Raw genomic sequence first — 72,089 nt, forward strand, 5'->3', positions numbered from 1 at the left:
GGAGGGCATCATGAGGCTTGTCCAACCCCCTCTTCCCATCATGGTCTGAACAAGTCTTGAAGGTTAAATTTAAAGTGCCCTGGCCAAGGAGGAGGTCCATTCAAATGGTCACAGGGAGCCTTCGAATTTTATTTTTGGTTTACACGTCATTCAAACTTCTCAGAGGATTTACAAGAGATTTCCAACACAAGTCAGCTTCTTTTTGCTTTGAATTCATCATCTGCGCTATGCATATTAAATTTCATAATTTTAAATTGTAACATAATACACTCAAAAGTATGCATTAAAACATTGCATTATAGTGGCAAAATCATGGACAGTAGAATCAGATCATCTGGGTTTAAATTCTAGCTCTGTCTCTTACTATCGCTATAACATGTGTTTCAGTTTTCTTTTTGTTACTGGTAGAAGAGATCCAAGTTACTGGTGGCAAATCCATACAAGTTTGCAGCAATCCCAATTCTCACCTCCTCAGAAGAAAGAATTCGACTGAGGGGCATAAGGCAGAAAAAGAGACTGAGGCAAGTTTCAGAGCAGGAGTGGAAGTTTATTAAAAAGCTTTAGAGCAGGAAATAATGGAAAGTGCACTTGGAAGAGATCCAAGTGGGTGATTTGAAGAACAAGTACAGTGTTTATCCTTGATCCTGGGACTATATAGGCTGGCCCACCTCTGGTGTCTTGTGCCCCTTATCCCATGACTCTTCCTTTAGGGTGGGCTGCCCACATGCACTGTGCCCTCCTTACCCTTGGGAAGTGAGCATGCCCAGTGTGTTTAGGAGGTTGTACGCATGCCCATCTGAAGCTTTCTTCCCTTTTCTGGTGGTGTGCCCCTGGAAGGTCATACTCCACCATTTTGTGTCTTAATGCGTACACCCAGGATCACTCGCCCAATACCTGAGATTTTATTGGAAACCCTTTTTGCTTCTTCCTAGTGCCTGCATCCAATTAACACTTCAATGCAACAGGTGTGGACCCTCAGGAAATGGCCTCTCCCTGGCACTGGCTGCCAAATTATCATTTTTAGAGGGGCAATGTGATTATTGTCAAACCATCACCTAACATTCCTATTGGGTGGGGGAGAGCCCTCTCCTGCCCTGCTCATGCCTAACTACCTGTAACATTTCCTGTAAAATAAGGATTTTAATAATAAATATTAAATGCAATGACTGTCTGTACTTATACTATTAGAATAGTTCCTAGCATGTGGCAATTATATAATTACTAATAATTTACAAATGTACAATGTTTACGGGGTGCCACACACTGATTTGTGTTACTAACTAGAGAGGACAATTTCTAAAGCAAATAAAAATCTGACATTCTAATAGGGAGACACATCCACCCCTAAATAGCTGTTTCACAAAACATAAACAATATAGCAGGCGAACATGTTCATATGTGGCAGAAGTCAGAGAAAGAAGCAAAATTTAAGCTGAGATCCAAAATACAATTCCTATTTCTATAAGCAAAGAGGAAGGAAGTTTGTTGTAAGCCCAAGAAACATGTTCTAATTCGAAGAGGAATCCAAATACATGACAGAACTGTGTGTTTTACAGAAAATTAAAACACATTTATAATGTTATAATGTATGTTTTGTGTGTAGGTGGTATCTTTATATTTAGAGATGATTGCTTCGGTGATAGAATAAAATATTTTGTAGTGCTGTAGAAAAAACACTGGCTTGAGGATGTAAAGCCTAGATTTTCTTTGCATCAGCTAACTGTGAGACTTGGAAAAATTTCCCAAAGGGCTAAATGCCCTCTAATGTCCTTTTACCTCCCCAGTTCTGCTTTCTCTTTTTAAACACTTTTTGAGTTAAGTTTGCAGTTCAGTGCAAACACTTGACAACTTCTATGCAAAATGAGTTTTCAGATCTGTAAATACAATCTAGTGTGGATGCCAGGGAGAAAGAAAAAATGGATTTTGATGCTTGCTTTGTTAATTCACTAGGGTTTTTATATGACAGGCAATGATGAAGAAAACCACTGTTTAGTTTGAGTATTTATTGATAAATTGATAACAATAACATATATCAATTTTAATAATTGGTTAATGGCTAGTTTTTTCCCCCCAGACTATAGTCTTATTTTAATTCTCATGGTTACTGAATTGGTTCACTAAATTAATAAGATATTTCTTCTACTGTGACCAAGATTTCTCTTATTAGAATCACACCAGGGAGGAAAATGTATGGACCATAAACTCCTCGAGGCCATGCATTGCAGAAGCTTCAGACTCACATTCCTGTGAAGTGGCATTGTTGTCTGGGATAAATACCCAAGGGTCATTGTCTCACGGCCATGGAAAACTAGGACATGGACACGCAAAGAGTGAATTTCAGAGCAGAAGTTTAATAGGTGAAAGAAAGAGAAGAGCTCTCTCTGCCGCACAGAAAGGGGTCCTGGAGAAATGGGTTGCTGCTTCTGTGGTGAAATGCAGAAGGTTTTATAGATGAGCTTGAGGAGTCAGTGTCTGATTTACATAGGGTATGAAAGATTGGTTGGACCCGGTGATCTATTTGCATAAGGTGTGAAAAACTGGTTAGGACTAGGTATGCCATTTTCATGGCAAGAAAAAAAAAAAAAGGCCACCGCACCCTAATCTTTTATTATGCAAATTATTCTCTACCTGTCCCACTGCCATGTTACCTGGTTCAATACTGTACACGTGGTGACAAAGAAAAGGGAAGACGGAGCCTTCATGTTGAACATAACTGGTTTCCAGGTAGCCATTTTCTATTGGCACAGCTGCCGGCATTCACCCGTGCAAGCTTCCAGCTTGCTTTTCTATGTCTGCAGCTCGATTTTTCAGGCTCCTCTTTGTTAGAAAAGAAATGATTTGGGGGCTGCTTTTTGTTAAAAGGGAAATTCTGCCGAGGACTCTTTTACTCTATATGCCTAAATAATTTCCTGTATCACCTATAAACTTAGCAAGCTCTGAGGAGGAATATTCTCTTTCCTAAATGTTCTAGCAAAAGTCCCAGAATTGAATCTTCTTGGCTCTCAGTGGCCTTCCATGTGTCAAGTGTCTATCCTGAATTATCTATGGCAAGAAGACATAAGGCTCTGATTATGTTGGCTTTTTATCATAAGACTGCCCCTGGGGCTGGCAATGAGTCAGTATCCATGAACCATGTGCGCTAAGATCAAGGAAGGGTGGTTCCCAAATCAAATCTGGGTAGAGTGACCCAAGGCAGTGAAAGAAGATGCTGGTTGGCAAAAAGCAACAAACAGCCCTGCAGACAAGGTCGAGCTAGACACCTGGCTCCACGAAGGAACCACCTTCCATCTATGAGTCATAAAATCATGATGGAAGCCATCAATAACTTGACGTTTTCTTTTCACTCAGTTGTCTCATTTTAGAGCTCTCTTTCATGAGGAAGTTGAAGAATTATTATGCCCATTAGTATCTGAAATGATGTAATGGCACTCTATCTGTCAAATTGCTTAAAATTATTTGTATTAAGGGCACAGAATGTGTCCCTAGCCTTTGCTCAAATAACATTTGCCTTCTTATTTAAAGATAATATATCTTCTAAACAGAGGATAAAAGGAGAGTAAAACAAAATCTAGAGGCATATTCTAGGCAGGCCAGAGAAATTAGACACTGTAAAAGTTAGGTTTAGAAATTAATCATTATTGATAGCTCTTTTAGATTAATTCAGCTAAAATGTTTAATATTAGGTTATATCGCTTTTAGTTATTTTTCTTCCTCAAATACTATGTTTAACAAAAAAAGAATTATATCCAGGTCCCAAACACATTCTACTAAAATATAGGCAGAGTCTGAGCTACAACAGGTACTACTCTTATTGAAAAGGATGAAAAAATTCAGTTTACTACATAGTCATATTTTAATTTTTTAAAGTTTTACAGAGCAGATAAATTTTGTCTCTGGAATATATAAGACCTTGATATGTATCCTCTTTCTGCAAATTATGAGCTGTGTGACTTTGGGCAATTCACTTTAATCTCTTTAAGCCTCTGTTTTCTAATGAATAAAATGAGGAAGGAATATAGTGCCTCCCTAAAGGAGTTATTGTAAGGATTAAATGGCATAGGCTATTTAAGGCACGGAGTATGCTATCTTGCTCAATTACCATTATTTTTATTTTTGTGGTAGCTATTATACAGGCATACTATTGTTTATGCAATCATTCTGTTATGGCTAAAAATTTGATTTGTCTTAAAGATTTCTGAATAACCCTGAAATGTGCATTTTTGTATATAAAGTATTCTTGGTAATTTGGCATATTTCTTTAGAATAAAATCCTCAATAGGTGCTCCCAGGTCAAGCACTTGTAGAGTTACAACAATATTCTGAAATTCCATTCTGGTGCTCCTGACCAAGAGTGACTGGGTTTACTTGTGGACTGGAGCTTCTTATTGCATTGCAAATAGCCACAGGAACGTGGCTTGTTTTCTGTGGAGTGACCCACACTCAGTGGTCTATTTTCCTGGTTGCTGGCCTTTAAAAAGGCGAACTAACAAGCTGTTAGATTGCTGCCCTTTGAAAGGGCAAATCCCAGACTGCATTCCCAGACCAGAATTGCTTATTTGTTCTAGCCTGACATTTTTGTTCTGCACATGCTAGAAGGTCTTCAGGTTGGTCCTGGTGTTTGTCCCTGAAAGCTGTAAGGTTTATGGGTAACAGGGAACAAATAAAAACGCGGCATAAAAGCACCTATCTGATAATGTTGCTTTCCCCCCAATTAACTCATTGGTTGTGTCTCTGGATTTGTGGCCATGTTTGTTGTCCTTAAGGAAATAATCTTAAAGAGAGGAAGAGAGAAACATCTCTCTGTTTCTCTCTCTACCTACCTATATATTTATCAATCATCATCATCTATGTAGCTATGATAGATAGAAGGACTTAAAGTAATTTTATAAAGAAACAGAATTTAAAAGAATTAAGAGAGAGATTTTCCATGCACTGAATCGGAATAAGGCAGTATACAAGCTGACCTAGGGTGATCAACTATACCAGTTTACCCAGGACTGGGGGATTTTCTGGGTTAGGACTTTCAGTGCTAAAACTGGGAGAATCTCAGGGAAACTGGTGTGGTTGGTGAACTTAGGGGAGATTTTAAGCCAGAATAAAACCATCTTACTGGTCAATACTCTTAATAAAAGCCCCCTTTGCATAGTGTGTTTTAGACTAAATTTCTGCCCCTTGGTGTGAGAAGAATTATAATTAACACACCTTGCTCCCCCTCTTCAATGCCTGAGACAACCCTGCTTGCATCAGGTTGTGGTAGGGACTGAAACATCTCTGTAAAACACATCTTCCTAAAATTGCTTCAGTCCAGTTTAGTTGGTCTCATGGGTTTTTTTTTCCTTCTTTCTTTTTTTTTTGATGGAGTCTTGCTCTGTCACCCAGGCTGGAGTGCAGTGGCACGGTCTCGGCTCACTACAAGCTCCGCCTCCCGGGTTCATGCCATTCTCCTGCCTTAGCCTCCAGAGTAGCTGGGACTACAGGCGCCCACCACCACGCCCAGCTCATTTTTTGTATTTTTAGTAGAGACGGGGTTTCACTCTGTTAGTCAGGATGGTCTCAATCTCCTGACCTTGTGGTCCGCTCGCCTCAGCCTCCCAAAGTGCTGGGATTACAGGCATTAGCCACCGAGCCTGGCCAGTCACAGCTTGTTTTACTTCCTGTCTTCTGTGGAGTCAGGAAAACTTGACTGGCTAAGATTGTTTAGAGCTTTCCTTCTAAGTCACTCAAGAGGAGGAACAGGATATTTTGCAGGAAACGTCTCATTAAAATGATAGTGGTAGGGACATGGGCATGTGGTCCTTTCATTTTTTATTCTTCTTGTGCTTTACCTTTAACATCAACATTTGTCCCAGATTCACTTCCTGTGATAGCTGTTGTCTTCCAATTACCTGTGAAGAATATAAGCATTTTACTACTTGTGATGGTTAATACTGAGTGTCAACTTGATTGGATTGAAGGATGTGAAGCATTGTTCCTGGGTGTGTCTGTGAGGGTGCTGCCAAAGGAGATTAACATTTGAGTCAGTAGACTGGGAGAGGCAGGCCCACCCTCAGTGTGGGTGGCACCATCTAATCAACTGCCAGTACAGCTAGAATAAAGCAGACAGAAGAAGGTGGGAGAAGCCAACTTGCTGAGTCTTCTAGCCTTCATCTTCCTCCCTTGTTGGATGCTTTCTGCCCTTGAACATCAGAGTCCAAGTTCTTCAGCTTTGGGGGTCTTGGACCTACACCAGTGGTTTGCCAGGGGCTCTCACACCTTTGGCCACAGACTGAAGGCTGCACTGTCAGCTTCCCTACTTTTGAGGTTTTGGGACCCTGACTGACTTCCTTGCTCTTCAGCTTTTGCAGACGACCTATTATGGGACTTCTCCTTGTGATCATGTGTGTCAATACTCTTTAATAAACTCCCCTTCACATATACATCTATCCTATTAGTTCTGTCCCTTTAGAGAACCCTGACTAATACACTCCTCCTCCTCCTCCTAATTATTACTAACATAATTATTATCACTTGTTATCATTATAATCTTTCTTTTCATCATTATAAAGAGCCAACATTTACCAAGCAAATACTGGTGTAGCGACTTTATATATTTCACCAAGAATTTCACCATGAATTCTATGAATTAGGCAAGATTATCCTTGTTTCACACATGGAAAAGCAAAAGCTCAAGAGTTTAGGTGACAATATTTTAGAATGAGGAACATGGAGGTTTGGTACGTTGGGTGAACTCAGGTCCAAATCCTGGCCATTTTCCCTTGGCAAAGATCTTGCAGTCGTGAAGGATGCAATAGTCCTCTGTAAGGAAGATTCCACTCAATGCTCCTGGAAGTGGCACATGAAGCTGTGCTTCTCAAGCTTCTACATACATTAAAATTGCATGGGGACCTTGGGAAAAGGCAGATTCTGATTTAGTAGGTTTGGTGGCAGGCCTGAAATTCCTCATTTCTAACCAGCTCCCAGGTGATGCAGATACTGTGGTTCTGCAGATGACCAGCAAAGGTGGGGGTATGAACGCCTAAAGCCACATTGCCCATGAATTAGTACTGGAGGTGGTCAGACAGATTAGATGGTCCTCTTTGTACATAGATTCTATACATTTCTATTGACCAATGGCAATGTTGCTATATCTAATCAAACTCTTTGAAAACTGCAGCTAGTAAAACCAAAAGCTCCTCTCTTCAGCCAACTGCCAATCTTTGCATCACAATGCAGGGGGCCTTTGCTTGCCTCACAAATTGGATTTCCCTTCAGTGACACTTTCTTGTGAAAAGAAAAAAAAATCTCCTTATAGACAGGCAAAAAGCAAAGACAACAGCAGTTGGCATCCTCCTGAATGCCAGTACTTGGGGTAGAAGAATTCAGCGCTAGCCCAGGGGATGCCAAAGAGTGTTACTGAGCTTTCTCTGTTTCAACCCTTCTCCTAATTGATTAGTCTAATAATTGATTAACCAGTCCTCTGTCACACTGCACATTGCCTAGGACATCATGAGCATTCAATAACTGAAAGCTTGTTGAATTCATTGTATTCACATACCCCTGAATGGTCTATAGAACTTCCCACTTTTTAAGATGCGTCATAAAACAAAAGCAGTCTTTTTCCAATAAGTTTTGGAAACTGCATAGCATATCCCATTCCTGGAGGTTCACAGTACGCTAGGTGTAAAATTCTCTGGGAAACTCTGTAGTAATAACTCTATTGCACAGATTGCTTTCTTCAACGATCTGGCCAAGATTTAGGGGGCTTGGAGTTTGGATTATATGGAGGAAGTGCGTTGCAGACTCATGAGCCTAGAGTTTGGATTATATGGAGGAAGTGTGTTGCAGTCGATATTCTCTGAATGAATCCCATGAAATTCCTTCAATAGAAGTCAAGAAAGCTCGTATTGAAGAGATCATATTGCAAAATAAGACTTTTATAAGTAATGATCTTTTCATTTAGTGGAAAGAAGACTGCACTGGGAATAAGAGAAGTTGGGTTCTAACTCTAGTTCTGCTCCTTTAAACATGTATGCCTTTGGGTTCTAACTCTAGTTCTGCTCCTTTAAACATGTATGCCTTTGGACAAGCTCCTGTACCTCTCTGAGTTTCCCCACTTTGTCTATAAAAGGAAGGGGCACTGAGAGCTTCCTTTGAGAAGTGGCAGGGATAACACTGGAGTGCCAACACCTTGATTCAATGATTATCATGTTGCTGTGCACATTAAATTAGAGTGTTTCTGTTTTCTGAATCTCAGTTTTGCTTTTTGTCAATAGATTGCATTGAAATTGACTAGATGATTTTGTTGCCTTTCCAGGTATGTTAAACCCAGAATCCTCAGCCTTTGTATCATACAACCTTAGAACTTAGTCCCTATATTAGTCAGAGTTCTCTAGAAAGACAGAGCCAATAGGAGATCACACACACAGACACACACACACACACACCGGGAGAGAGAGAGAGAGGAGAGGAGCTTTATTAATGGAATTGGCTCACATGATTATGAAGGCTGAGAAGTCCTATGAAAGGCTATCTGAAGGTGTGAGAACCTGGGAAGCAGCTGGTACAAGTCTTGGAGTCCAAAGGCCAGAGAACCTGGAGTTCTGATGTTGAAGGGCTGGAGAAGAAGAGTGTCTCTGCTCCAGGAGAAAGCAAGCATGCATTCACCTTTCCTCTGCCTTTTTGTTCTATCTTGGCCCCCTCGCCCCCAGCCAATTGAATGATGCCCACCTACATTGTAGGCAGATCTTTCCTATGCAGTCCATCAACTCACCTGCCAATTTCCTCAAGAAACATCCTCCTCACAGACGCAGCCAGAAATAATTTTTTACCTTTTGTCTGGGTATACGTTAATCCAATCAAGTTGACACCTAAGATGAACCATCACAGTCCCCTTTTTTAGTTTGGAGGCACAGGAGAGATATAATTTCAGCTGAGAGCCCTGACCCTGGAAAATAATGTTGTTTTTGAGAAAAAGGGAAATAAGTGACCAATACTTTTCAGGAGATTGTTATTGAATCTAGCATGTTATATTTATGTGGAGATAGAATTCCTTCCAAACTGTATGTATGCTCCAGGAGGATAGGAGATTTTGTTTTGTTCAGTCTAACATTTCAGCACCTAGAACAGTACCCAAATGCAGTTGTTGAATGAATGAATGAATGAATGAATGAATGAGTGAATGAGTGCTCTTGTAGTGGTTGACTAGTTTCTTTGTGCGTCCTTGACCTTTATATGCTAGCAGTTTGTGGTTATGATAATTTGCAGTGATAAAGACTGCTCAAAGGAGTTAGTGTTAATGTCTGGAGGTGTGACAACAACCAACACCATAGCTTCCCAAAGGGGCTACGATCTGTGTGATGATTCTAAACTGGGGATTGTTTTCCCCTGCTTAACACTGTCAGTGTTGAGAGCATGGTAACTTATGGGGGATGACAATGTCTTTTTCACTTTGGTAGGGGTGGCCAAATCACCATGGCGATTACTAAAATTATGACATGGCCTCATGAGGCATGTGAGCAGAGATTTCAAAATTGTCAGTCATGAGTGTTCCCACACATACAGAGTCCACAGTGAAACCAAGGGGTATTGTAAGTACTATGTCATCTATTAGAGTTACTAGAAAGACTAATGTCAAAAAAAGTAAACCACTAGGTTTAAGTGAACTCTTCTTCCCTTTGCTCAATTCATTGTGTTTCACATCTATACCTCTCAAGGGTGGGTAAAATCTTGTTCATGATTTCCCACTGCTTTAGAATCATATTCAAACTTCTTGGAATTGTATTTGAGCTACTTTCCATGTTCTACATGCTCTATTTATCCAATCTTATGATGCTCTCTCTCTTGCTGTTCTGCTTTAGCCCCATGGCTTTCTGACAATTTCTTAAGCATAGAAAATTCTGCCTAGGAATTTCTCTTGCTAGTCCTCATTTTGGAAGATATTCCATGTGCTGTTTTCCTGCCTGGCTCCTTCTCAATCCTCAGGGCCCCATTCAAATGCCAACTTCCTGAAGAAAGCTTCACCAACCAGCCTATCCAAAGGAGGTCCACCCCCTGCAATCATTCTGAACTGCACCTTCCTTGTTTCCTGTAGATCAAAAATTATCCTGATGTTGTTTGAATTATTTGTTCTCTTGTTACTTGCCTGCCACCTGCCCTCTCTTCCACCACTAAAATGTGACTTCCATGAGGGAAAAAACAAAAAATGCTTATGTACACTTTGTTGTGTTCAGGCTTTATGCTAGAGGGTTATGAATGTAATACTTGTTGAATAAAAATAAACCTAAGTAGACAAAAGGAAACTCCGTCTAGCAAATCTTGATGGCTTCGGGTATAGGAAATGACCACGCAGGATATGGTACATAAAGTTCTAAAAAGCTTTGCTCTGGAGCCCTGGTCCTAGTCTTTCCACATGAAATATTTCCTCAACTCAAATTTTGTAGAACTCCTTAAGGCTTTGGGGCTGTGAAGAGCCACACAAGGCTGAATGACTCCTCCTGAAGGAATCAGCTTATGATCTTTCAGGTATCTAACTATTTGATTAATAATAAATTTATGGTTTTCTCAAAATAAAACTTCTATTGTGAGAGTGAAAGAAACAATAAGGAAAGAAAGTCTATTTTTGTTTTATTTGAACTGGCAGCCCTCAAACTGAATTTTTTTCAAGGCATTAGTGCTGTCTTATTTTCAAGAGTGTTTGTAGGTATGTCTGAAATCAAAATGATGCAAATCATATTTTTTATTAATGTAAAGTGTAGAATTATTTATAGCTAAGATTTGAAACACACACACATAGATGTCTGTGTGATTATGTAGCAGCAGTGTGCCCTCCCTAAGATAAAAAACATAATTCTCTAGCACAGGGTTGGCAGATCACTGTCCATGTGTCAAATCCAGCGCAATACCTGTTTTCATGTGACCCATAAGTTTTGACTAGTGTTTACATTTTTTTTTTTTTGAGACTGAGTTTCACTCTTGTTGCCCAAGCTGGAGTGCAATGGTGTGGTCTCGGTTCACTGCAACCTCCGCCTCCCAGGTTCAAGCAATTCTCCTGCCTCAGCATCCAGAGTAGCTGGGATTACAGGCATGCGTCACCACACCCAGCTAATTTTGTATTTTTAGTAGAGACGGGGTTTCACCAAGTTGGTCAGGCTGTTCTCGAACTCCTGACCTCAGGTGATCCGCCTGCCTCAGCCTCTCAAAGTGCTGGGATTACAGGCATCAGCCACCTCGCCCAGCCATTGTTTACATTTTTAAATGTAAAACATAAACTCTAAAAGATACTGTTGGCGTTTCAGCAATAATAGTTGCTCAAAGAGTTGAGGGCATTGTCCATTGGCCCCCACAATATTTACTCTCTGGCACTTTACAGGACAAGTTTGTCAACTCCTGGTTGAAGACATAAACTTGTAGCACAGTGTGCCTGTTGGAAGTCCTGCTGGAAACCCTGTAATAATAGTCTATTGTTACAAAATATTCTTCACTATATAATTTAGGGAAATAGTATGTATACTATTCTATTGCTAAAGTCTCTAAATTATGCCTTTAATTTTCTGATTGCTAAGTAATAAAAACATCAATGATAACATAACAATAAACACTAATAATAATAAAAATATTTACTGAGTACATACTGTGTTCCAGGCACTATTCAATGAGTTTTTAAAAAATCAGCTGTTTCTTTGACATTTTCTTTACTTACTGTATTAGAAAGTGGATGCCACTATTAAGGCTACTCCAATCATTCTGATCAACTTCTAAGTAAAGTAAGGGCTCTGCCTGACACAAGCATTCCTAATATGCTGAAGGAATGTTACAGATGATGAGACAGCTCCAAAGATCCAGATGCCAGGGGTTAGAGAGCAGCAAGAGAAATATGTGTACTAAGGGACACACCTGTGCCATCTCTCACCATGCTATTATTTAGTTTCTTCATCAAGGTTTCTAAGAATGAGTACTTCAGGAACTTCCTTATGAGAATCCTCTACAAGTATAAGTCACCGTGAACTGTATTTCTGCTTTCAAGAGGAACATGAGGACTTGCATTGCTTTGGCGCCTTCTATATTCCCAGATCATGAACTAAGGATGTTCACTCTATAATCTCATTTACTGTTGAGTGCTGTAACATCTCCTACAATTGGTCCTCTTGGGTCCAAGGATATCTAATTACTAGCTTCTTCATAAAGGTCAACAAACTAATACAAACATTACATGGACTTAGTAGGTCACCCTCAAAGTTCTGAGTAGAACACATAGGAAGTGTTTTGTAAACCCTACAGATGAAATTAGAATAGGCTCCTGTTGATAAATTCAGTAAATCCTCATTCTTTGAGCATTTCCTAATAGCATTTTGAGATTATTTTCCCCATCCTGTGAGTCACCTGTCAAGACAAATAGAAATTCACTGCTTTTTCACAATTGAGGAAAGAGATGATGCATGCTATTTTTTTTATTTATTTTTCTGCCTAAGGAATAATGAATCAAACATTGGGTTAGTAATTGAACTTGAATCTTCTTGACCAGTACTCAATTTTCCTCCATGTCCTGAAAAACCTCACCAAACTGAAACATTTTAATATCAACAATAACCCGTCCTCAAAATTTAAAAGGAGATGTCTTTTTAATGCCTACCATGTCTGATAATGTCTTACTAAAAGCTTTGGAATAATTTTTCTTAATCTATACTTTATTTCACTGTTGATGCACATATGCTGGCGAGTATATAATGTGGAGAAAGGAAAAGCATTTTAGAAGCTCTTGGCAAGCCAGCAGGGAGCATGTGGATGCCCCCTAAATGAATCAGGGGAGTACTTCTGTCATGTACAGCATGAAGGTACAGAAGGACTAGTTAGTATGCTTAACATCACTGGTCTTTTCTACTATTGTTTGGTATTAAGAAATATATTAATATTAGGTAGACTTCATAATTGCATATTCCTGCTCCAATTTTGCCACATTGTATATTCCTGCTCCATTTCATTTATTCTACTTTTACATGTTTCATTTTACTACCTCCAAAAGAGAGTTGGTAATATTTTAGTTTCCAGGAATTCTTTACATTTTAATGTTTGAGGACATGTAGAGGATTCCTAGACTACTCTTCTTCCTCACCTTCCTGGTTCCATTTGACCAGTGAAGCCCAAATCCCCCTTTAAAGCCCAGACAAACATTCCCTTGAAGTGAACCTAACCTGAGATTGGGCTTGTTCTTCTTGTCCTGTCCTTGGCAATTTAGAGCTTTTTTTTCTTTTTTCTTTTTTTTTTGTTGAGTTAGAGTCTCGCTCTATTGCCCAGGCTGGAATGTAGTGGTGTGATCTCTGCTCACTGCAACCTCCGCCTCCGCCTCTCGGGTTCAAGGGATTCTCCAGTCTCAGCCTCCTGAGTAGCTGGGACCACAGGCGCCCGCCACCATGCCTGGCTAATTTTTTGTATTTTTAGTACAGACGGGGTTTCACCGTGTTAGCCAGGATGGTCTTGATCTCCTGACCTCGTGATCCACACGCCTCGGCCTCCCAAGGTCCTGGGATTACAGGCATGAGCCACCGCACCTGGCTGAGCTTTTGTTTTATTTTATTTATTTATTTTTTGAGACTGAGTCTCGCTCTGTCACCCAGGCTGGAGTGCAGTGGCATAATCTTGGCTCATTGCAACCTCCACCTCCTGGGTTCAAGTGATTTTCCTGCCTCAGCCTCCCAAGTAGCTGGGATTACAGGTGCGTGCCAACATACTTGGCTAATTTCTGTATTTTTACTAGAAATGAGGTTTCACCATGTTGGCCAGGCTGGTCTTGAACTCCTGACCTCGAGTGATTCGCCCTCTTCAGCCTCCCAAAGGCATGAGCCACGGTGCCCGGCCCACTTTAGAGCTTTTGATATCTTCCTGTACTGAAAACACAAACACATTGCACAATTGGACAATGGCTATTTATTTGTGCCTCTTGTTCTCCCATCATATTGTGAGTTGAGGCTTCTTCATCATTGTACCTTTAAAGCCAAACTCAATGCCTGGAAGAGAAGGCAACTATATAAATATTTGTTAAATGAATAATGAAAAATGAATAAATGAAAAACGATTTCCTTTTTAGATTTATCTCTGGCTACTATTCTATTTATGCAGTGAACTCTGCTAGCCCCAACTGAATAGACATTTCCCAAGTAGGTCAAGTCCTTTCAAACTTTCTTGGTATTCCTCTACATGACTGAATCTTACAGTCTTGTTTTCCTAGGAACTTTCTATTCCAAGCAACTTGCTTGCACATCATGACCTTTCCTGTGAAGTATGTTCAACATGCAAAGACTGAAATGATAACTCCCTCATGTCCTTCTCTCGCACTTTGTTCCTTTCTCTATCCTAGCAAGAACTCCTTTTAGTGGGAATAGGAGTTGTTAGCTTATTCTGCCTCCTCATGACATGGAAACCCTTTGATGGCAGGAATTATGCTTATTTAAAAAGTGCAGAATTGGTGTTATATAGTAGTCTATTTAATGTGGATTCTAGCAAAACTAACCTTTATTGGAATACCATATGCTGGAATACATCTTATTATTTCAATTTTCATTGATTTCTTTAAGGATTTGGGGAACAAATGGTTACAATGAATAGTAATTTTGCAGAATTCTAAGGATCTCACAAATATATCTTGCCTTTTTTTTTTTTTTTTTTTTTTTTTGTGACAGACTCTCTCTTTGTTGCCCAGGCAGGAGTGTAGTGGCACGATCTCTGCTCATGATCTCTGCTCACTGCAACCTCTGTCTCCAGGGTTCAAGCCATTCTCCTGCCTCAGCCTCCTGAGTAGCTGGGATTATAGGCGTCCAACGCCACACCTGACTAATTTTTGCATTTTTTGTAGAGTCGGAGTTTCACCATGCTGGCCAGGCTGCTCTTGAACTTCTGACCCCAAGTGATCCACTCACCTCAACTTCCCAAAGTGCTGGGATTACAGAGGTGAGCCACCACAGCTGGCCATTTCTTGCTTTATCATCTCCTTTTAAACTAACCCTTTTCCCAGGATACATTTAACCTCCTTTTACAAAATGGTGCAAGCGTTTGGTTCACTTGATCTGCCACTTTCATTTGTCTTTGATCACTTGGATTTCTCATTTTTGACAACTGTTTACAAATTCAAATGATAATATTTTTTGATAAGATGATAATTTACTATAAATGAAACATGGAGTTCAGCTAAAAAAAGTTATTTTCCATCAGGTGCAAACTATTTCAAGGAAGTGAACATTGCAATTCATTCTTAGACATCCAGTCAACTATTATTGTGGATAATTGTGCATAAAATGAGGCATTTTAAAGAAATTTGTTGTAGACACTAATTTTTAAATATTATTTAATCCTGTTCTTCTGTCAACTGACCTTACCTTTGTCTCCATCTATCTGTTTACTATGAGTGATAATGTATTAGTAAGATTTTTATTTACTAGGAATTCATTTTGAAGAAATAATATTACAATATGAAATGTGAACCAGGGGACTTTTTGATATCATTCTGCTAAATAAATTGAGGAGAAAAAATTTCAAGGAATAGTGAGGCCAATGCGGAACAGAGGTAGAAATAACATATAAAGAGACAACTAGTTCCCTCAAAGCTATTGTGGCACATCAAGAAAACCCCTTTTTAGCTCAAGCAATTTAAAGTTTAGTTTCTGTTACTGAAAGTAAGATTTCTAACTTAGAAAAAAATTCAAAGTCACATTCTGATATTTGAAGAAAATGAAGAGTTTGTATGAATATGCAGGGCATAATTTAGCTAGAACATTATCTCTCTTTCTTCTATTCTGCCTCATTTCAGGTGGCTGTGTCAGCTCATTATTTATAGAGTAATAACCTCCTACCAATGAAATACTTCAAGTCACTGACACCCACCTCCAGGGTTGTACCTTGAAATTAATCAATTAATCAATCTATAGAATAAGACATAGCTACAATATGCCCTACACAATGAGGAATGATTTTAGGAAGAAGGGATAGAATGACGTTATCAAAATTTGAATGTTGATACTTCATTGAAGTTACTGATGCTTTTTGTAAGAAAAGTAGCATGATGATGGTGTGTAGGTTGTAAATACCTTGCTTAGTGTATCTCTAAAACTCATGAAGTTTTCTGAAGCTAAGCAGATACATACTCATAGTTTCACATTCTGCAGTCCACTCTCCACTGTCTCTGATACGTATCACCATTTTTACAGGATCAAATATTTTGAGGACACATGTGTACTGTGAAGACAGTTTCATACTTTGTTAAATTCTCCATTGTTTCTCAACTCTTGTTTTTTTTGTATTGTATAATAAGTATTAATAACCTGAAGTAGTAGTTTAATATTAATCTTATTGATATTTATTAATTAACTTAGGGATTAATATTCTTATGTGTTCACTTAGTCACGTGTAATTGCACAGAAGCAATTGCTTACCAATAATATGAAACATTTATTGAAAGATTTTTGTATTTCAGGTAGTCTTGCAAGCACTGCTGGTATATTATTTTATGTAATCCTTACAACTCAGAATGAGGTAGGTACTTCTACTATCATCTTCATTTCACAAATTGGAAAAATAAAGCAAAAAGAGTTAAGCAACTTGTCTGAAGTAACATAGTAAGTGTCAGTCAGGATATAAACTAAGATATTATATCTGTAACCCTATACTCAGCACTTCTTATGTTAAAAAGGCCACTGGATTAGGAGGCCTGAGGTCAAGTCATTACCCAACCATACCATGTCATGGTGACTCTTAGCTTAGTTTCTGATCTGATGTGTTCACTAAGACATACCTTGTTGGGGTGTGGTGGTTAATGGCAGCTTTGCTTTTGCAGTCCACAGGAGTTGATCAATATGTTTTTATTGGATGTAAAATCTACATCAAAGGCTCGCAGCTTGAGGTTGCTGGTAAACTAGATCCAAATGTTTTATATATATATATATATATATAAAAGCATATATATATATATAAAAGCATATATATATATATATATGCTTTTTATGGATGGGTTGCCTGAGTTTGTAAAATATTATCTAAAGAATCCACAATACCAAAAAGATATAGATGAGGTGAATATCTAATTTACCTTCTAAATCAGGAGATCTTTGAGAAAGAAAAGAGGCATTATTAATAATTACATTGAGACAACACGTCCAAACCAGCTCCTTCTGAAAATAATATAAATACACATCTCTGAGTTTTAGTTCACTCTTATATACAAATGAAGAGATAAAGTTAAGTTTTCCCTAGGCATCCTTCCAGTTCTAGGATTATATGACTTTTCTCAGTTAAATTTAAATTCAACCAGCTCAATATGCCAGTCAGATCATTTAAGACTGCCTGTCGTTGTCATCTGTCATTTGAGAAGATAAACCACATTTACTGTTACAGTTAGCTAAGATATGATTATGAAAGCAAATGTGCAATGACAACAAAGAAAAAAATCAAAATGCAAATGCAAATATAAATGGATTTCAAGTTATTTTGTTATGTATCATTCAGGATGCCACATTTATCCACCTGCATAGAGAATTATGGAATGACGCACTGGTTTCTTCAAAGTCCTGAACATCAGCATCTTATATCAGAGTAGAAATGTTTAGATATTAACTAAGGTTTAGATTGGCAAGGCTTTTCATCTAACTCTGAGTGTGATATCATAACTCTACACTTGCTCTAAAGCCTTACAATAGCATCAACACACTTGGTGTGTTGTTTGCTAGCTCCAGTGGTCAACTATCTTTAATGACAAAATGGACCAAGTGTCCCAGCATTTTTGGCGCATTATAAGATGGTATTATTAGCATGTTGGACCACTGGCAAGTTTCTATTACTATCTATCTTGATCCAGGACCCATATCTTCTCTAAGTATACCTTAGGACTCTTTCAGAGCTTTGAGTTTATGATAAGCGTAAACACACAGACCAGTGTCTGGAACCAATAAGCTGTTAAAAAAATATTTGTTGGGTTGAAGGAAGAAAAAATTATAAAATTCCCAAAGAAAAGAAAACATAGAGAAGGAATAGCATTAACTACTCTTTTTGCTTGAGGTCGTATGCTATTTATGTCATTAAATATAATAAAATATTATAAGCTAATGGTTTGATTCAGTACATGTCTCCAGAAAGCCATGCTGCCTTCTTAAATTGTAGTAAGATAAACATAATATTAAATCGATCATTTTAACAATTTTAAAGTATACAATTCAATGGCATTAGGTACATTCACAGTGTTGTGCAACCATCACCACTATTTAGTTCCAGAACTTTTTAATTTCCCCAAATGGAAACCCTGCACCCATTAAGCACTCACTCCATATCTTCTCTTCTTGCTAGCTGCTAGCAGTCACAAATCTGTTTTCCATCTCTATCAATTTTTCTACCCTGGATATTTAGTATAAATGAAATAATATGTGGCCTTTTGTGTATGGCTTTTTTCACTTAGCGTAATGTTTTCAAGGTTCATCCATGTTGTAGCATGTATGAGTATTTTTATGACTAAATAATATTCCATTGTATGGATATACTACACTTGTTTACCTATTTATCATTTTATAGATATTTGGGTTGATTCTACCTTTTTGCTACTGCAAATAGTGTTGCTGTGACTATTTGTGTTTAAGTTTTTGTCTGAAGACTGTGTACTATTCTTTTGGGCATATACCCAGGAGTAGAATTGCTGGGTCATATGGTAATTCTGTATAAATTTTTGAGGAAGGAACTCCCATATGTTGCCTTTTTAACTAATTAAAACATGAACTATCTGACACATGCTGCAACCAACCCATCCATATTCATGCTCTTCCTCTCATAGTGTAGGGCTGCTATTAGGAAGCAGTTGCCCAATCGGGGATTGTATTTCGCAGTGCCCTGGCATTTAGGTGAGGCCACGTGACTAATTCTTGTGAGTAGAATCTGAGTAGAAGTACATGTGTAAGGCCAAGACTATGAGAAAATGAGAGTATTTTCTCCATCTCTGTTACCCTTTCTCTAGCTTGATGTAGATGAGTACATTGAAAGTTACATGTGGACAATGATAGAGCAGCCAGGCATGGGGACCTTGGTCCCAAAATTATTTCTGGAGGAATCTGTTCTTGATGAAAAATGCCATTTAAAATTTTTACATGAGTAATAAATACACTTTTAATATCTATGAGCTATGACATATACTGGGGTTTGTTTAATTCAACTGCTAGCTTTATCTTTTTTCTATACTTTAAGTTTTAGGGTACATGTGCACAACGTGCAGGTTAGTTACATATGTATACACGTGCCATGTTGGTGTGCTGCACCCATTAACTCGTCATTTAACATTAGGTATATCCCTAAGGCTATCCCTTCCCCCTCCCCCCACCCCATGACAGGCCCCAGTGTGTGATGTTCCCCTTCCTGTGTCCATGTGTTCTCACTGTTCAACTCCCACCTATGAGTGAGAACATGCGGTGTTTGGTTTTTTGTCCTTGTGATAGTTTGCTGAGAATAATGGTTTCCAGCTTCATCCATGTCCCTACAAAGAACATGAACTCATCATTTTTTTGGCTGCATAGTATTCCATGGTGTATATGTGCCACATTTTCTTAATCCAGTCTATCATTGTTGGACATTTGGGTTGGTTCCAAGTCTTTGCTATTGTGAATAGTGCCATAATAAACATACGTGGGCATGTGTCTTTATAGCAGCATGATTTTTAATCCTTTGGGTATATACCCAGTAATGGGATTGTTGGGTCAAACGGTATTTCTAGTTCTAGATCCCTGAGGGATCACCACACTGACTTCCACAATGGTTGAACTAGTTTACAGTCCCACCAACAGTGTAAAAGTGTTCCTATTTCTCCACATCCTCTCCAGCACCTGTTTTTTCCTGACTTTTTAATGATCATACCAGGAAGAAGTTGAATCTCTGAATAGACCAATAACAGGCTCTGAAATTGAGGCAATAATTAATAGCTTACCAACCAAAAGAAGTCCCGGACCAGATGGATTCACAGCCGAATTCTACCAGAGGTACAAGGAGGAGCTGGTACCATTACTTCTGAAACTATTCCAATGAATACAAAAAGAGGGAATCCTCCCTAACTCATTTTATGAGGCCAGCATCATCCTGATACCAAAGCCTGGCAGAGACACAACAAAAAAAGAGAATTTTAGACCAATATCCCTGATGAACATCGATGCAAAAATCCTCAGTAAAATACTGGCAAACCGAATCCAGCAGCACATCAAAAACTTATCCACCATGATCAAGTGGGCTTCATCCCTGGGATGCAAGGCTGGTTCAACATATGAAAATCAATAAACATAATCCAGCATATAAACAGAACCAATGACAAAAACCATATGATTATCTCAATAGATGCAAAAAAGGCCTTTGACAAAATTCAACAACCCTTCATGCTAAAAACTCTCAATAAATTAGGTATTGATGGGACATATCTCAAAATAATAAGAGCAATCTATGACAAACCCACAGCCAATATCATACTGAATGGGCAAAAACTGGAAGCATTCACTTTGAAAACTGGCACAAGACAGGGATGCCCTCTCTCACCACTCCTATTCAACATAGTGTTGGAAGTTCTGCCCAGGGCAATCAGGCAGGAGAAGGAAATAAAGGGTATTCAACTAGGAAAAGAGGAAGTCAAATTGTCCCTGTTTGCAGATGACATGATTGTATATCTAGAAAACCCCATCGTCTCAGCCCAAAATCTCCTTATGCTGATAGGCAACTTAAGCAAAGTCTCAGGATACAAAATCAATGTGCAAAAATCACAAGCATTCTTATACACCAATAACAGACAAACAGAGAGCCAAATCATGAGTGAACTCCCATTCACAATTGCATCAAAGGGAATAAAATACCTAGGAATCCAACTTACAAGGGACGTGAAGGACCTCTTCAAGGAGAACTACAAACCACTGCTTAATGAAATAAAAGAGGATACAAACAAATGGAAGAACATTCCATGCTCATGGGTAGGAAGAATCAATATCGTGAAAATGGCCTTACTGCCCAAGGTAATTTATAGATTCAATGCCATCCCCACCAAACTACCAATGACTTCCTTCACATAATTGGTAAAACTACTTTAAAGTTCATATGGAACCAAAAAAGAGCCCACATTGCCAAGTCAATCCTAAGCCAAAAGAAGAAAGCTGGAGGCATCACACTACCTGACTTCAAATTATACTACAAGGCTACAGTAACCAAAACAGCATGGTACTGGTACCAAAGTAGAGATATAGACCAATGGAACAGAACAGAGCCCTCAGAAATAATGCCACATATCTACAACCATCTGATCTTTGACAAACCTGAGAAAAACAAGCAATGGGGAAAGGATTCCCTATTTAATAAATGGTGCTGGGAAAACTGGCTAGCCATATGTGGAAAGCTGAAACTGTATCCCTTCCTTACACCTTATACAAAATTTAATTCAAGATGGATTAAAGACTTAAATATTAGACCTAAAACCATAAAAACCCTAGAAGAAAACCTAGGCAATACCATTCAGGACATAGGCATGGGCAAGGACTTCATGTCTAAAACACCAAAAGCAATGGCAACAAGAGACAAAATTGACAAATGGGATCTAATTAAACTAAAGAGCTTCTGCACAGCAAAAGAAACTACCATCAGAGTGAACAGGCAACCTACAAAATGGGAGAAAATTTCTGCAATCTACTCATCTGACAAAGGGCTAATATCCAGAATCTACAAAGAACTCAAACAAATTTACAAGAACAAAACAAACAACCCCATCAACAAGTGGACGAAGGATATGAACAGACACTTCTCAAAAGAAGACATTTATGCAGCCAACAGACACATGAAAAAATGCTCATCATCACTGGCCGTCAGAGAAATGCAAATCAAAACCACAATGAGATACCATCTCACACCAGTTAGCTTTATCTTAAATAACACAAACTATAATTTGAAAAAGATAAGGATACAAAGATGATAAGAGTCCTCTCACCTCCTTTCTGCCCTCAGCCTATCCTGCCTGCCTTCAATTGTTAAAGCTTTGCTGAGAAGCTGGAAGAAGAAGGTCAGGAAGCTCATCTAAACAGGGCTTTAAAGGGGTGCACAGGCTTTATTGTCAGACACAACTTGCATGGAAGTGAATTTGAAGCAAGTTATTATATCATGTGTATTAGTACAAAACCTCTTGATCTTTTTTTTCTGAAATTAAAGGCAGTAGGCTATTGCTGGATCTTGGATGGAGATTGATGTGGTTGAGAGGGTTGGGTTGTTGGGAGACAGGTGGACAGAGAGTGCATAGGGGTCACAGTATGGAGGGTTCTGGATACCACATGCAAAGTTAGCAGTTTTCCCTATACGTGATACTCGACCTCATTTATAGTTTTTAATAAATTTTAGAAGTGTTGCCCATTTTGGTGGCTAAGAAGTATTTCTACTGTGACAATAATGCTTTTGAAGGTTGGCTCTGAAACAGCATAAAGAAAGGCAGAAGCTACAGATTATTAGAACTGTGCAAGCTGGCCATGGTAATGTCCTAGTCCAAATTTAATTTTACTGGAAAGTCTTTCATAAATGATGAATGAACAAGGCTTCTACTACCAGTTCGTCTCCAATAAGCACTGAAACCACACACAGGAGAAGGTGAAGAACACATTTTCTGCAGAGACTGGTGATATTAAGCAAGAACCTGTCCTTTGTCTTGAGATATTTTTTTCTATCATTGTGTTGGACTGCAGAGATTTTGAATATCCTACTGTTTGTCACTCCAAAATAGGTCTTGTTGGGTGAGACTTTTTGACATCATAAGTAAAATATAGAAAATAATAAATTACCTGCTTTCATCCATAATTCTAAGCCAACATGCCTCTAGTCTTGAACTGGATTAGTTTAACTTGCCAAGCAAAAAGCATGCTGGTTGAAGCTCATTGCTCATCCAAAGCTCCCTTGAACTCGCTGTCATCTCTTAGGGATGCAGTCAGATTTGACTAAGATTTTGATCCTCTTCATAATTAATAGCAGACCATAATGTTGTTCCTATATTTACATATATTTAAAATATTTTGGTGTAATATAAATACTGTGTTCCTTATTGGTTTAGAGACAGAATATGATATTGATTTTTAAATAAATCCATAAAACTATTTTCCAACTGCAACCTTTATCAACTTTTATAACAATGGTTTAACTGTGTACCTTTCAATTATTATACTTCCAGTTGGACTTTATTAAGGCATTACTTGCTTTCCTTAATGAGACAACATGCAGTTTCCTTTTCTTTCTAATTTTTCTTTTTAAATGCATTCTTAAAAACACTATTTATTTTGCCTTAGAAACCATTTGTCCTTTATTTTTTCCAACAAAAATATTTGGGGTTTAATTAAAACTATCAAAAATGCCATTAAAAGATCATTAGTAAAAACACCTGCTGCCATTATTAGAAGCACTATTTTCCCTAGAGCCCAAAGGAAGCTTCAGCTTGCGCAAATGTGTATATCATGTACTTTATGGAATTGCACTGCTGGATTTCTGCCAGGGTTTGGAGATTTTTATCCATGCATCTCAGAAACTGCTCCACTTTATACAGCCTGAGAAAGTGCTATACCAAGTGAACAAAGTGCCTTACGATTTTGAATAAACTAATGGATCCAGGCTCCATTAGAACCTCACCTTCAATTTTAAATTGGAAGCAAGAGAAACTGGTAAAGTACAGGGAAAATCTTTACTCACCATTGCACTCCTGTCACATCAAAAGAATCCCAGATCTCTGCTGTCTGCAGCACATCTGTGATTTACCACTGGAAGGAGCTAGAGTAAAGAGATTGAAAGAGCACACCGTAACCAGGTATCAATGTGGTTAAAAATGACATAAAGGAAAATGATGAGCAAAAGAAAGACTGACCTTACCTTCTGAAAGACAGAGACTCAGGTTTGAAATTTCATGGCACTAAGATACATAAGATCATTTAAAAATGTTGAAATGTAGAACTTGTGCGTATAAGTCGTAAGACAAAAGCTTGAAAGCCTGTCATTTTCTTTTATTTTGCTTGCATCAAAGATTTGAAAGGGAAACAGTAAAAGAGATGGAGAGGAAATCAGAGGCTATTACTCTAACTCAGAGAACCTTTAAATCTTTACACAAAAGGGATCTCAGAAGAAGAGATCTGCCACAAATATTTAACTCTTTATTGGGCAAACCTTACAAACTTCTTATCTCAAATAAAGCTAAAATTTATTTGGCTTGACAGCAAAACTTTTTTCAGTTTAAGATGACTAACAATTCAGTAAGTATGAGAATACAGGTAGAATTAAAGTTGAAATTGAACTGATTTTTAAAATATTATTACCTGCTCCTTTTTTCCTGAAATATAAATTACTCTGTACTGATAGGAAATCCTGGGGTCTACATTCTTTTTTCGAGATGGAGTCTTGCTCTGTTGCCCAGACTGGAGTGCAGTGGCATGATCTCGGCTCACTGCAACTTCTGCCTCCAGGGTTCAAGCCTCCTGAGTATCAGGTAGCTGGGATTACAGACACGTGCCACCATGCCAGGCTAATTTTTGTATTTTCAGTAGAGACAGGGTTTCGCCATGTTGGCCAGGCTGGTCTTGAACTCCTGGTCTCAAGTGATCTGCCCACCTCGGCCTCCCAAAGTGCTGGGATTATAGGCATGAGCCACCGCACCCAGCCGAGACTACTTTCATAGTTAGAAATTTCTTCCCAATTTCTAAATTAACACAACTATTGATATTTCTTATAGAAAATAGGTAAATTAGTGAGTGTAAGTACAGAGGAATTACAGGCATATCTTGGAGTTTGGGTGCCAGGTCACTGCAATAAAGTGAGTCACAAACTTTTTGGTTTCCAGTGCATATAAAAGTTATGTTTGCACTATACTGTAGCCTGTAAAGTATGCAATAGCATTATGTCAATAAAAACAATGTAGGTACCATAATCAACAAATATTTTATTGCTAAAAATGCTAATGATTATCTGAGCTTCAGTGAGTCATAATCTTTTGGTAGTGGAGAGTCTTGCCTTGATATTGATGGCTGTTGACTGATCAAGGTGGTGGCTGATGGTTGTTGACTGATCAGGACAGTGGTTGCTGAGGGCTGATGTGGCTGTGGCAATTTCTTAAGACAACAATAAAGTTTGCTGCTTTAAGTTTTCCTTTCATGAAAGATTTCTCTATAGCATCCCATGCTGTTTGACAGCATTTTTACCCATGGTAGAAATTCCTTCAAAATTGGAGTCATTTCTCTCAAACCCTGCCACTACTTTCTCAACTAAGTTTATGTAATATTCTAAATCTTTCATTGTCATTTCCATGACGTTCACAGCATCTTCACCAGTAGTAGATTCCACCTCAAGAAACAACTTTTTAAATTCATCATGAGAAGCAACTCCTCAACCTTTCAAGTTTAATCATGAGATTGCAGCAGTTCAGTCACATCTTCAGGCTCCACTTTTAATTCCAGTTCTCTTGATATTTCCACCACATCTGTAATTATTTCCCCTACTGAAGTTTTGAACCCCTCAAAGCCATCCATGAGGATTGGAATCAACCTCTTCCAAATTCCCATTAATATTGATATTTTGACCTCTTCTCATGAGGTACAAGTTCTTAATGGCATCTAGAAGGGTGAATCCTTTCCAGAAGGTTTTCAATGTACTTTGCCCAGATCCATCAGAAGAATCATGATCTTTGGGAGCTATCATCCTATGAAATGTATTTCCTAAGTAATAAGACTTGAAAGTTGAAATTATTTCTTGATTTATGGGCTACTGAATGGATGTTGTGTTAGCAGGCATGAAAAGAACATTAACATTTTTGTACATCTCCATCAGAGCTCTTGGGTGATCAGGTACATTGTCAATGAGCTGTAATATTTTGAAAGGATTTTTTTTTTTTCTTAACGGTAAGCCTAAACAAGGTCTAAACAGTGGGTTTACAATATTTGGTAAACCATGTTGTAAACAGATATGCTGTCACCTAGGATTTTTGTTTTATGTCAAGAGCACAGTTGGATTAGAATTAGCATAATTCTTAAGGGATCTATGATTTTTGGAATGGTATATGAGCATTGGCTTCAACTTAAAGTCATCAGGTGCATTACCCCATTACAAGAGAGTCAGCCTGTCCTTTGAAGCTTTGAAGCCAGGCATTGACTTCTCTCTAGCTACGAAAGTCTTTAGATGAAATTTTCTTTTAATATAAAGCTGTTTCATCTACATTGAAAACTTTTTGTTTCGTGTAACCACTTTCATCAATTATCTTAGCTATGTTTTCTGGTTAACTTGCCACAGCTTCTACATTAGCACTTGTTGCTTCATCTTGCACTTTTATGTTATGGACACAACTTCTTTCCTTAAACCTCTGAACCAACCTCTGCTAACTTTAAACTTTTTCTCTGAAGTTTCCTAACCTCTCCCAGCCTTTGTAAAACTGAAGAAAGTTAGAGCCTTACTCTGGATCAGGCTTTAGTTTAAGGTTTAAGGGAATGCTCTGGCTGATTTGATGTTCTATCCAGACTCAAATCATTTAGGATCTTACAAAAAGCAAAACTCTGATATTCTATTGAGATTTATTAATCCATTCGCAGATCATTTGTATAAAATACTGAAAATCTTGCATCTGTCATTGCGTTGATCTTTAGGATTTATTTGCACAATCTTCGGGTTTGTTGAATAATAATTCCTTATCAAGATCCTTGAGCATTTCCACTCCACTCCAAAATACATATAAACTGGGTGAAAGATAAAGACTTTTCCAGATAAAGGATAGCTATTCCTCAGTAATGAGTTTGTGGGCAGTCCCATTTCTCCACTGGAAGCCTAACATAAAACTGGTTATATGAGGGAAAATGCTAAAAGGGCTGTCATGAAAACTAAAGCGAATTGTAAAAAAAAAAAAAAAAAAAAGCAAAGGCCTATTCATTATTTTCTAGTGATCTAAAGTAGCAACTATACAACCATTTGGCAAAATTAAGTTTTGACTTTTGCATCAGGAGAAAAATCTTTGTAAGCATTACTTTTTCATTATGCTCTTTTTATTGGTCATGGTTCTGTGGAATACCTATGGTTGTGAAATTTATTCCTGTTTCAAAGCACTTGGAAATGATATTTAGTGCTACTTTTTCAAAAGAAGAACTCCTTTTGTATTTGCTCAAATGTTTGCATTGTTTTTTCATTTAGCTCCAAAATGAATGCAATATGATTTATCAATCCAAGTATCAAAAGGATTCCTCAGAATGGCAAATTGTGACCAAACTTTAAAACACTAATTTAGAGGGAAGAATATTTCAGTGAAATCATTGAGTCCTGGCATCATCAAACTCAGCACCATAGAAACACACTTTCTAAGGAAGTCATCAAAATGAGTATACTATCTTTGGAGTAGAATATAGATTTCTCCATTTGGAGGTCAGATTCCAGAGTATACCAAAGACAAAAAAAATCATGAGTAAACCTAAGTTTTGTGTCAATATATCTGATACAAAAAGTCCATAGAAAAATAAATGCCAGTGTGTTCCATTGAAGTAATTTGGAATGGGATCAAGGGTACTGGATTCTGCTCCCAGCTCTGCCACTAAGTAGCTGTGGACAGTTTTGTAAATCACTTCACATTTCTAAATTTCAGGATTTGAATCCCAAAAGAAGGGGTTATATGGCCTAAAAGTCAAAAGTTCCTTACAGACCTGCTGCTTTGTAATCAGTGGGCCTCTCTTTATTTGCGGGGCTGACAGTGGGGAATAGGCGGATGACATTTTCCATGGCATATAATCAAGCCCCATATCTCTTAGAATTTCCAATGCATACTCATACCTGAAAGGCCACTATCTGGAAAATAACTCAAACTTAACCTCTCTAGATTCTAAGTGATCTCTATTATGTCTGTATACATACATTTGTCAGTGTAGCTCCCCAAATACCTTAGTTCTTTTTTATAGACCAGTCTTGAAATCAAGGGATTCATATAAAGGGCCTCCAGAGGGATCAGTCAGCAGGCAGCTGGTTAAGTCTCACATGTTGAGCCTTCTCTAGGAGTATGTTTTCAATGTACTGAAAAGTAACACTAAAGAAGTACAGAATTTAAAGTAGGTATTCTTGGACTTTTCTGTGAGTAACTTTGAAAGAACGAGAAAACAGTGGATGCAGTTGCCTGCATGACTTGGGTAATCAGTGTGGCTGAATCTACTTCTAAAAAAGTGCATAACAAATCAGTGGCCACGACTTTTTACTTAGGATACTGTGGCAATATATTTTACTCCTAATAATTGTACACCTCTCTTCTTTTTATCCCAATTGCCACTTGCCTTATTCAGACAATGTGTGACCTAGAACTTGGATGTTTCCCCCTAACTTGTCTTTTCCCTGAATGTATCCATCAAAATACCATTTTAAGCATGTTGCTTCCTGGTTTTAAAACCTTCAATGTCTCTACATGGTTTATTAGTAATGGCTAAAACCTACAGCTTGGAATTTAAGGTCTTCCATTCTCTGTCCCTATCCACACTTGCAGCCTTATTTTCTACTCTTACCTACAGCAAACTGTAGTCTTATTTACATAGGTCCAGTAGATCCCTCCGTGGTATTCACTACCACGTATTTGCTCATTCTGTCTTTTTTATTTTTTATTTTTTTGCCTCAGTGCATTCTCTCTCGTCTCCATTAGTGACATTCCATTCATCCTTAGAAACCCAGCATAAAAGCCAGCCTCCCTCATGAAGGTCGCTCTGTTATCCTTAATCTCTGCCTTTTGACATAAAAAATTATGTCCATTATTGCATTATCACATTATATTTTATTTCCACAACCTGTGTACATGTCTCCCTCCAAAGATTATTCCATATCCTGTTCATCTTTTAATTCTCAGTGGCACTCAGCAGAGTTCCTTGTGAAAAAAATTTTAAAAGAACTTTAATAAATTAATTCAATCAATCGCTACATCATTTTGACCATTTAAAACCATTTAAAATGAGTTTTTTTGCTTTGAACTTATCCATTGAAATTTTAATTTACTCTACATTTACTTTTCCTTTTAAGTACAATCTGAGAGCATTTATATGGAAATTGTGACATTAAGTAATGAGTTTGATCCTAAATGAATGACTACCATGGGAGCGATGTTGCCTTAGAATTTATCCAGATATTCTCATGTTATCAAATATATACTTATGTATATTATATATATATATATATTTACTATCTATGTATATGAAAAGAAAAATACCTCAAGTCAGGGAATCAAGTTGAAATTTTGGCACCAGTCACACTTTTTCATTATTATTATTAATTAGAGATTTCAAAAATTGTTTTTCCCCATTAAATATATAGCACACCATAAAATTGTTTTTGAACAATCCTTGACTGACTAATCACAAGTCTTATACAGTAAGAGCATATACCCTATGTTCAACAGAAAATCAGCCTGTAAGTGAAAGAATGTGTATGCATGCAAAGGAGAGAGCCAAAGGCAGTCGAACAGCTGAAATGGGGAAGAAAAATGGTTAAAGGGAGCATATCATCTGCCAGGTAGGCAAAAGGTAATGTCTAAATGACTAACGATCCAGTTAGAGAATTCTTTTAAGGCAAAAATGTGGCAGAGTAGAAAGTTATGAACTACGTTACATACTGTGACAAAAATACCCAGGGCAACCAAGTACCATTCCATTTTCAAATATATGTATGAGAAAAGCCATGAATAATGGATTTCATATAACATCTTTGCTATGCATTATTTAAAATATTTGTGCTGACTGAAAGTGATCATAATCTTTTTTCATTACAGTTTTGTGATGTGGTTAATATGCTCTGCTTGTTATTAGTGTAGGGACATGATACTGGATGTGTTGTTTTGAAGCCTACAACAGATTATCAGAATTTAGATGGAATTGTAAGCATTTGAAAAAAAATCTGTTGTAAAACATTCAAAAAGCTTTTCAATATCTGTACATTGTTTTGTCAGTAAAGGATAATGTAAAAATAGAATAGGTGCATGCTAAATTGTGCCTTGGTTAATTCTTCAATTGAGTGTCATGGCTTATTCTGCATTTCACATCTCAGCAAAATCTTAGGAAAGGGCTCTTTTCCCCCCTACACCTATCTTCAACTTAGTGGAACTTATCCAGGCAAGATAGAGTTACAATGCAAATAACTTTGTTGTGTGAAAATATCAGACTCTTCAACCAACATTTATACATTTAAACTTACTTCTCAGTTGGAAAGCATCTTAAAACCTGATGCCAAGTTTGGAAGCTACCTCAGAAGTTATTAAGATTGAATTGATTTTCTCACAAAGGAAGGTGCTGATGCATACTGGATATTAATTAAGGTATCATCAGATTGTTTTTGCAGCAAAAATATGTTACATTTGCTTAAAAAATATTTAACAAATGTCCTCCATGTTCCAGGTACTGTGCAAATAGTGCATCTATACAATATATATGTATATAGCAGCAAATTATATCTCTGTATATGCATATACATATATGAACATATATGTGTTATAGAGCATATATTACAGAACTTTTACATGTATATGTATATGTATTTATATATGTGTTTATGTGTATTTATAAAACAGTACAACTAACAGACTTTAATCCTTACATACAAATACCATTTCAGGGTCATACTGAATCCTAGGTCCACTGAGGGGTTTGAATGTTTGTAAATGTAGTTCTGATTGTTGAAATAGGCTGTTCTAGTATTCAGTCTAGTGTTTTCTCAGTGGTTGCTTTTGTTACTTAAAGTATGCTTCATACTATGCTGCATACATTTTTATGCATATACAATGAGATTTTATCACAATTTTATGCACAACTTAATGCATACATAATCAGATTTAATGCTGCTGCATGTTAACAGAATTACAACTGTTTGATTTACAGCTCTATCTGTAGAATGCAGAACAGTGCTCAAACATAGTAGATGTTCAATAAAATTTGTTGAATAATAAATGAGTGCATACATTGTTTGCATGTGTGTGCATGTATGTGTGATTACTATTTTCCCCATTTTGAAAGATGGTTGAAACTCAGGTTCAAGAGGAATTATAATAATACATAATAATTGTAATGGAATATACATAATATATATTTAATAACTAAAACCATCTACGCTTTTTGAGTGCTTAAGTAAGAGCCATGTCCTGGGCTCAGCCTATTCCATAATTTATCTCATCTAACCTTCACATACCATGTAGGTGGATTATTATTCTCATTTTACAGATGGGAATACTGAAGCTCAGAGGGATTGAGTAATTTTGCATGGTATCCTAATGTGAGCTACTGGCAGAGCCAGAAATTAAAATGGTTCTTTTGTTTCAAAAATTATTTGTTTATTTCAATAGTTTTTGGGTTATAGGTGGTTTTTGGTTACATGGATGAGTTTTTTAGTGGTGAATTCTGAGATTTTATTATTATTATTATATTATTATTAATTTATTTTTTACCCTTGCTCCACCTTTTCCAATTCTGAGATTTTAGTGCACCCATCACCCGAGCAGTGTACACTGTACCCAATATGTTGTCTTTCATTTCTCATCCACCTTCCAGCCTCCCCTCCCAAGTCCCCAAATTCCACTATATCATTGTAAGTTTTAGCATCCTCATAGCTTAGCTCCCACTTATAAGTGAGAAGATACTTTATTTCCATTCCCGAGTTACTTCACTTACGCATTAGTCAGGGCTCTCCAGAGGGACAAAACTAATAGGATGCATGTACATATGAAAGGGAGTTTATTAAGGAGAATTTACTCACATGATCACATGGTGAAGTCCCATGATAGGCTGTCTGCAAGCTGAGGAGCAAGGAAGTCAGCAGTGGCTTAGTCTGAGTCCCAAAACCTCAAAAGTAGGGAAGCTGACAGTGCAGCCATCTGTCCGTGGCTGAAGGCCTGAGAACCCCTAGCAACCACTGAAGAGTCCAAAGGCCGAAGAACCTGGAGTCTGATGTTCAAAAGCAGGAAGCATCCGGCACTGGAGAAAGATGAAAGCTGGAAGACTCAGCAAGTCAGCTTATTCCACCCTCTTCCACCTGCTTTTACTAGCCCTGCTGGCAGCCAGTTGAATGGTGCCTTCCCAGATTGAGGGTGGGTCTTCTTCTCATAGTCCACTGATTCAAGTGTTAATCTCCTCTGGCAACACCCTCACAGACAAACCCAGAAACAATACTTTACATCCTTCAATCCAATCAAGTTGACATGTTGACATTTAATTTTAACCATTATAACTTAGAATAATGGCCTCTAGCTCCATCCAAGTTGCTTCAACATATATTATTTCATTCCTTTTTATGGCCAAGTAGTATTCCATGGTGTTTATGTACCACATTTTTTTTTTAAATCTACTCGTTGGTCAATGGGCACTTAGATGGGTTCCATATCCTTGCAATTGTGAATTATGCTGCTGTAAACACACATGTGCATATGTCTTTTTCATACAATGACGTCTTTTCATTTAGGTAAATACTCAGTTGTGGGATTGCTGGATTGAGTGGTGGATCTACTTTTAGTTCTTTAAGAAATTGCCATACTGTTTTCCATAGTGGTTGTACTAATTTACGTTCCCACCAACAGAATAAAAGTGTTTCCTTTTCACCACATCCATGCCAACATCTATGGTTTTTTGACTTTTTAATAATGCCCATTCTTGCAGGAATAAGGTGGTATCTCATTGTGGTTTTAATTTGCTTTTTCCTGACGATTAGTGATCTTGAACATTTTTTCATATGTTTATATATTTTCTTTTGAGAAATGTCTATTCATGTTCTTTGCCCACTTTTTGATAGGATTATTTGTTTTTTTCTTGCTGATTTGTTTGAATTCCTTGTGGATTCTGGATACTAGTCCTTTGCTAGATTCATAGTTTGTGAATATTTTTTTTCCCATTTTGTGGGTTGTCTGCTGACTCTGCTGATTCCTTTTGCTGTGCAGAAACTTTTTAGTTCAATTAGGTTTCATTTATTTATTTTTGTTTTTGTTGCATTTGCTTTGGGGGTCTTAGTTATGAATTTTTTTGCCTAAGCCAATTTCCAGAAGTTTTTCCAATGTTATCTTCAGAATCTGTATGGTTTCAGGTCTTAGATTTCAGTTTTTGATCCATCTTGAGTTGATTTCCGTATATGGTGAGAGATGGGGATCCAGTTCCATTCTTCTACATGTGGCTTGCCAGTTTTCCCAGCACCATTTATTGAATAGGGTGTCCTTTCCCCAATTTATGTTTTTTTGTATGCTTTGTTGAAGATCAGTTGGCTGTAAGTATTTGGCTTTATTTCTGGATTCTCTATTGCATTCCATTGGTCTAAGTGTTTATTTTTATACTAGTACCATACTGTTTTGGTAACTACAGCCTTGTAGTATGATTTGAAATCTGGTAATGTGATGCCTCCAGATGTGTTCTTTTTGCTTAGTCTTGCTTTGGCTATGCAGGCTCTTTTTTGGTTCTGTATGAATTTTGGGATTGTTTTCTCTAGTTCTGTGAAACATAATGATGGTATTTTAATGGGAATTGCATTGAATCTGTAGATTGCTTTGGGCAGTATGGTCATTTTTAAAATATTGATTCTTCCCATCCATGAGTATGGGATGTGTTTCCATTTATTTGTGTCATCCGTGATTTCTTTCAGCAATGTTTTGTAGTTTTCTTTGAAGAATTTTTTTTTTTTACCTCCTTGGTTAAGTATATTTCTAGGCTTCTTCTTCTTTTTTGCAGCTGTTATAAAAGGGATTGAGTTGTTGATTTAATTCTCATCTTGGTTGTTGTTGGCCTATAGCCATGCTGCTGATTTTTGTACATTGATTTTTGTCACCTGGCACTTTACTGAATTTGTTTATTAAATCTAGGAGCCTTGTGAATGAGGGTTTTCAAGGTATACGATCATATTATCAGTGAAGAGCAAAAGTTTGACTTTCTCTTTTCCAATTTGGATGCCCTTTATTTCTTTTTCTTGCCTGACTGCTCTGGCTAGGACTCCCAGTACTATGTTGAATAGAAGTGGTGAAAGTGAGCATCCTTTTCGTGTTCTAGTTCTCGGGGAGAATGCTTTAAACTTTTCCCTATCCAGTAGGATTAAAATAAGTTTTGTGTTCTGATGCCAAAAGTCCCACTTTTATAAAGTTTGCAACATTTCCAATAGTTCAGATGCCAGCATGTCCTGACCATTGGACCTAATTGACTATAATAAAGAAGGCATACTGTAAATTTTGCCATAAACTAAATTGTTATTAATATTAGTGTTAGTAGAACCATGAGAGCCTGCCTAAAATTATTTAGAATAAGGGAACAAGTGTTTGGCTAGGCTTCTTCCCTTGATTGCAAAATTCTTTGGTATAAGGACTTTGATTTTAACTTCATAAAGTAGAAATAAATTCCCAGCCAAACATCTAAATTAGTATTTGAATATTTATCTAAGCCAAGCCAAGAAAGAATGATTATTTTTTAACTTAGAAACCTTAAGCACAGAGTTAGTATAATATACATACAAAAATGTATGTATTATAAACATACAGTTAACTGAAGTTGCACAAACTAAACACATCTATGTATTTGACCCCAAGATTAAAAAAATAGAATGTTACCAGAACCCTATCAGCACTCTCTTCTCCCCTCCACCTACCCATGATCCCTTACAATCATGAATTCTTTGCCCTGATCCCAGGATAACCACTATCCTGACTTCTCAACTTCAATCAGTATAGATTAGCATTGCTTGTTTTTGTACTTTATATAAGTGGTACCATGATCCTTCTTTTTTTTGCATATGGTTGTTCTTCATGTTTTATTTAATCATGCAAATAGACTACAGTTTATTTATTAGTGCTTCCAGCAATGAACATTTGGGTTTTTCCAGTTTTTGCAGTACTCTTCTGTATATTCTAATACATGTATTTTGATGAACATATTTGCACATTTTTGTTGAGTTTGTATTTAGAAGTAGAATTACTGGGTCATAAGATATGTATATATTCAACACAGTAGTTACTGCCAAATATTTTTCCAAATTTATGTTGCCACCAGTAGTATAAAAGTTCTGATTGCTCTACATCCTTACCAATATTTCATCTTTTTCATCTTTTTTTAAATGTTAGCCATCATAATGGGTGTAAAGTAGTATTTCATTATGATTTTAATTTACATTTCCTCATGACAAATTGAGATCAAACAGCTTTTCATATGTATATTGGTAATGCTTTTGTGAAGCATGTATTAAAATTTTGGTCCATTTTTCATTTGGGATGTCTGGCTTTTTGGGTATTAATTAGTAAGGGCTTATTTTATATTTTGGATACAAGCCCTGTGTTGGAGATACATCTATATCTATATCTATATCTATATTTATATCTATATAACTATCTCTCTCTCTATGTATATATATATCATAGTACTTCTGCTTTGTGGAATGAGAGTAAAGGTTGTATATAGAGTGATAGTTTACATTTATATGTATTTTCTTGTGTGTGTGTGTGTGTGTGTGTGTGTGTGTGAAAGAGAGAGAATAAGAAGACAGCAAGAAAGAGAAAGGCTAAATTTTCTGAACATTATGTAACAAATGCTTGAGTTCCTATGACTATTACTCATTTTATCTTCTTTACCATGTGGGTCCCTAACATAGTGCTCTCGAAGACGTATAGGGAAAAAAAGGTACGGACTTCCTGGTGATTTGCAAAATAAAATTCTTTGAGATTAAGACATTCACATTTCTTCCAGACTAAAAATGAAAAAAAGAGGACCTGGAAATTGTTTGTCAGGAGAACCCTAAGCAATGTAGTTGGCAAATTCATATAGTAATAAAACTTTGGACCTACATAGGGTTGGGTTAAATTTATTTCAAACATTTTCTACTCTAAAGCAAAACCAAGAATTAAATGAGAACAACTTTTACAAGCCTCAGTTGAGTTTCAATGCTCGAATGTCAAACAATATTAAATCTCAATTTCCAAGGGTTAGACACAGCAAGATGCCACTTGCTCTTTTCATGGCAAGACTCTCAATATTCTTTGTAGAGCTTGTCATGGTGTGTGTCCCAATTGCTGTCAAACAGGGTGCTATGCATTTTGCTAAATGTAGGTTTGAATTAAAAATCTTCAGACATTTATAGAAAACATTTATATAGTTTAGATATAGCTGAGGGGATTCTGGAAAAGACAAATGACCTTATGTTCTTCCCATTAAGAACTGACCAGAAAAAATATAATGACTGTGTTCTGTTTAGAGTAACAAAAGAAGACTGATAGTTTAATTAGCCTAAAATAAAGATTATAAGTGACAAGTCCTGTGCTGAAGCTAGCAAGAAAGATGTCATGATATATTTTAAAACAAAAGTACTTCTTGCCCCTCTGCTTCAAGGAAGGAAATGTATTTTTTTTTCTCCAGATACAAAAATCCTTTTATGAACCTGTCTGACACAGCACCTTTAATCATTGTCACACACGTTCCATTTCTTAAGTCAACTTGCTGATTTCATGAATTGTGTTAGAAAGCGGGAAGGCTATATTTTCCATTTTCATTAACTGACTCATTTATGCATTCCTAGCAAAGGAGAAAATATCTGTGAAAAGGACTGAGTGGAAATGTGCTATTTTTCTTCTTTGTAAAGTGGGAATCAGGAGGTTTGAGGCACACAGGGCAGTCCTTGCTGTTCAATCTGCAAGTCTGTTCTCCGTCTACAGCATGCTGTATTTATTTGGATAGCCTTATTCCTCTTTCATCTTTGAAAAGAAATCAGATCCTATCTATATTCAGGTTGGACAATATTCAAAATCTTGTCTAAATCCCCAGTTGTGTAAGCAGTTTTCATGGTTCATGTTCATTTGAAAGAGTAGTTCTCAAGTACTGAAACATATGTTTTCAACACAGACCACAGAATTTTCAGAACACTTTCAAAAGGTTCACAGATGTTTTGAAGCCCCTCCATACCTCCCAAAATAAGAAACTTTGAAATAAAGGCAGATCACTGGAACATTGTAACTTATTTCAAAGCCAATGGTAAAGACATATGTTAAAGCCATGTTTTCCATACACCACAGTTGCCATGCTCATTGCATACCAGATCTAGGAAGTGAATTGGTTAATATCAGGAGCTCTCCTGCAATAAAAGATTTCAATATAAATTGCTTCTGGTGCAGAATCTAGACAGACTTGATTTATTAGGGCAAGCCAGGAGAGAGAATAGAAAAAAATGTAGAATATAGTCCAGGAAGAAAGTGGGCAGGACCCAATTTATAGATGAGAAACTGAGATTCAAAAAGAATAAGTTTGTTTGAAATTACACAGTTTAAGAGAGTGTATGAAGTTTGTAAAAGCAGCTCTAGATGATTTGAAATTCTTATTCTGAGCTTTTTCTCACTGTTCCCTAATTATACCACCAAGATGATTAGCTCCGAAAGGTTCACTTCTTCTGAAAAACAACAAAGATTAAATTAAAATGGAATAGATTTGACAGTTTTAAATGACCAATGACATTTTGACCAAAATAAAAGTATCTTATATTTAAATAGGGCTGTGTAGTATGCATTAGTTTCCAGATATGCTCATTAAACTCTTCTCACCATTTTTGTAGTAAGAAGATGATGTTACATCGTTGTGCTATCAGGCAAATCAAGAATTGGTTACATCTAGGTCCCTTGAGTGTAGTTTTGAAGTCTGAGAGTACAAGGGTGGATGTTTGGGAGAGAAAGTTTAGAAAGCGATGCCTTATTTCTTGTACATCAATCTAAGAGAAGAAAACAAAATTTCTGAAATATTCCATGGTTATTTTCTTAAAGAGCAATAATGTATATGCAGAAAATAAAAGAAACACATGATCTTTCCATTCAGAATTTTTTACCCTTAAATTTTAACTCTTGCTCTCTCTTTATATGTCACTCTATATAAAAATACACACACCCATATACATGCACACACATATACACGCACACACATATACACACACACACAAACATATAAGCAAAGTAAAAAATAAAAAATAAAAATTCCTCAAATTACTTTCAAAAATATAATTCCCACTACATATGTAGCTTTTAAAGATTTGCTTACCTAAAGGGGTCAAGTTTGTACATTATTCCACATCTTCCTTTCGTTCTAGCTGATGAAGGGAGCTGTCCAAGTCATGTTCAGTGGAAATTATTTAACTCATTCTTTTGAAAATTTTCCATGTCATTTTGTTGTTTTGCAGCCATTATTACACATCAAGCTTCTAAATATTCATATGAAGCAATGATGTCTTTGACACCAAACTACATCAGTTCCTAAGTCAGAGACAAAGATGGTGGTTTGGTGAGATCCGCATCAGATTCCAGGATAGTGAACATTATCGTATGTTCTATTAAGTATGTTAATTAAGATGACTATATAACTATCATTTAAACAGGAGTGCTTTTGAAACGAAAGGGGTGCTATCCTCATCCCTTTTGTGCTGCTATAACAGAATACCCGAGACTGGGTAATTTATAAAGAATAGAGATTCTTACAGTTCTAGATGCCAGGAAGTCCAAGGTCTAGGGGCTTGTGTCTGGCAAGAGCCTTCTTGCTGTACTATCCCATGGAACAAGGTGAAAGGGCAAGAGAGTATACACATGCAAGAGAGGGAAGGTTGCTGAATTCATCCTTATAAGGACACTGCTCCAGTGGTAACAAACCTACTCTCTTGATAATGGCATTGATTCATTCATGAGCACAGAACCCTCGTGACCTAATCTCCTCTTAAAAGGTCTTACCTCTCAACACTGTTGCATTGGGGATTAAGTTTCCAACACTTTGATAGGGACACCTTCAAACCATAGCAGGTGCTATTAATAATTACATCTGGACAAAAGGCATAAGCCAGAACTGTGTAGGACAAACCAGGATATATGGTGATGTTCAATAAAAATACGAAATACCTCCCTTTCTTTTCCTGCTGTGCCCTAATATCACTTCCAGTCATTGCCACAATTCTAATCTAAGTGACGTTCTGTTAGTATACATTTGATGACCCTCTTTCCAATCAACATTTTGAAATAATAGTTTTATAGGAATTTCTTGAAAATATAATTCTTTTAAGATTTCCTATTTTAGGGTCTTGTTTAAAGGGATGTTCTGTGCCAAAAATATTTTATTTTTCCCTTTCTATTTTAAAATTCTCATTTTCCAGTTCAACTATTATTTCCTTGTCAAAATATTCTACCTCCAGTTTTTCTTTACTAGCTCTGGGAATTTGGGGAAAAAAATTAACCTAGAATTCATTATCTTTAAGTGTAAAAAAGGAGCAATTCCAATAAATTTTAAGTAGATAAAATGACAAAATATTATGTTGCATTGCCTATAAGTTGTAGAAAACAAACAATAAAACTAAACTAAAAAATCTTTGAACTGTATTCAGGTTTTAAAAAACGCTCAAAAATATTTTATTCATAAACTGATTCAGCTGGAAGATAAGACAGTTAATTGACCATCTTAAATACCAAAGGGCACACTAAGAATTTTATATATGAGAAAACAATAGATTCAAAGGGAGAAAGTTAATAAGCTTATCATTGATTGATTTCATTAACTGACATAATTTATGAACTAACCATTGATTTTATTATTTGATGCAGCTATCAAAACATACCCTGAAATTAACTCAGATATACAGGTTCCTAATAGCTATTTCAAAACCTGAAATCTAAAAAAAATGATATTAATATTCTCTCTCCAGGGGCTCAAGAGTGAGAAAGGATTGCTTATAACAAAAAATCAATCCAATTTTAAAATATTTTTATAAATTCCAACTGGCAGGGGAAAAGTTACTAGTTGAAAGCTACTTACCATTTTGAGAGGGTGTGTCATATTTCTGAGTTCATATTTTCATCTTGTAAAAGATGGTTATGGTCACCCCACCTCCGCAGCATGTCAAATGTTCACCTCAAATTTGGTTGGTTCCAAAGCAATTCATCTTCACGAAGATCTTAGCTATTGAACATGAGAGGTGGAAACACTCAGCTCCCCTAGTATTGTCAACCATTATGAGAGACATTCACAATGTTGCACTTTTATGTCTGTCCTTTTCATTTGTGTAAACCTCTTTCAGGACAGGAACTGTGCTTTCTTTTTTCCATTCTTAGCTGCAAGTAGGCACACACTCACTAAATATTTGAATGAATGGATAAGTGGCTTTCTCCTGAACTTTCCTACGGTTGCAGGCCACACTGAAGAGAACCCAGTCTATTCCTCCTTTATGTGCTTTTAAAAATAAGTTTTAGAATGATGAGATAAAACACATAGTAATGTATACATTTTATCTAATTACTGATAAGTCTATTGTAAAAGCTCTGTCTCTAAATCCTCTTTTTATACATAACTGTCTTTTAGAGACTTAAAGATGCCAAAGATAATGGAACCATTTTATAAATTTAATGGGAAGAAATTTTCATTAACAGCCACGATATGCACACAATCTACATTTGACTTATTCTCTTTGTGAGGGTCAAGCAGTCTTTGCCATTTCTTTTTAAATCCTTGTTGGAAAATTCCGAGTGTTATCATAAGATCATGTCATTTGAAAGAAACTCCTGTAGAATAAGGTTACAAAAAGCCACTTAGATTACTTTTGAGAAGTAAGAGTTGTTTTAAAATATCTGAATTCTTTACTCTTTTGAGAAAACCCAGCCTAGTGGGAGAGTCAACTCCTGTGAGGTAGTTTTTAGACAAGCCTGGGATTGAAGATGCCACATAATAGCTATCTGCACCTCTTGTTATTTATCTCTTGGTATGGGAAACATAGGCTTATATGTGGAGCTTTCACACAAATTCAAGAGAAGCTGTCCATTGTGAGAAGTGAAATAAAATGATGGAAAAGACTGCTGCTTTCATCCTGGGTGGGTGTGCTATCCACAGGTAACAGAGTGGCATTTGACAAAAGAACATATTCTCTGTCCTTGTTGCCTTGGGAGAAGAAGTAATTCTATGATTTGAAGGCAACTCTCTGGGGGATTTTTTTTTTTAATTGTTACCCTGCTATTCTGACAGGGATTTTAGATGGCTAGGTTTTAAAGTCTGCTTTCACAGCAAGGCAGTGAGTTGGAACAGAGAAAGTATATTTTCATTGCCACGTACTTAATGCTCATACTTACAGTCAAATACTTAATCTCCCTGATATTCAGTTTTCTAATCTGTAAAATGGAAATAATAATAGCACCTATTTCAAAAAGTGTCTGTGATGATTCAATGGAATGATTCTGTGTCTACATAAAGTGAGTTATTATTATATGTCAGCTATTATCATTTGTTATTAGTATCAATTAGTTATTTATCATTTGAGTAGGTTCATGGTCTGGGCAATGTGCTGGGTGGGGTGGGAGGTGGGGAGTGCTAAAAAAGTGATTCATGCTTCTTACATTCAAGGACCTGACAGAGCAAGGAGATAATGCATACAATAAAGAGCAATTCTATTAACAAATAATCCACCGAGTAACTAAAAAGGGGCCTTTGGAGTTCTGATTTGGATGAGATTATTTTCAGCCTGGGGTGGGAAGTATGTGGGGGCTGGGATTACTGGTTTGGGACACATTCTCTTAAATATGGATCTGGAAAGATGAATATGAGTAAAAGACATGATATAGGAAAACACTACATCCCACAGGGAACACCATAGACATGTGAAAACATTTGGTGGATGTGGGAGAATTGACAAGGAATTAGGTTTGGATAGATACTAATTTGCAAGGGCTATAATAAAATAGCAAATACTGAGTGGCTTAAATAACTGGAAGTTCAAAATCAAAGTGCTGGGGATAATGGCTTCCAGCTCCATCCATGTCCCTGCAAAGGACATGATCTCATTCCTTTTTATGGCTGCATAGTATTCCATGGTGTATGTGTACCATATTTTCTTTATCCAATCTATCACTGATGGGTGTTTGGGTTGATTCCATGTCTTCTCAGCAAACTAATGCAGGAACAGGAAACCAAGTCCTGCATGTTCTCACTTATAAATAGGAGCTGAACAATAAGAACACATGGACACAGGGAGGGGAAGGACACACTCTGGGGCCTGCCAAGGGGTGGGGTGTGGGGAGGGAGAACATTAAGAAAAATAACTAATGCATGTTGGGCTCAATACCTAGGTGACGTGTTGATCTGTGCAACAAACCACCATGGCACACGTTTACCTATGTAACAACGCTGCTCATCCTACACATGTACCCCAGAACTTTAAAAAAAGATTAAACAAAACCCCCAAATCAAAGTGCTGTCAGGGTTGGGTTTTCCTGAGGCCTCTCTCCTTGGCTTGCAGATTGCCATCCTCTTGCTGCCTGTTCATGTGGTCAACATCCCGGTGGCCTCTTCCCCTTCTAGCAGCCTCATTTTCATGGATCACTTCTGTATGACCTTACCTGCAAACATGGTTACATTCTGAGGGGCTGGAGGTGAGACTTCAACATACAAATTTTTGGGAATCAGCCCATAAGACATAAAAAGATTGAAAATGTAATTTGGTGACTGATTATTGTCAGCTTTAGTGGTTCCCTTGGCCTGTGGAATTTATTTCATAGACACCTGGAAGACACTAAGTGTTTTTGACAGAGAAAGGATCAAAGCAGTACTTTAAAAAGATTAATCTTCTTTAATATATAAATTGGATTAGAAAAAAGAGAAACAGAAGGATGAGACTCCATATAAAAAGCGCTTTGCCAAACTAGACCACAGCACTTTAAACTTGATAAGAAGTATTATAGAGGACCCAAGGGGAATCAAGTGAGAAAAGACTACAAAAGTAAAAATGATCAGGTTTGAAGATAGATTGACACCTACATGCAAAGAGAACATTATGATTTTGAACTTGAACCACTGGGAATTTTCCATGGTTGGAGGAAAAAGTGAGGAGGAATTTCTGAATTTTTTAAGAAAAGATGACTCTTTCAGTTTTGTACAATGGAACATCTTGGGTGTGCTATCTATCAGTCTTCTGAAATGTGGGTCTGGACTTCAGAAGTTGGATTTAGGGATGGACACAGAAGAACTGGAGGTGACTGGCAAATGAACTTATGCTTATTAAATCAGATCTTAATTTTAATCCCTAACAGTACACAGACATCCCCTTTAAAATGTGATCAGCCTCTTGGAAACAACTGACAAATGGTACAATCTGATCAGAGTTTAACGTTTTGGCTGTAAGTAAAATGTCTGTGGGAGACTTAAATCTCATATTAAGGGAAATCTGCTTTAGAAGAATGTTCAGATGAGGAGACATTGTGGAGCTCTAATATTGGAATTCTATTTACACGTATCATTTGTGATGGCTTGATACAATATGAAAAGATTGGGGAAATTCAATCTTTTGATTCATTTCTTTTAGAGGATGGTGTAAGTGCTTTAAGAAGGTTACTGTTTTCTAGTTGATTGTTACAGAGTAAAAGAAGACAAATGGTGACACAGACAGTCCCCATTAACCTCTTCACAAGCACACAATTTCACATGGACAAAATAGTAAATGAATTTCTTGTGCTTCTCATACATTCAATGAACATCAAAAATTAGAGTTAGGAAAAGTGGAATTTTGTCCTAATTTTGGCCCAGTTGGGTATGGCAGTTTAAGCAAATGATTTAGAATCTTTGTCTTTGTTTCTGTAAAATTTAAAACATGGTTCTGTAAGGAAACATTTTTAGTTAAATGACCTCATCAGTGTAGAAGGCACCTCGTATAATAATAGGGCATATTTCTGAAGACATTCACTGAGTCCCAGAATGCAGCATGGCTGTCTGCATTTCAGATAGGTGACCTTAAGAGAAAGCATGAAAGTAATGCCTACCACAGTAGCTGAAACATGTGAAGCACTGTATAAATGTGTGCCATATGGGTGAATGAAATTCAACAGACATATGGGAAAAGGCAGGAAGAAGAAACAGTCAAGGCATGGTGGTGTAAATGTGGAACTTTCAAAATTAGTCAAAGCCTTGGAGGTCTAATTGAGTTTCTACATCTTCCAGAAACTGGGAAGTGATTTAAAGAGGGAATCTATCATCCCTATTAAAAAATTATTTTACTCAAAAATGACCCAGACTAACTCAATTTGAACATGTCTGTATATGTAGCCCAACACTTGCTCACATATTAATAATAAACTTTCAAAGCAACTGCATTCACTGGCTACTGTTACGTCGTTTTTCCAAAGATGACATCTAAGTGAGAAAGGGTAAGTAACTTGCAAAAGGTTATCTATAGGAACACTGAGTTCTGACTGTGAGCTGCCTATGCTGAACTTTGAAAGGACAACTTTGTTCATTCTTTTCTAGTACTTACCAATTGTGATAGAGTCGTGGAAATTCCTTGGCTACCTAGCAATACAGTTCTCATACAGGCTTGCTCACTTATTTGAAGTAGTAGTTTAACAAAGCCAGAATTTCTTTTCGATTCCAACTGAGTTTCTTCCAAGCTCTGAGACTGTGAGGAGTCGCCAGTGCACAGGGCTGGGAGATGTGATATAATGATGCCTGCAGGCTAGGAATCTGGTCTCTGGGACATATTGTTTTTTACAGAGTTGCCATGAAACTTGGCTGGAGACCCAGCCCTCTCTGTTGGAGCCAGACTCTGAGTGTCTTTGGCTAATCAGCATGCTTCAGGGAGAAAAAAATAATTGCTGGTAAGCAAAGGCACTGTTTATCATTATCTATGTGGCATCTGCTTCCACAATTACATTTCTAGAAGATCTGGATAATCACATTCTTTTGCAAATGGTCTAATTAATGTGATTTTTGCTATTATTATATTTTGAGCATCGGTAATACCAAAGCTAATCATTAAAGGCCTCCAATTTTGCAGTATGCAAAGACATCTTATTGATTGACACAGAAATCCACAGAAAGTGACATGAAACAACTGGGACTATGACGACTCAAGTGCTTGCCAAACCCAAGGAAGTAAACTGAATATTGTGTGCATCTTTTTATTTCACAAGTTAATATCCTCCTATGCACACATGCAGAAAGAATAAAAAATAAGGCCACCATGTAAAATTGGGTTTGAATCTCAGTCCTGACACTAACCATCTGTGTGGCAGTAAACGTATACATTCTCAACATTGGTTGCCTCCCCTTTACAATATAGACTCTAATTTGTGCCTTAAAGCAATGTTACAAAGATTAAATGAGATGACACATGTAAAATGTACTGGCACAATAAATTATATTCAACAATTGACTTAGTATTCAATAAATTATAATTGCCTTTCTCCATAATATTAGGCTATTGGTACAATGTCTCTATTTTTGTTTTATGACTTGGCAAGTAGGAGTTTACTCATATAGACAGTGGAACCAAATACTGCAATTTGGCCTGTCCAGGATGTGTGGTTCACAAAGCTAGAAGACATTAGTTGACTAAACTAAAAGTAAGCATAATGGCCTCAATGATAACTGCTGAAGCACTGAATATCAGATTTAGCAATAATGATCAACAAGACTCGGGCCTTTTCCAATGGGTGCACCTGATATACAAGCCACCAGTCCTCTGATACATTTCATTCAACTATGAATGAAGTAGGAGAGTTGACAAACTCAAAATGAAACCAACTGACCAGCCGTATTCCAGATCTGAAAGAAAATGTGACACGTCTATCCATCTGAGGCTTAGGTATTTTTCCTTTGGAAAAAGATTTCTAAAATTAATATTAACATGATAACTATTGACTTTTATTGTTAGTTTATTCTACGACAGTAATTATGCCAGCTTTCTATTTTTATTCTCACTGCAAATATGTCAAGTGATTACTATATTTCTGCTTTTTAATAGATAACGAAACCAAGATATAGAAAAGTGATATAATTTGTCATAGAACAATACTTGTAGGTAATACAGTTGGGATTTGAATCCAGACCTGTGTCTATTCAAAACTGAAAAAAAAAAAAGATATTTCAAGCCTGTAGAAGTTTTAGACAGGGTTTCTTCAAGAGGCCTGGAGCTTTTGATCTCAGGAAACCTCAAATTCCAGTGAATTTTGTTTGGTTTGGTTTGAACACTTGCCTGTGCTTTGAGGAACCATAATGCATTTTGGTTCTTTCATATCACAGATATCTCACAGCAAGTCAGATATGGGGAGCAAAGATTTGTATCTTGTTTTTTGTTTGCTAGTTTTATATTTTTGTTTTTGAAACAGAGTCTTGCTCTGTCGCCCAGGCTGGAGTGCAGTGGTGTGATCTCGGCTCACTGCAACCTCCGCCTCCCAGGTTCCAGCAATTCTACCACCTCAGCCTCCTGAGTAGCTGGGATTACAGTCATAAGCCACCATACCAGGCTAATTTTTGTATTGTTAGTAGAGATGGGGTTTTGCCATGTTGGCTAGGCTGATCTTGCACTCCTGACCTCAAGTGATTCCCTCGCCTTGGCCTCTCAAAGTGCTGGGATTACAGGTGCGAGCCACCGTGCCAAGCTAAGATTTCTATCTTGTAGAGTATTTTACTTGAGAAGAGTGAGAGTCCATCAGTAATCCTTTGATGGGAATCAAAGATGCTTTGGAAGTATACACGGGAACTTCATAATTGCTCAGTATCTTGATGCTTGCTAAAAGAAGCAGCAAGATTTCTCGTTTTGTCAGCCCTTCAAACCTTATTTTCCAGATGAGAAGCATTGTTTCAGCTTTCTGAATCTGTTGGTATTCATCCACCTTCTTACATTTCCCAGCTCATGGGCTTAGAAAAATGCATGTAGTCAGAGTCTGTTTAGCAGAATAGAGCACCTGGTATCCTTGCTTGTGTGTGTGTGTGTGTGTGTGTGTGTGTGTAAGGGGCTTCTTTGTTTTTAATTACTTTTATTACGAAAATAACACTTCACATGATAATAAATAAATAGGTAGTATAAAAAGCTACAAATGAAAAGCTAATTACTTCTACACTCTGGACCTACTATCTCTCCTCAGTCAATAACTATACAGGTTCTACTATATGTTTATAGAGGAAAAATGTGTACATATTATAAATGGTAACTGTACTCTGTACAAACGTATACTTATAAATATATCATTTTTGTTTTTACATAGATGCATGTACCTTTCAGATAGTTTTGGCCTTTTTTTTTCATGAAATGTATCTCAGAGGGAGATTTTCAAATAAAATGCAAACGGAAAGCCAAATGTCCTAATAATGTTTCCTCCAATACCTAATCAAACAAACAACAATTTGAATACAACAAAAAATAACGATCAGCACTACTGGTGATTCAGATGCAGATGTGGTACCCAAACCATTTGACCAATACTTCAGAAACCCTTAGGGCAGAATACAGGCAATCAAATTCTGAGATTTATCATTAATTTAAATAAAAATTTGCAATGATAGTTAAATCACTTCGTCAAAAAAAAGTATGGCTGAAAGTTTTGCAAATTTAGAGATAAATACAAATACAGATCCGGGAAGCTCAGTGTACTTCAAGTGAGTAAGTTGTGGAGGAAACCACATTTAGGCAAATCAAACGGCTACAAATTAAAGACAAAGTGAAAAGCCTTGAAGCAGCTACACAAAAATAAAATATTTTATAAAGGGAAAGAATAATTTGAATAATTCATCAGAAACCATGGAGGTCAAAAGACTGTGAAACTACATTTTCAAGTGTTGAAAGTAAAAAAAAAAAAGCCATTGCTTTTTATCCAGTGCAAGTCTCCTTCAAGAATAAACGTGAAATAAAGACATTTTTAGATAAAACTAAGAGAATTTTTTTGTCAGCAGACTTGCATTCTAAGAAATGTTAAAGGAAGTTTCTCATACTCAAAGGAAATCATATCAGATGAAACTCATATCTATAGGAAATAATGAAGAGCATCAGAAAAAGTAAATACCTGACTCAATAAATAGACCTTTTTTCTTCTAGTTAAAAAAAGTATATATGACCACTTAAAACAAAAATTATAGTACTTTCTTGTGGGCTTTGTAAATGTATAGATATAATGCATATGTGAACTAGAGCATAAAAGATGGGGCTAAATGCATTCATATGATTAGAAATTTTCTATATTTTACATGAAGTAAAATATTTTATATATTCATGAAATATTCATGAACTATACATAAAATGTATTTTACATGAATTAGTATAGTATTAATTATAAGACATCTGTAGAAAAGATAAAGATATATATGGCAATAACTAGATCAACCACTTAAAATATAATAGGATATATCTAAAATCCCAATAAATAAATTAAATGGAATTCTAAAAATAATTATATAAATGTTTAAAAAGTTAGAAAAGGGAGAAGAGGATAACCACAACACTAATCAAAACAAAAGAAAACAGGAGATGAAGAAAAAAACAAAAATAATAAAAATGTACACCTAAGTCCAATCACATTGATAATTACAATAAATGTTAATGGACAAAACATTTCAAATAAAAGTAAATATTTTCTGAATGGATAAAAAAAGCAAAACCCAATTTTACATTGTCTATAAAATAAATAATTTAGCTACAAAGACACATATATTAAAAGTAATGGATAAAGAAAGATATGCTATGTACGTAGTTTAAGAAAGCTGGAGTGACTATAGTAATATCAGACAAAATTGATTCAAGACAAAGAACATCACCGGTAATAAAGAAAGGCATTTCATAAAGTTAGAAAGATCAATTTGTCAGAAAGACATAACAATCATAAATGTGTATGTACCTAGTAACAGAGCTTCATAATACAGGAAGCAAGAATTGATAGAATTAAGAGATAAATAGTTCAAACTCTTTACTTTCTACGTGATAAACTGTTTAAAATAAGGATACATTTGTATGAAATTCTCAAACAGGCAGAACAAATTAATGGTAGAAAAAACAGTATAGTAGTTGCCACTGGGATATAGAGACAGTGACTGACTTGTGCCACCAGCCCTGGCTAATTTTGTATTTTTAGTAGAGAGAGAGTTTCACCAAGTTGGCCAGGCTGGTCTCAAACTCCTGACCTTAAGTGATCCACCCGCTTTGGCCTTTCAAAGTGCTGGGATTACAGGTGTGAGCCACCATGCCCAGCCAGTTTTTTTCTTTTTATTGCTGAGTAGTGTTCATTGTATCTTTGTACCACAATTTATCTATTCACCCACTGATGTAGATTGGATGGTTTCCAATATTTGACTATTATGAATATAGGCATTATAAGCATTTGTGTACAAAAAAGATACATAAAGGTGCATGAATAAACCTTCTGGGGTGATAGTAATTAGTAATGCCCTTTATGTTAATAGGGATTTGGGTTATATTTATGTCTGTATCAATCTATACTATGAAATTTGTGAATTTAATCATGTGTATATTTTTCAGCGGAAGAAAATATAAGTATAAGCACATGAACTCCTGTTAATGATATGTGTGTTGAAGTATATAGGGAGAAGTATACTGACATCTTTATTTTAAAAGGCACTAACAGTAAAGTGGATTAATGTATGGATACAGAGATGAATACATGGATAGTTATTTTATAAACAAATACAGTAAGATGTTAATATTTGAATTAATGGTTGAATATGCATATTGTACTGTACTGAAGTGAATAGTGTTCCCCCCAAATTCATGCCTACCTGGAAACTGTGAATGTGATCTTTTTTGAAAACAACATCTTTGCAGATGTAATCAAGTTAAAATGATGTTACAATGGATTAGTGTGGCCCCAAATCCAATGGTTGGCATCCTTGAAGAGGGAAAGGTAAACACAGATCACAGGGAGGAATGCCATGTGAGGACGAGGTAGAAATTGGGGTGATGTGTCTATAAACCAGGAAATGCCAAGGGTATCCAGCAGCCAGCATAAGCTGGGAAAAAGGCATGCAACAAATTCTTCCTCAGAATTTCAGAAGGAACCAACCCTGCCAACACCTGGATTCTGAACTTTTAGCCCCCAGAAATAAGAGAGATAAATTTCTGCTGTTTTACACTGCCCAGATTGTGGACTTTTGTTACAGCAGCCCTAGGGAACTAGTAGTGCACATGTCCACTGTAAATTTGAATCTAGATGGTGAATATACATTTGGTCACTATAAAATTCTTTCAGCTTTTTTGAATATTTGAATATTTTTACACTGAAACTTTGGGAAATAATAAATAAGCAGAAGCTGAATTCTGTTACCCAATAGATGGTCATAATCCTTTGCCCAGATTCAACATCTGAGCTGTTTTTCAGAGCCACAATCTTTGGATTATACGAGAGTCTAGTTCTAATGGGAAAGACTCTGCAACTCTTTGGCAGATGTTACAGCTGCGATTCCTTCATTCTCTCTCTGAAGAGAATTAGAGCCATTCATCTGACCATACATAAGGCAAGAGGAAATACCTAAGTCCTTTGGTTTGTTTCCTGGATGATCTGAATTGACATTGATTCCTGGGTACGTAAAGTACCAACATCGCTTGTACATGGAGTAGGAGTGTATGAAGTTCTGTTAACAAATAGAGTATTGTCCCAGTCTACCTCACAGTGTGGCTGCTAATCCATTGGTTATATTCACAGATGTATAATTTTAAATAATATAATTAACAGATGGACACATCCTCATGTGGAACAAAAGCTTGACCTGTGGAATAAGAGCTATTTTAATAATAAAGGCCATAAAAAGCCCCTGAAACACTTCCCTCCACCCCGCTAAGATGATCATCTTTACATCCCAGGCTAATGGCAGATATTAGTACCACAAAGTCTTAAAAGATACAGGGGTCATAGTTCATCCCCATTTAATTCACCAGTCTAGCCTCTACTAAAACAGATTATGGGGAATGTCAATAAATCATTGTAAATTTAATCAAGTATTGGCCCTATGTTCATCACTGTGTTGGATGCGCTTTCCTGACTAGAACAGATGAACAAAGCTTCATGTACCTTGTAAGTGGCTACTGATCTAGCTAGTGTGATCTTTTCGTTACCTAACCGGAAGGAGAGTCAGAAGCAGTTTGCATTCACCTGGGATCTACAGCAGTATACGTTCAGTCTTGCCTCAGAGTCAAATTAATTCACTCTGCCATAAAGATAACATTAATTCACTCTCCAAGGAGGTCATGGCAAGGTGGACAACATGCAGAACACAATATTGCTTCACTATCGGACCCCGTGGACAAAACATGATAAGCCCTCTGAATGTCTTGGTAAATATATGGGCTCCAATGGTAAGGAAATAAAGATTCAGAGTCTGTCACATTGTTGAATATTTAGAGGTGCAGTGGTCTAAGTTATATCAGAACATAGTCTCCAAAGCTATGGACAAATTATTGTAGTTTTATCCTACTTCCATTGAAAAAGAGAGAAGTACTGGGTTTAAGTTTTTCTTTAAGTTTGCAGGCAGTGTATTCTGCACTTGAGAATACTCATACAAGCTATATATTGCTGCATAAGTCTTCTAGGCTTTCGTGAGACCCAGGGGAAGAAAAATCATGAAAGCAGCTCTACGTATTATGAGTTAAATTGTGTCCTCTCAAAATTCATATGTTTCAGCCCTAACCCTGAGTCTCTTGGAAAGTGAACTAATTTGGACATAGGATCTTTAGAGATGTAATTAAGCAAAACAAGGTCATTAGGGTAGGGCCTAATTGAATATAACTGATGTCCTTATAATAAAGGGAAATTTGGACACAAATATATACAGAGAGGGGAGATGATGTGGAGGCAACATAAGGAGAAGATGACCATCTATATGCCAAGAAAAGAAGCCTGGAGGATCCTTCCCCACAGACCTCAGAAGAAGCCACCGCACCAACACCTTGATCTTGGGCTTTTATCCTCCAGTGCCGTGGGGAAATAAATAAATTTCTGTGAGGAAATAAATAAATTTCTGTGATGTCACACAGTTTGTGGTATTTGTTATAGCAGCTATTGCACACGAATGCACTAAGTTATGCCCTGCTGCTTGGCATATTCCTGCATGCACATCTCATCTCAGAGATTTCTGGAGAACGTGAACTAGACAGAAAACTCTCCTATTTAATTCCTGAATACTAGTATTCATCTTCTGGTACCATAAGGTGTTTTACAGTAATCTTGTACATTTCCTAGCCAAGAGTTGTAATCATTTCTTTTAAAGATATGTAGAAATCGGTTTTTGTGCTGAGGGTCACTATTGCTACTGTTGGTCACTGTTTTTAGGCTTTTTTGGTGGAAAAAAGTAAGGCATACTTTTTCCTTTCCTCTTTTCCCTTTCCTTTTTCCTTTCCTTTCCTTTCCTTCCTCTCCCTCCCCCTTCCCCTCCCTCCCTCCCTTTTTTCCTCCCCTTTTCCCTCCCTATTTTCCCCTCCCCTCTCCTCTCCTTTTTCCTTCCTTCCTCCCTTCCTTTCTCTCTCTCTTCCTTCCTTCCTTTCTTTCTTTCTCTTTCTCTTTCTTTCTTTCTTTTTCTTCTTTCTTTCTTTATCTTGAAAAGAGAAATGTGTTATACATTTACATTGATATTTTCAATTAAAATTCAAGATTATGGAGATTTTAGTTAACTTCTTTCATTTCATATTTGTATCTCTTGAATTCTTGCTTCTGACACCACTGACATAATTTCTTTTGTACTCTATATCTGATCTTACTTCCCATCCATACGATGGATTAAAATAACTAGATCTATTTTGTCTTTGGTAGTTTGACTGCATATCTCTGATCCCAACTAGGACATGTACTTTTTTTAATTCTAAAAAGTTCTTTAATTCTAAAAAGTTTTTTTTACTTCTAAAGAGTACATAGTGCTTACTATGTACCAAGCACTGTTTTTTTTTAAAACTTAATTAACAATAATATATTATATAATTGCAAATAGCTAGGAGGAGGATATTGAATGTTTCCAAAACAAAGAAATGATAAATATTTGAGAGGATGGATATGCTACTTACCCTGATCTGATCACTAGACATCATATGTCTCTAAACATTATTATGAGCCCCATGCATATGTAAAATTATTATTTGCCAATTAAAAAATAAAATAAATATTTAAAGTGTGCATTAACTCATTTCATCCTCACAGTAACCCTATGACATAGATACTGTTGTTATCCCAGTTTTACAAATTAGAAAACTGAGGCATATACAAGTTAAGTAACTTGTGAAAAATCATACTGCTAGTAAATAGCAGAGCTGCTGTTTGGACTCAGGCATCTGACTCCAGAGCAATGTTCTTTAACTAAGTTGTACTGTCAAGATATCATAATGGGCTTAGATAAATGGTCCAAATAAAATAAAAATAGTTTTGATGAATTATAATCACTAACCTTCACATAACTCTTGGTGTCTCATTTTGCAAGTGTTTTTGTAGCTAATATCTTCTCACTTGCTGCTCAGAATCTTGAGAGAAAGAGATGCAGCTGAGAGAGGGAAGTGACTTGCCCAAGGACACACAGCTGGTATGTGGGAGCATCAGGATTTGAACCAGAGTACAAATTATTTTTATTTCCTGTATACATAGATGGAAACTGAGATTAAGAGGAGTTAAACAATTTATATTCTTCTGTCCTCCAGAGGCTTGGCATGGTGATTTGGAGGGAGTCCATGTAATACATGTACTAAGTCCAAGTTAGCGTCCATATCTATACTGAATAATTAGATGCTACTCAACTCCTCTGGTTCCTCTGGGGACACAGGACTCCCAGTGGCAACTTATGTTGCTGTCAGCAGCTTGGCGCTTTGAACCAGGGTGGCCCTGTAGAAGCAGGGGGTAAGGAGGTCAGAGGTTTTCTGTGAATTGGAGGCTCCAGGCTTCTGTTTGCAAAGGATGACTTGTGAATCCTTGATCTGTACAGACAACCAATGACAACTTTGCTGTTGAAAGCAAAAGGCTGTGACTTACTCCTCTCATTTAGGTTTGAATCCTAGCTCTACCTTTGGGGGAATACAGTTTCTGTTTCTGATAAAGGCACAATAACTCATCTCTAGATAATCAAAACACCATCTTAACAATTAAACAAATCAAAACAATTTTGTTTAATTTTACTTTGATTTTTAAAGCTTGCATTTATATTCATTACAATTTAATTTTGTTTCACAATTTTGAACCACTTATATGGTTTTCAAAGTTGAATCTACGAAACAAACTACCTTCAGAAAATATTAGATTTTCTATATATGCCTTTTATTATTTTGCTCAATGAACTCTTCACTCTTATTGTCTAGAGTTTTCTGATTATTACTTAAAATTTTTTCTAAGTTTTTGTTACTTATCCATATTTTATGCAAATTATAACTATTATATATTTTAGAAAGAAATTTTTTATTTCTAATAGGCCAGTGGTATTTATTTATTTACTTATTTTACATTTTTAAAAGTTAGTAAAATTTTCAGTTTTTTTTTTTTTTATGGCTTCTAGGCATTGTGTTTGGTTTGGAATGTCATTCCTACTCAGAAATTACTTTCTTTTTTTATATGTATATTTATTATACTTTAAGTTCTAGGGTACATGTGCACAACATGCAGGTTTGTTACATATGTATACATGTGCCATGCTGGTGTGCTGCACCCATTAACTCGTCATTTACATTAGGTATATCTCCTAATGCTATCCCTTCCCCCTCCCCCCACCCCATGACAGGCCCCAATGTGTGGTGTTCCCCTTCCTGTGTCGAAGTGTTCTCGTTGTTCAATTCCCACCTATGAGTGAGAACATGTGGTTTTGGTTTTTTGTCCTTGCTATAGTTTGCTGAGAATGATGGTTTCCAGCTTCTTCCATGTCCCTACAAAGGACATGAACTCATCCTTTTTTATGGCTGCATAGTATTCCATGGTGTATATGTGCCACATTTTCTTAATCCAGTCTATCATTGTTGGTCATTTGTGTTGGTTCCAAGTCTTTGCTATTGTGAATAGTGCCACAATAAACGTACGTGTGCATGTGTCTTTATAGCAGCATGATTTATAATCCTTTGGGTACATACCCAGTACTTCAAACTATACTACAAGACTACAGTAACCAAAACAGCATGGTACTGGTACCAAAACAGAGATATAGACCAATGGAACAGAACAGAGCCCTCAGAAATAATACCACACATCTACAACTATCTGATCTTTGACAAACCTGACAAAAAACAAGAAATGGGGAAGGGATTCCCTATTTAACAAATGGTGCTGGGAAAACTGGCTAGCCATATGTAGAAAGCTGAAACTGGATCCCTTCCTTACACCTTATACAAAAATTAATTCAAGATGGATTAAAGACTTAAATGTTAGACCTAAAACCATAAAAACCCTAGAAGAAAACTTAGGCAATACCATTCAAGACATAGGCATGGGCAAGGACTTCATGTCTAAAACACCAAAAGCAATGGCAACAAAAGCCAAAATTGACAAATGGGATCTAATTAAACTAAAGAGCTTCTGCACAGCAAAAGAAACTACCATCAGAGTGAACAGGCAACCTACAGAATGGGAGAAAATTTTTGCAAACTACTGATCTGACAAAGGGCTAATATCCAGAATCTACAAAGAACTCAAACAAATTTACAAGAAAAAAAAACAAACAATCCCATCAACAAGTAGGTGAAGGATATGAACAGACACTTCTCAAAAGAAGATATTTATGCAGCCAACAGACACATGAAAAATGCTCATCATCACTGGCCGTCAGAGAAATGCAAATCAAAACCACAATGAGATACCATCTCACACCAGTTAGAATGGTGATCATTAAAAAGTCAGGAAACAACAGGTGCTGGAGAGGATGTGGAGAAATAGGAACACTTTTACACTGTTGGTGGGACTCTAAACTAGTTCAACCATTGTGGAAGACAGTGTTGTGATTCCTCAGGGATCTAGAACTAGAAATACCATTTGACCCAGAAATTACTTTCAATGGCATGTTTCTTCTAATAATAGTATTTTATTTAACTTTTTCTAAAATTTATTAGATGTGCAAAGATAAAATTATAGAACCTTAATCCTAATTGTTGTCCAGTTTTCTCCACACCATTTATTAAAAGGCTCATCTATAACATTTAAGTGCCACTTTTATCCTATGAGCTGTCCCCACGGGTGTTCAATTGTATTTTTAGAATATCTCATCTTTCATTGTCCAGTTTTTCTTCTTCTTCTTTTTTTTTTTTTTTTGCCAAAGTCAACATGTTTTAATGTTCATATCTTTCTTTAACATCTGGTAAGGCAAGTTCTCCATTATATCACGGTCTTGGAATCTTTATGGCTGTTATTGGATGTCTAATTTTCCATATCTATTGTAGATTTAGCTGATTACATTCCCTCCTTAATTTTGCCAATATTTTGAATAGGATCTTATTGAATAGATAGTTTGTATTAGAATGAGTTCCCTTCTGGTAATTTCAAGAAATGTGTTTCCAGTTATTTGTTACCACAAATAAGGTGGTAATAAGCTTTAACATCACTAGTTCTCTCAGAATAGAATTCTAGGAATGAGATTACAGACTGTGTCAAGGGGTATAGATATTTGTGTCAAGGGTTATAGAAAAGCAAATTCACAATATATCGTTTTCCATATTGTGAATTTGCTTTCCTGAAAGATTGTAGCAGGTGCAAGACCTGTTTTTCTTTGCCCTCTGACCAGAACCGAATGTCTGAACATACTATGTCTAAGTAGTTCAGAAATTTCCCCCACCAAAACACCCATAAAGTATGATGGGGATGAGACTCACCAGTACAGTTTGGAGGTACTATCGTAGATTTGCTTCCTTTGTTGTACTGATGGGAAAATCAAGATCCAGGAATGATTAAGGCCTGGTTAGAATTACACAGAAGTTCACATTAAAGAAGGGACCAGTGGCCAGGTTCTTGACTTCTAAGAACATCTGTATGTGCACACATACACAAATGTTTTCATCTTAGATATATTCCCTAGTTAGAGTTCAAGCTATTCTTCATTAATATAGTGGAATGTTATTTATAATCTACAAAGTAACAACCAAGTAAGATTTTTACCCTCTTAACAAGTTTTTAAGTGTACCGTATCAGTATTAGTAACTACATGCACCTGTAGTATAGATCATCTCCAGAACATTTTAATCCTGAAAGACTGAAACTCTATATCCATTGTTTCCATCCATAAACTTGGTAGCTTCTTCTTCTTTTTTTTTAACTTTTATTTTAAGTTCAGGGATACATGTGCAGGTTTGTTATATAAGTAAACTCGGGTTGCAGATTATTTTGTAACCCATGTATTAATCAAGCCTTGTACCCTTTAGTTATTTTTCCCTGATCCTCCCCCTCCTCCCGCCCTCCATCCTCAAGGAGGCCCCAGTGTGTTGTTCCCCTCTTTGTGTCCATGTGTTCTTATCATTTAGCTCCCACTTATAAGTGAGAATATGCAGTATTTGGTTTCCTGTTCCTGTGTTAGTTTGCTAAGGATAATGGTCTCCAGCTCCATCCATGTTCCTGTAAAGGATATGATCTTGTTCTTTTTATGGCTGCATAGTATTCCATGGTGTATATGTACTACATTTTCTTTATCCAGTCTATCATTGATGGGCATTTAGGTTGATTCCATGTCTTTGCTATTGCAAATAGCACTGCAATAAACGCATGTGTCTTTATGATACAACATTTTATTTCTCTGGGTATATACTCAATAATGGGATTGCTGGGTTAAGTGATAGTTCTTTTTTTTTTAGGTCTTTGAGGAATTGCCACACTGCTTTCCACAATGGTTGTACGAATTTACACTCCCACCAACACTGTATAGCATCCCTTTTCTCTACAATTTTTATAATATCTATTTTTTTGACTTTCTAATAATTGCCATTCTGACTGGTGTGAGATGGTATCTCATTGTGGTTTGAGTTGCATTTCTCTAATGATCAGTGATGTTGAGCTTTTTCTCATATGCTTGTTGGCTGCATGTATGTCTTCTTTTGGAAAGTATCTGTTCATGTCCTTTGCCCACTTTTTAATGGAATTGTTTGTTTTCCTGCAATTTCTTTAATTTCCTTATAGATGCTGGATATTAGGCTTTGTTAGGTGCATAGTTTGCAAAAATGTTCTCCCATCCTTTAGGTTGTCTGTTCACTCTGGTGATAGTTTCTTTTGCTGTGCAGAAGCTCTTTAGTTTAATTATATCCACTTTGTCAATTTCTGCTTTTGTTCAAATTGCTTTTGGTCTCTTTGTCGTGAAATCTTTTCCCATTTCTATGCTCAGAATGATATTGCCTAGGTTGTCTTCCAGGGTTTTGTAGTTTTGGGTTTTACATTTACAATTTTTAATCCATCTTGATTTAATTTTTGTATATAGTACAAGGAAGGGGTCCAGTTTCATTGTTCTGCATATGGCTAGCCAGTTATCTCAGCACCATTTATTGTATAGGGAGTCCGTCCATTCCCCATTGCTTGTTTTTGTTAGCTTTGTCAAAGATCAAATGGTTGTAGGCATGTGACCTTATTTGTGGGCTCTGTATTCTGTTCCATTGGTCTATGTGTCTAGTTTTGCATCAGTATCATGCCATTTTGGTTACTATAGTCTTGTAGTATAGTTTGAAGTTGGGTAGTGTGATGCTTCTAGCTTTTTTTTCTTTTTTTTTGCCTAGGATTGCCTGGGCTATTCAGACTTTTTTTGGTTCCATATGAATACTAAAATAGTTTTTTTCTAATTCTATGAATAATGTCATTCATAGTTTGATAGGAATAGCATTGAATTTATAAATTGCTTTTGGCAATGTGGCCATTTTAATGATATTGATTCTTTCCATCCATGAGCATGGAATGTTTTTCCATTTGTTTGTGTCATCTCTGATTTCTTGGAACAGTGTTTTGTAGTTCTCATTGTAGAGATCTTTCACTTCCCTGGTTAGCTGTATTCCTGTGTATTTTGTTATTTTTTTTTGTAGTGATTGTGAATAGGATTGCATTCCTGATTTGGCTCTTGGCCTAACTGTTGATAATGTACAGGGATGCTAGTGATTTTTGTACGTTGATTTTGTATCCTGAGACTTTACTGAAGTTGTTCATCAGTTTAAGGAGCTTCTGGGCTGAGAATGTGGGGTTTTCTAGATAGAAAAACATATCTGCAAACAGGAATAGTTTGACTTCCTCTGTTCCTATTTGGATGCCCTTTCTTTCTTCTCTTGCCTGATGTTCTGGCCAGGACTTCCAATACTATATTGAATAAAAGTGGTGAGAGAGGGCATCCTTGTTTGTGCTGGTTTTCAAGGGGAATGCTTCCAGCTTTTGCCCATTGAGTATGATGTTTGGATAGTTTCTAAATCACAGAAATGTATTTCTCAAAGTTCTGGAGGCTGGAAAGTCCAAGATCAAGAAGTTGCCAGTTTTGGTGGCTAGTGAGGACCCATTCCTCATTAGATAGCTCCTTCTTGCTGCATCCTCATGTGGCAAATGGGGCAAGGCAGTTTTCTAGGGCCTCCTTTATAGGGGTACTAATATCATCCATGAGTGCTCCATCCTCATGACTTGATCATGTCCCAAAGATTCCACCTCATAATACTATCATATTGGGGATTAGGTTTCAACATGTGAATCTTGGTGGGGGACAGAAGCATTAAGAGCATAATACCTATTAAACAGCAACTTTGCATATGCCTCTCCTCAGCTTCTGGAAACCGTCATTCTACCTTCTGTTTTGATAAGTTTGATTACTTACTTACTTCACAGAAGTGGAATCATGCAGTATGTGTCCTTCTGTGACTGACTTATTTCACTTAGCATAATATCCTTCAGGTTCATCTATGTTATAGCATATGATAAGATTACTTTCTTTTTATGCCTGAATAATATTTCATTATATGTATACACCACATTTTAAAAATCTGTTCAACCATCAGTGGACATTTAAGTTGTTTTCCCCTCTTAGTTATGAATAATGCTGCAATAAATACAATAGTGCAAGTATCTCTTGGAGAGGCTGATTTCAATTTTTTGGGACAAATACTCAGAAGGGAGACCACTGAATCATATGGTTGTCCTATTTTTAATTATTTATGGAAACGATACCATTTTCAATAATATCTACATCATTTTATATTTCTACCAACAGTGCCCAAGGGTTCCAAGTTCTCCACATTGTTGCCAAAACTTGTTATTTTCTATTTTCTTTCATGATGCCATTTTAACATTTTGATTTACTTTTTTATGATTAGTGATGTAGAGCAGTGTGTCCTCTTTGCAGAAATATCTGTTCAGGTCCTTTCTCCACTAATAATTCAAATTATTTATTTATTTTTTGCTATTGAGTTGTAGAACTTCCTTATATATTTTGACTATTAACCCCTTATCAGGTATATAGCCTGCAGAAATTTTCTCGCACTTGATAGCTTATCTCTTTACTCTGTTGTTTGGTTAATTTGATGTAATCCTACTTGTTTATTTTTGGCTTTGTTGTCTGTGCTTTTAATGTCATATCCAAGAAATCTCTGGGAAAGCCAATGTCAAGAAACTTTTCCTTTATGTTTTCTTTTAGAAGCTTTATATTTTTAGGTCTTATATTTAAGCTTTTAATCTATTTTGAATTGATTTTTATGTATGGTGTAAGATAGGGGTCCAATTTTATGCTTTGGCATGTGGTTATTCAGTTCCCCAGCACAATTTTTTGAAGATGTTATTCTTTTCCAATTGTTTATTTTTGGCATCATTGTTAGACATCAATTGACCATAAATGTGTGGATTTATTTCTGTGCTCTTCATTCTGTTCTGTTGGTCTGTATGCTTGTCTTTATGCCAGTATCATAATGTTTTGATTACTGTAGCGTTGTAATATATTTTGAAACTAGGACATATGATGCTTCCAGCTTTATTTTTCTTGTTCAAAATTGCTTTGGCTTTTCAGAGTTTCCATATGAATACTAGGACCATTTTTGTATTCATTTAAAAATGCCAGTCAGATTTTGATAGAGTTTGCATTCAATATGTAGATAACTTTGAGCACTATGACATTTTTAAAAATACTATTTTTTCAGTTCATGAATACATGATATCTTTCCATTTATTTGTGTTTGCTTTAATTTTTTACATCAATGTTTTGTGGTTTTTAATCTTCAAGTCTTTCACTTCTTCTTTTTTTTTTTTTGGAGTCTCGCTTTGTCGCCCAGGCTGTAGTGCAGTAGTGCAATCTTGGCTCACTGCAACCTCTGCCTTCCGGGTTTAAGCAGCTCTTCTGCCTCAGTCTCCCAAGTAGCTGGGATTACAGGCATGCACCACCTCGCCCACTTAATTTTTGTCTTTTTAGTAGAGACAGGTTTCACCATGTTGGCCAGGCTGGTCTTGAACTCCTGATTTCAGGTGATCCATCTGCCTTGGCCTCCAAAGTGCTGGGATTAAAAGCATGAGCCACTGCACCTGGCCCTTTTCACTTCCTTGGTTAAATTTATTCCAAAGTATTTTATTCTTCTTGATGGTATTGTAAATGGTATTTTCTTAATTTCCTTTGCAGATAGTTAATTGATAGTGTGTAGAAATGTAACTAATTTTTGTATGTTGATTTTTTTTTATCCTGCAACTTTTCTAAATTCTTTTATTTTTTCCAACTTTTTTTTGCTTGTGTCTTCAGGGTTTTCTACATATAAGGAAATGTCATATGAAGAAGTAATATTACTTCTTCCTTTCTGATTTAGGTGCCCCTTAATAATTTTTATTATCTTATTGTGCTGGCTAGCACTTCCAGTACTATGTTGACCAGAAGTGGTGAGAATGCTCATCCTTGCCTTGTTTCAGAACTTAATAAAGGAAAAATTTTCAGTTTTTCACCACTGAGTATATTAGCTGTGGGCCTTTGATATATGGCCTTTATTATGTTGAGGGAAGTTCCTTCTATACCTAATTTTTTGAGAATTTTTGTGGTGAAAAGGTGTTGAATTTTGTCAAATGCTTTTTCTGCAGTTATTGAGATGCTCATGTGATTTTGATCTTTCATTTTCTTAATATGGAGTATCATTTTGGTTGATTTGAATCCAGGGATAGATCCCACTTGATCATGGTATATGACATTTTTAATGTACCTGTCCGATTTGCTTTGCTAACATTTTGTTGAGAATTTTTGCATCTATGTTCATCAAGGATATTGGTCTGTAGTTTCCTTTTCATGTGTTGTCTTTGTCTGATTTTGACATCAGGGTGATGCTGGCCTCATAAAATGAGTTTGAAAGTTTTCTCCCTTCAGACCATGTGTTGTGACTCACACCTGTAATCCTAGCACTTTGGGAGGCCACGGCAGGTAGATCACGTGACGTCAGGAGTTCTAGACCAGCCTGACCAACATGGTGAAAACCCGTTTCTACTGAAAATACAAAAATTAGCTGGGCATTGTGGTGCATACCTGTAGTCCCAGCTTCTTGGGAGGCTGAGGCAGGAGAATCGCTTGAACCCAGAGGCAGAGGTTGTAGTGAGCTGAGATGGTGCCACCACTGCATTCCAGCCTGGGTGACAGAGCAAGACTCCTGTCTCAGAAAAAAAAAGTATTCCCTCTTTTATCATTTTTTTTGAAGAGTTAAAAAAAAAGTTGGCATAATTTTTCTTCAAATGTTTGGTAGTATTCACCCATGAATTAGTCTGGAGTTTTTTGATTACTGATTTGATCTCTTTTTTTGTTATTGGCCTGATCAGGCTTTTGACTTCTTTATTTAATCTTGATAGGCTGTATTTCTAGGAATGTACCCATTTCTTCTAGGTTGTCTCGTTTATTGGCAATTACGATCTTCCTTCTGCTGACTTTGGGCTTAGTTTGTCTTTTTTTCCTAGTTTTTTGAGGTGTAAAGCTAGTTTATTTGAGATCTTTTTTCTTTTTTTTTTTTAATGGGCCTTTATTCCTATAATAGTCCCTCTTAGTACTGTGTTTGTTGTATCACTACATTTTGATAAGTTATGTTTTGTTTTTCTTTGTGCCAATATATTTTCCAATATATCTTTTGAATTCTTCTTTGACAGATTGGTTGTTTAAGAATATGTTGTTAGTTTATACATATTTGCGAATTTTCCCTTTTTAGTTCCATTATTAATTCTAGTTTCATTTTAGTGTGGTCAGAACAATTACCTGTTATAATTTAATATGTTTTTAAATCTGTTAAGACTGGTTTGTGACCTAATGTGTGGTCTATGCTGGAGAATATTTGTGTGGCTTCAGAAGAATGTGTATTCTACTGCTGTTGGGTATAATGTTCTGTATTTATCTTCTAGGTCCATTTGGTCTGCAGTATTGTTAAAGTCCTCTATTTACTTATTGACCTCCTGTTTGGATAGTCTATTTATTACTAAAAGTAGAATACCAAAAATCTTCTGCTATTATTATGTTGCAGTCTACTTCTCCCTTTAGTTCTATCAATGTTTTCTTCATGTATTTGTATGTTCTGATGTTGGGTGCATGTATATTGACAATTGTTCTATTTTCCTGGTGAATTTGTCTTTTTATTGCTATATACTGACCTTCAGTTTTTTACTTAAAGTCTCTTCTGTCATATATAAGCATGCTCTCTTTTGGTTACCATTTTCATAGAATATCGTTTTTCATTCTTTCACTTTCAGTGTGCATGTATCCTTAAATAGAAAGTGAGTTTCCTATAGAAAGCAGATACTTGGATTTTTAACATTATTCATTCAGCCATTCCGTGTCTTTTGATTGGGGTGATTAAAGCATTTACACTAAAAATAATGATTGATAGTGAAGGAGTTATGGTTACTATTTTGTTAATTGCTTTCTATTTGTCTTGTAGTTCTTTAGTTCCTCCTTTTCTCTCTTGCTCTCTTCTTTTGTGCTTCAATGATTTTTTGAAATAATGACATGCTCTTTTTAATATTTCTTTCTGACTTTATTTTGTGCATCTTCTATGCGTGTTTTCTTTGTAGTTACTGTGAGTCTTACATAAAGCATGTTGTGGTTATAACAATTTATGTTAAGCTGATAAGAATTTAACTTCAATTACATATATGAATTACATATTTTTATATTGTGAATTTATCATATTTTATAATTATAATTACTTTTTATACTTTTGTCCTTTAGCTTCTATATCATAATTAAAGGTGATTTGTACACCACTGTTAGAGTGTTATATTAATCTGCATTTGTTTTTATGTTTACCTTTATCAGCGAGTTTTATACTTTTATATGCTTTTGTGTTGCTGTTTAAAATCCTTTTGTTTCAACTTGAAGGACTCCCTTTAGCATTTCTTGTAAGGCAGGTTTATTGGTGATGAACTCCTTTATCTTTTGTTTATCTGGAAGTCTTTGTTTTATTTCATTTATGAAGGATAGTTTTGTTGGATATGATATTCTTCATTAGTAAGCAGTTTTTTGTTTGTTTGTTTGTTTTGTTCTTTTAGCACTTTGAGTATGTTATCCCATTCCCTTCTGGCCTGTAAGATTTATACAGAGTAATCCACTGGTAGTCTTATGAATGTTCCCTTGTATGTGATGAGTTGCTTTTCTCTTGCTTCTTTCAAAGTTCTATATTTGTCTTTTATTTTTTACAATTTGATTATAATGTATCCCATTGTGAATTTTTTTGGATTCACTGTAGCTGAAGGCTTTTGGGCTTCTTGAATCTTGATGTTCATTTTCTTCCCCAGATAAAAGAAGTTTTAGCTATTATTTCTTTTCCCTTTTTCTTTCTTTCTTTTTTAAATTTTATTTTATTTTGAGACAGGATCTCAGTCTGTTGCCCAGGCAGGTGTGCAGTGGTGCAATCACAGCTCACTGCAGCTTCCACCTTTCAGACTATAAGCACCTGTCACCATGCCAAACTAATATTTGTACATTTTGTAGAGATGGGGTTTTGACATTGTTGCCCAGGCTGGTTTCAAACTCCTGGGCTCAAGCAATCTGCCTCCTGAAGTGCTGGGATTACAGGCATGACCCACTTGGCCTGGGCAATCCATTATTTCTTTAAATAAGCTTTCTGCCCTCTTCTCTTTTCCTTCCTCTCCTTGGATTCCCACAATATATATTTGGTTTGCTTAATGGTGTACTCTAAGTCCCTTAGAATTTCAATTTTTTATTCTTTTTTTGTTCCTCTGACTGGATTATTTCCAATTGCTTGCCTTTGAGTTAGCTGATTCTTTCTTCTGTTTGATTAAGTCTTCTGTTGAATTCCTGTAGTGAATTTTTCCATATAGTAATTGTATTCTTCAGCTCCAAAATTTGTTTTGTCCTTTTTTAATATTTTCTGTCTCTTTGTTAATATTCTCATTTTGTTCATGTATCATTTTCTTGAGTTCATAAAATACTCTATAGTGCTTATTTTGAAATATTTCTCAGGGTATTCACTTATCTCCATTTCTTCGGGATTGATTTCTGGAGATTTGTTTTTTTCTCCTTTGGACCATGTTTCACTGTTTCTTCAGGTGTTTTGTAAATTTATATTAAAATTCACACATTTGAAAGAAACAGCAACCTCTCCAGTCTTTACAGACTAGCTTTGTGCAGGGAAGACCCTCATCACCCAGCCTGGCTAAAAAATTCTTGGGGCCTCTGAAGCCTTTTGTTTTATAGGAGGATGATATGACTTCTCTGGGCCTGTGTGTGCAATTCCTCAATTAGAGAGGCTTCCTGTTTTTTTTTTGTTTTTTGTTTGTTTGTTTTTTCAGGAACTCATAATTTCTTGCTTTCTCTGGTGTCTGTGCAATACTGCAAGTTATTTGATTCTTTAATTCTATAGCAGCATGCCTCCTTGCTCTTCCTTATTCTAGTGGCCACCAGATATCTGAAGTATGCTGGCTCTCTGTCAGCACCCCAAAATCAGGTAAGACAGAAACCAGTTCCTTGGGCAGACCTCAAAAAAGCTGGAATGTTGGATGTATGTGCTACCTTTCTTTTTTTTCCCTCGAGGGAGAAGTTACCAGTCAGGGCATTCTCTACCAGCACTGAGATTTGCTGGCTGGAGGGAAGGGCTAACCTGGTTAAAATGAAATTGCTTGCTGGGCATGGTGGCTCACGTCTATAATCTTAGCACTTTGGGAGGCCAAGGCTGGAGGATCACAGAAGATTGGGAATTTGAGACCAGCCTGGCCAACATGGTGAAACCTCATTTCTTTTAAAAATACAAAAAAAAAAAAAAAATTAGCTGGATATGGTGGTGTGTGCCTGTAATCCCAGCTACATAGGAGTCTGAGGCAAGAGAATCGCTTGAACCCAGGAAGCAGAGGTTGCAGTGAGCTGAGATGGCACTCCAGCCTGGGCGACAGAGGGAGACTCCATCAAAACAAATAAACAAACAAATAAATAAACAAACAAAATTAAAGTGAAATTGCTCTTCTTAGCCATTTAAATATATTTATTCTTGTCTTTTTGCTTGCCTAGGGTACTTCAGCTTCTTACCTGGATTCTAGAATTCTCACAAAGGTATTTTGGTCTATGTATCATTGCTAAATTGTTTTTTCTGTGGGAAACAAGAGCTGAGACTTTCTTTTACACCATCTTAGACATCCTGGTTTTTTTTTTCCAGAGTTTCATTGATAGCAAAACTCTAGAACTTCAGGAAGAGACTATATGTAAAATAAGATTCCAGCATTTCTTCCAAATTACAGCTTTCTAAAACTTAAAAAAATAGGGAGAAACAATCATGACTAGAAGTTTCTTTTTTGCTTGATTTATTTATTTTCAAATCTCCCTTTAAGGAAAAATATGTATACTGCCCATAATATTTTTCCAGTATGATAACACTGAAAACAATGACAATAAAAAGATAAAATAGGAGTTTCTTACACATTTTATAGTTCTTTTATGAGTTATAGATCAAATACTTTTGTGAAGATCATACGAGGCATATTTCTTTGATATAAATATTTAAAACATAATCTTATTTTAAAAAGAAAAATTCTAGCCATAGCCATAAATTATAATTACAATTAGTCCCTGACATAATTGATTATTGCTGGGTACACTAGTAAACTGAATTGTAACAGTGGATTTGTGGTTGATACCTCTAAAATATTTGCATAGTACAATTTTGAAAAATGATGAAATTATAGTTTTTTAAACAATAACTGCTTCAAAGATTTTTTTCAGGTACTCAAAATGCCATGGAACATGAGCCAAACAGACAAAATATGGGCAATTTTCACCCAGCAAAATTGAAAATAAAAGAGACAAGCATTTTCAGATGACCTGTCGTCAATCTGTGTTAACTTCCCATCAAATTCACAGGGGAACAAAAATGCCCTTTTGGTACTCTCCTTGACAAAGAAGCATCACTCTCTGACTTATGGGAAAGAATAAGTGCTCCTGAGAGCTGCTCCAGCCAGAGCTGGCTCTGAAGAGTTATAAGTCCATAAAAAATGTTTTCTTTAAGTGGCCTTCAGAACCCCAGACTTCACAACATCTCATTAGCTTTTGCTTTCAAGTGTTCTTAATTGATAGAATAAATTTTCTTTAGAAGCTACATTCAAATCTCCTTTTAATGCTTTTGTAAGTGATTATATTAATAATCAGGGAATGAAAATGATTTAAGGAGATGCCTGTTTTTTCATATTTATTTTGTCTTATTTAGAATTTCTCTATATACATTTACTTTACAAGCTGACTAGAGCTAAGCTAGAATGCCAAAAATGTGATACAATATTATTCATTAAGTCCTTTTTTTGGCACTCTACTATTACCCATAGTACTTGCTTAGAACTAAAAAAGATGAACACAACATGCAAAGTTCTTGCTTTCTAGGTCTCCCCAGTCTGGGTGAGGGGGACAATTAACCAAATAAAGTTTATTTCAGATAGTTGTTCATAGTTTTACTATAATACAGTTTCCAGGAAGGCAGGACTTTTTTCTGTTAAATTCAATAATAGATTCCATATTTCCCAAACACTGCCTGGCGAGTAGTAGACACAGGACAAATATCTATCAAATGGGAATGACTGTGATGTGATGGGAAATGACAAGAATGGAGAGGGCTATGCTGACATTGTGGTCATGGGAGTTCACTTCGAGAAAGTCACATCACATTTTGGCTGAGACCCGCAGGATCAGGCCAGTCGTGTGCTGGTCTAGACAGAGAGAACATCCTAGAGCATAGAGCTAGTGCAAAGACTTTAAGACAGAGCTGGGCTTGGTAAGTTCAAGGAGCAGAAATACCACTGTGTCAGGAACATCATGAGTGATCATTATCTGATAAGGAGAGATGTAAGCAGAGCCAGAGTGAAGTGTACTATCATATAGCAAATGTTTGGTTCTACTTTTATCTTTGGGTTATTGAAGGATTTTATGCAGGGAAGTAAGCAAATATGATTTGCTTTTTTTAAAAAAAATTATTTGGGGAAGCCCAGAGAAGGTTCTTTTTTTTATTTCAATGGGTTTTTGGGGAACAAGATGTGTTTGGTTACATGAACAAGTTCTTTAGCAATGAATTTCTGAAATTTTGCTGCGTTCATCACCTGAGCAGTGTACACTGTACCCAGTGTGTAGTCTTTTATCCCTCACACTCCTCCCACCCTTTTCTACAAGTCCCCAAAGTCCATTGTATCAACCTTATACCTTTGCTTCCTTATAGCTTAGCTCCCACTTATGAGTGAGAACATACGATGTTTGGTTTTCCATTCCTGAGTTACTTCACTTAGAATAATGGTCTCCAATTTCATTGAGGTTTCTGTGAATGCCTTTATTTCATTCCTTTTTATGGCTGATTGGTATTCCACAGTGTATATAGACCACATTTTCTTTATCCACTTGTTGATTGACGGGCATTTGGGATAGTTCCATATTTTTGCAATTGCAAATTGTGCTGCTATAAAAATGTGTGTGCAGGTATCTTTTTTGTATAATGATTTCTTTTCCTCTGGGTAGATACCCAGGAGTGAGATTGCTGGATCAAATGGTAGATCCACTTTTAGTTCTTTAAAGAATCTCCACACCGTTTCCCATAGTGGTTGTACTAGTTTACATTCCCACCAACAGTGATTTGCTTTTTAATAACAGCCCTCTTCAGGGAGCAAGATTGGAAACAGGAACTACTGTGGTAGTCTTGTGAGAGAAGGTGAATTGCAGCAGAATAAAGATGGAAAGAATTCTATTCAGTATAATGGTAGATATAATAGCACTTATTAATGGTATGAATGTGGATGATGGGAGAAAGCCAACTCCAAGATTACTTCTTTGGGTTTTATACTGATAGAAATTTTATTCCTTTTCTGAGTTTATTTAGTTAGCAGGTAACACATTTTCCAAAAAGCCTTGTTAAGCAAATTACGAGTTTTTGAAAAAGGCAAGCAAAAAAATGTATTGCATAAGGAATGCTATTGCCTCTCCATGTCCTATGTATATTCAGGACTAATTTTTCTAGGAGATAGGAAAGATTGCTAATGGATTGAAGAGAAAATCTACGATTAGAGAGACTTCAAAACCTGTGAGGAGGGCATGATCAAGAGGAAGATTGGAAGCAGAGAACTGTGTACCCCTCAAAGTAGTACACTCTATACTTTAAGGTGCATGTGGACCATAAAACATCATTTATTCAAAATGCTAAAAGACTGAGCTTTTCTACATGGCAAATTGTCTGAAGAACTGAGGGTTTGCTTTTCAACGCACCTACTTTTAAATTTTAATCTTTCTACTTGGAAATTATCCTATGATATGTTCAATACACCTTGGCCTTCTAATTTGAATACAATTTAAACTTATCCTGAATAGCCAGGTAACTTTAATGTAATAATAACTACCATTTATTGAGTGCTTATTGTATGCCAGGCACGGTATGAAACACTTTCACTTGGTCCTCTTTATAGCCCTCTGCAGTAATGGCTGTTATTATTCCCACTTTTTAAGATGAGGAAATTGTGGCTCAAGAAGTAGGTAACCTAAGTGATGTTATACAGCTAACCAATGACAATACATAGAATAAACAAAAAGTCTTAGTAGTTTTAGAAAATGTATAGAGTTTATTGAGTAAAGCATAAGTGATTACATATCTCTTTCTCTAACAATGAGAACTCAGTGATATTATTATCAGTAATGTTCTATAAAATGAACACCTTTTTCCTTCCATTCCAAAAGAAGAGAGACTGTAATGGAATTACAGTGCCACTTCACAGACCAGAAGAACCTGATTATGCCAATAAGGACACAGACAATGAGGTCTCGATTTCGAAAGTAAGGAGTCTCTAGAATCACTCAGCTCAACTGGCATTTTGCAAAGTACTTTTTTGTGAGGCAAAATTTGTTATAGGGAGCAATAATAAGAATTCATCTTATGCAACAACAAAATAAGTATAATAATAAAAATTAAATTTAATAATAAAAAATTAAAATGAAAACTAAGAGGTGGAGGAAGAGAAAAAAGACAACAAGGGAAAGAAGAAGTAGAGAAAAAGGAGAAGAAGAAAAGGAACAGGAGGAGGAGGGCAGAAAGGGCAGGAGAAAGAGGAGGAAGAAATCAATGACTAATGAAATCTATGAGGCAACCATCATGGTAAATACATTATGTACATCATCTCCTTTCAGGCTGACAATCACCTCATTTTTCACATGAAGTGACTGTACACAGGGGGGTTAGTAATGAGAAGAATCTCACTCAGTGAGTAAATAACATGTCTTGAATCCAGGTCTTTCAGATTCAGAAGGCTGTGCTCTTACTAACATGTAAGGTCTATATAGGGAGCAAATGCATATAGAACAAAAAGTGACTTTATTATTAGCTGAATTAGAAAATTCTATGGGAATCCATTGTCTTCATTTTAGATTTTATTGCATATAAATAAGTATAATGCACTTTACTTTGTGTCTATTTTTAAGTAGGGTGTTATTAAAGTAGCCTCCAGTTAAAGACCTCCAGGAGTAAACATGTGTGCCTGCATGTACACACACACTCAGATAGTCATTTAGTTCCTATCAACTGTAAGTCAAGATTTTGACTCCCCAGAGTAGACTAAGCCAAGGGAAAACTGCATAGAGCACATAGCTGACGACTTTCTGAATGGTCTGCAAATCCCTTTAGAGCTTACACTTTTAAAACTTAATTTTAAATTCTCATTATATGGTTTTTACCCAGGAACCCCATCTGGATTTCAAAGGTGTGTTTTTATATAGAAACATCGTGGAAAAAAGAAGAGTCTTAGATTTAGTTGCCCTAGAATTAGACACTGAGATAAGGGGATGAGTGCAAGTAATTTGTCTTGGGGGTGACCCTGGGAAGCAGATTATGGAAGGAGAGCAGTGAGGTATGGAAGAAACGGGACCAATAAAAACACATTATTGAGCCAACTACTGCTTTGAACAATCAAGGCTCAATTCCACGGAGAAATTTTGAGAGACAGATCAAAATCCATTTCAGAATTATCCTCACTGAGGTACCAAGGAGTTGGACTATTTGTCCAGCAACTTGTATCAGCTATTGATGGAGGGCCAGTCCCCAGGGGCATTAACCTCAGGCCTTGGGCCTGCTCTGCATTTGTGAGACGAGCAAACTCCCACGACTAAAGTCCTCTTGGGAAGAGTCATAGCTGCACATGAGCATGCAAGGGAATGAGAAGTGCGGAGGAGATACAGGGAAGGACACCAACAGTGTCAGTGACACATGCATCCTCACCCAAACAGAGGTAGCCCACCATAGGCTCCGGTTTCCAGGAAATGATTCATCTCTCTTCTGCGTAATCACATCCTCTCCTCCCTTCAGAGCATCACAGTTTTCACAAATGCTCTCCCATATTTTTCTGTCTTCTATGAAGCAGCCATGCAATATGAGATTACCTGAGTCAATACTAATTGCTATTTTAATGTGGTTTAATCATCAAATCAAATACTATTGACCAAAAATAAAATATATACTATTATAATTGGCCGGGCGCGGTGGCTCACGCCTATAATCCTAGCACTTTGGGAGGCCGAGACGGGCGGATCACAAGGTCAGCAGATCTAGACCATCCTGGCTAACACGGTGAAACCCCATCTCTGCTAAAAATACTAAAAATTAGCCAGGCGTGTTGGCAGGTGCCTGTAGTCCCAGCTACTCGGAAGGCTGAGGCAGGAGAATGGCGTGAACCCGGGAGGCGGAGCTTGCAGTGAGCCGAGATCGAGTCACTGCACTCCAGCCTGGGCGACAGAGCACGACTCCGTCTCAAAAATAAATAAATAAATAAATAAATAAATAAATAAATAAATAAATAAAATATAATTAAGGCACTGTATAAGGCAGTAATTACAGTCGATACAAAGATAGATAAGATGATCCTTATCCTCTGAATATCTCCCAGTCTTCGTATGTAGAAGATATATATACACAATGAACTAAGATAGAAGACAAAATAAAGTCTATTTATTTCCAGTGTGAACTTTTCCTGATCAATCCAGCCTAAAGTTATCACCACTATCTCT

The 72,089-nt window shown here is 36.5% G+C and overlaps 2 long non-coding RNA genes across 2 annotated transcripts; both read right to left on the reverse strand.

Annotated features, from left to right (window-relative positions):
* Positions 1–16,116: 16,116 nt before the first annotated feature.
* Positions 16,117–23,750, reverse strand: LOC107984824 (uncharacterized). The gene is made up of 3 exons (XR_001752330.1): positions 23,677–23,750; positions 22,782–22,983; positions 16,117–16,200 (listed from the first exon to the last, which is right to left on the reverse strand). It is a non-coding gene; the product is annotated as an uncharacterized LOC107984824 (long non-coding RNA).
* Positions 23,751–23,907: 157 nt separating this feature from the next.
* On the reverse strand, positions 23,908–53,317 carry LOC105371298 (uncharacterized). Its single transcript, XR_001752331.2, has 5 exons — positions 53,112–53,317; positions 39,741–39,884; positions 37,989–38,200; positions 37,502–37,665; positions 23,908–23,992 (listed from the first exon to the last, which is right to left on the reverse strand). It is a non-coding gene; the product is annotated as an uncharacterized LOC105371298 (long non-coding RNA).
* Between the last annotated feature and the right edge of the window lie 18,772 nt (positions 53,318–72,089).

This window comes from Homo sapiens, chromosome 16 (assembly GCF_000001405.40).
Source record: "Homo sapiens chromosome 16, GRCh38.p14 Primary Assembly".
In the NCBI taxonomy this organism is placed as follows: Eukaryota; Metazoa; Chordata; class Mammalia; order Primates; family Hominidae; genus Homo; species Homo sapiens.